Consider the following 72,089-nt stretch of genomic DNA (forward strand, 5'->3'; position numbering starts at 1 on the left):
TGAGAAACCACCGGACTATTTTCTACACAGTTGCACCATTTTTACATTCTTTCCACAGTATTGGAAAGCTACAATTTTTCCACATTTGTCTACACTTATCTGAGTTTTGTTTTCTAGACATTCTAGTGGGTATGAAGTGGTATTTCATTGAGCTTTTGATTTGCACTTACGTAAAGGCTAATGATGTTGAGCATCTTTTTGTGTGCATTATGGACACTTGTACATCTTTGGAGAAATGTCTCTTCATAGCCTTTGTTAATTTAAAAATTGTCTGTCTTTTTGTTATTGGGTTTTAGATTTATTTATATATTTTCATTAGAAGTCACTCATTACATACAGGACTTGCTACTATTTCCCCCCTTTCTTTGTGTTGTCTTTTCACTGTCTAAATGGTATCCTCTAAAGCATTAACATTTTTAACGTTTATGAAGTCAAATTTATCTATTTTTAGCCTTTATAGCTTATGCTTTTGTGTCATATTTTGTCATATCCAACTTTGTGAAGATTTACCCCTATGTTTTCATCTAAGAGTTCGATAGATTTTGTTCTTATATTTTGGCCTACTGTTCTTTTTGAGTTAATTTTTGTATAATGTGTGAAGTAAAGACCCAGTTTGATTTTTGTTTGCATATGGCTATCCAATTGTCCCACCACCATTTGCTGAAAAGACAATTATTTCCCCATTGAATGATCTGGGCACCCTTGCTGAAAATCATTTCACCATAGAGGTATGTATTTGTTTTCTGACTCTCAATTCTATGCCAGCCCTTGTGCCAATAATAAGGTTTTGATTACTACTGACATGTAGTGAATTTCGAAATTGGTGAGTGTGAGTTCTACTTTCTTTTTCTTTTTCAAGATTGTCTTGGGAATTCTGGGTTTCTTGCAAATCCATTTGAATTTTAGAGTCAGTTTGAGAATTTCTACAAAGAAGTCAGCAGGAATTGTGGTAGGGATTTCATTGAATCTGTGAGTCCCTTTAGTAGTATTGCCATGGTAACATTGCCAATCTTCGATCCGTGAGCAAGGGGTGTTTTTCCACTTATTTATGTCTTCTTCAATTTCTTTTCACAATGTTTTGCAGTTTTCAGTATATGTAATTCGCACTTCTTTTAAAGATTCCTTCCATATCCAAAGTGCTTTATTATTCTTGTTATTGCCAATGGAATTGTGTTCTCAAATTCATGATCTGCTTTTTCATTTCAAGTGTATAGAAATACAATTGCTTTTTGGCTATTAATCTTGTATCCTCTGACCTTGCTGGACTCGTTTATTAGTTCTAATAATTTTTTGGTGAATCCCTTATGATTTTCTACATATGACATCATGTCATTTGTGAGTAGAGATGGTTTTACTTCTTCCTTTCCAATCCTGATGCTTTTATTTATTTTTCTTGACTAAATTTCCTGGCTAAACCTTCAGTACAATGTTTAATTGAAGGGAGACACCCTGTTTTGTTGCTGATTTTAAGTTTTGTTGTTGATTTTAAGAGGACAGGATCCAAACTTATATCATTAGGTACAAACTGTGGGTTTTTCATAGTTGCTCCTTCTCAATTTTTTTTTTTTTTAGATTCAATATTTTTTTTATTGACTTTGTAGTAATATTACATTAAAAATATATATGTGAGGTCCCATTCAACCCCACCCCGCTCCTTCTCAATTTGAAGAAGTTCCTGTCTTGTTATAGTTAGTTGAGTGTTTGTCATCAAGAAATGATGTTAGATTTTGTCAAATGATTTATCTGCATATATTGAGATAATCATGTGGTTGTTTTATATTCTATTGATTTGAAGTCCCCCACTAATAGATTTTTAAATATTAAGCCAAACATTCTTTTTGTGAGATAAATCCTTCTTAGTTATGGTGTATAATACTTTTAATATGTATTTAGATTCATTTTGCTACCATTTTGTAGAGTATTTTGCATCCATTTTCAGAAGAGATATTGGTCTATATTTTTCTTTTCTTGTATGCCTTTGTCTGGTGTTGGTATCAGGGAATACTGGCCTTAGAGAGTGAATTGGGAAGTGTTCCTTTCTCTACTGTTTTTGGAAGAGAATGTAAATATTTGTATTAATTCATTTTTGAATGTTTGATAGAATTCATTGGTGAAGCCTTGTGGGCCTTGACTTTCATTGTGGGTAGATTTTATTATTATTATTATTATTCTAAATTCAATCTCTTTTGTTATCATGGATCTCTTCAAATTGTCTGTATCTCCTGAATCACTTTTGGTAGTTTTTGTGTTTTTAGGAATTTTTCCATTTCATCTAGATTCTCTAATTTGTTTGTGAACAATTGTTAATAGTATTCCTACATAATTCTTCTTATTTTGTAAATATGGTTGTAATGTGTTCCCTTTATTTCTGATTCTAGTAATTTCAGTCTAATTTAGCCAATCTAATTAAATGTAGGTCAGGTTTCTTGATCTTTTCAAAGAACCAACTTTTGGTTTCCTTGACCATCTCTATTGTTTTTCTATTTTCCCTTGCATTAACCTCCACTCTCATGTTTATTACTTCCTTTTGCCTACTTACATTAGGTTTAGTTTTCTCTTTTTTTTTTTTTCTGGTACATTAAAGGGGAAGGTTAGGTTATTGATTTGGGATTGTTCCTCTTTCTTAATGTAGGACTCTACAACTATAAATTTCTTTCTAAGCATGACTTTAGCTGCATCTCATATGTTTTGACAGGTTGTGTCTTGATTTTCATTCACATCAAAGCATTTTCTGATTTACCTTATGATTTCATCTCAGACCCATTGGTTATTGAGTGTGCTGTTTTATATCTACATATCTGTAATTTTCACAATTGTTTCCCTTTTATTGATTACTAATAGTATTCCATTGTGGCTGGATAGCATACTTTGTATTATATCTTCCTGAGATTAACCATTTATCATTTTAAATGTTCTTCCTATCTACAACAACTTTTTTTGTTTTAAAGGCTATTGTCTGATACTGGTATAGCCAATCTGGCTCTCCTATGGTTGCTGTTTGAGTAATAGATCTATTTTCATCCTCTTACTTTTAACCTGTTTGTGTCTGTGACTCGAAAGTGTGTCCTCTCAGAATTCCTATAGTTGGATCATGTTTTTAAACTACTGTCGGACAATGTTTGTCTTTAATTGGATTGTTTATTCTACTCACATTTAAGATTATTATTGATATAGTTGAATATCTGGGTGCCATCTGATTTTTTGTTTTCCATATGTGTCATGTCTTTTTGTTCCTCTATCCTTCCTTTACATATTCCTTGAAATGGAGTGAATATTTTGTAATGTAGCATTTTAATTTCATTAATGCTTTTAGTCTGTATTTCTTGTTTTTATTTTTAGTGTTTTTTCTAGGGTGTACTACAGGCATCTTACATTTGAGAATCAGCATCAAATTTATACTAGCTTAATCCCAGTAATATGTAGAAATATTATCCCTATACACGGGTACCTCGATATTCATCTTTAATGGCTTCTGTGAGGCAGAGAGTACCAAAAATGAGGAGCAAACCATTTTTTCCCACAAGGAATAGTGTAAATAAGTTTAGTGCATTCCAAAACCAAAGACAAGGCACATTTTTAAGATAATATATAAAAAGATAGGGCTGTATATCATTGCTTTACATGAGAACTAAACTTAAAAATTAATAAATAATTAGATTAAATAAAATAAAATCTTCACTTGACCTGTACTTAGAAGAGTTCACGGCCCTAATGGGATGGTGGGAAGAGAGTGGCGAGGAGGAGAGTTTACATGGAGTGTTGCTTAGAAAGAGAGTCCCCTCCAGTAGAACATCGGGCACTGGCACGTCAGGTGTTCTTTCTCTTTTCTGCCTTTTTTCACCTTGTACCCCTGACTCTGACACACTGTTTTTCAACTTCCCTGAAAATTTATCCAATGATGACCGCTTCTGTCTTCTTTCCAGAATTCCTCTGTTAGTTGTTTGGTCATTTAATGAATTCACAATTGTGCTTGTCACAGCTTTGTCTGAATGGTACCAGTCCACAAACTTTTCAACTTCTGCTCAGTTTGCACACATTTCCTTTTTCAAGGGACTGGGGACATCCTTCCTCAGCTCCTCTTCACCTGAACAACTCTCTTCAGCGCCTCTTGTTGCTGCTCCTTCTTTAGTTCCTGCAGCTCCTCAGTGGTGAACACCTTCAGTAAGTCATCCTCCCAGCCTGGAGGATGGACAGGTGCGATGTCCAAAAGTAGGAGAGTTCTTGAAGGAAAATCTTTCTCCAGCAAATAGTTTCTCACTGAGGAACAAACAATACATTTATCCACTCAGTGAAAAAATTGCCTCGTGACTCAAGTTTTGTTCTTTGTCGTACACATCACATGGAGTGTACTTTTTGTGACATTATGCTTGCTGTAAACTCTGTTTTCAATTTGATAGACTTTTAGAGGCTTGAGTTTACATCCCCACTAGCATTCCCATGCAACAGAGTGAGCCTGTCTTTCACTGTTTTAGAGTTGGTATTGCCTTCTCTTCTTTTGTAATGTACTATAGGTCGTATTGGGAATTTTTGCCCCCAAAAACCCAGTCTCATCACAGTTAATAATTCACTGGAGAATAATTCCCTCTGCCTCTATGCGGTCTTGAAATTCACTGAAGAATTCATCAGCAACCTTGTAAGAGCACTTGCTGCTTTGCCATTCATACGTCACTATGGATGCTGGTCCTCTTTTTATAATTCTCAAACCAGCCTTGGCTGGCCTTAAAAACTTGAGCCATCCTATCCCTTGGTCCTGCTTTGTTTTTCCAAAGATCAGCATGGAACAGTTTTGCTTTTTCATATATCATGGCTTTAGATACTCTGTTGCCCATTAATTTTTTCTCTTTACCCAAATTAATAACATCTTTGGGACTTCCTCAAGTGCTTGGGAATGATGCTTTGTTACTCCTTTAACTCGTTTTGTAACATCAGCCTTTCTTAACGCTTCTTTATCCTTAATGATGGTGAAGACCATTGTTCTAGGACTACTGTATTCCTGAGCAAGGTCTATATGGGACAATCACTCTCGTAGTCACCGTTTTTTACTTTTTCTTTTCTCAATGACATGGAAAGTATTGTTCTTTTCTTTTCAGCACTATCACTGCTCATTTTCTTAGGACCCATGATGAGAAAAAAATGCAAAAATACACAAAATGATGACAGAAGCTAAGGTAAGACTGTAATGGGATGTACACAGGGCAAGAGTTACTGCATGTGTAATGGGTGAACCTTTGTTTTGGATGAAAAGAGCACCTAATCAGAATGCAACTGACACTGACAGGTTCCAGCTTTCCTGTGGAGGACCAAACAAAGATGAGTACCAGGACAATAATCTCTCATCAAAAAGCATTGATACCAAATTCAATAAGTTTCAAACAGTTGATTACCAAGCTATGATGGTATAGATACAAGGCAGAGATGACTGACCCTTTAGGTACAGCTTCAGAAACCTTCCACACCCACATAGGACACACTTCTCCTTCAAATCGGAAACCAACAAGGCATGTATGAGATAATTTGGTCTAAGGGAGTCAACGTCACATCCAAATGAAGGATGTTTTATACCCCAAACAAGGCTGCAAACCAGACTCAATAGCAGAAACCAAGAGAAAACATATACCAAGTGCTAAACCACCAATCTGTATGTTTTCTATAAACCAAGTGACAAGCTGACCCTTGGAAGTGTCAGAGCCTAGCCCAGGATTAGACAATCACTAGTCAATCCACATCATTCAGGTCCAACCAAGGGCCACCAGTCCGGGGCTCCCCAGGCAACAACTTGGCATTGCATCAGAGCAGCTGAGATTAACCCTTTGCTTACAAAGGAATTCCTCTATCCAGGTGTGCCAGCTTTCTTAAGGGAATAGCACAGAACTCACATTGTGTGCAAAATCAGCCACCATCACAGGTGTTTTCATCGGTCTTGTGAGGCCATAATTACTTATGCAAACATTCATAAGGAAGACCTCCATGAGCATATGCAGGATCTGTAGAGGTCACCCTGTACAAGTTGGAGCAAGGGAGTCTCTGTTCCTTCACTCACATGGTTCAATTCAATACTGAAGGGTCCTGAGTCCCCAGGAGTTCTCTCCCCACCCCAGGCTCAGCTCCCTCAGAGAAATCACCACATGCCTGGGGTGTGGATCCCAGAAGAGTGCTAGTGTTAGATGTCTGTAAGTTCATACAAAGTGAGCTGCTCAGGCTCATCATCACATTTTCTGTGAAGAATCAAGGCATTTCCCTGAAAGGATAGGTTGGCCAACCATTCTGGTTTGCTTGGAATGACAGATTTCCCAGAGTTCTAATACCTTGGAAGTTTCCAGTAAACCAGGATGAGTAGGTCACTCCAAAAACATTTCCCAGATGAGTGAGATATTGTGTGAATGGCAGAGTGAAGCATCTCTTGATTCTTGTTCTTTTGCTCGTGAATAGATAGCCTAGAAGCTTCTCTGACTAGTATTGCTTACATGGTGTTTGTATATTCAAACAGCCTTCCATCCTAGGAGGTGAATTTAAAATTACTGGATTTGGTTTAATTGATAGTGCATCTACCTACCACATGGGAGGTCCACGGTTCAAACCAAGAGCCCCCTGACCCGTTGGTGAACTGGCCCACATGCAGTGCTGATGTGCACAGAGGTGTCACCCACGTACCAGAGCCCCACATGCAAGGATTGAGCCCCATAAGGAGAAGAGCCCCATGCGAAATACGTGCAGCCTGCCCAGGAGTGGTGCCACACAAGGAGACCTCATGCAGCAAATAATGCACCAAAAGGAGACACAGATTCTTGGTGCCACTGACAAGAACACAAGTGGACATGGAAAAACGTGCAGCCTGCCCAGGAGTGGTGCCACACACAGGGAGACCTGATGCAGCAAGTAATGCACCAAAAAGAGACACAGATTCCTGGTGTCACTGACAAGAACCCAAGTGGATATGGAAAAACACAAAGTGAATGGACACAGAGAGCAGATTGGGGGGGGGGGTGAAGAAAAGAGAAAAGAAATAAAAAAATAACTCTTACAAATAAATAAAGTTATTCGAATAAACAAATTCAGCTGCTGACTTGAGCATTTCCTAAGAATCTTATTCATACAGAATTTTTATGATGAAAGACACATATGACACTCACTTGAATCTCATTCTTTAGTTTCCTGTGGTTTTCTACCAGTCAGTCTGGGAACAAGTGAAAGAAAAACAAAAAAAAGGCTTTCGTTATGACATAAAATCCCTTCTCTTCTTTGAAGTTTCAGTTCCCTCCTGTCACTGACTAACTCATTGTCAGCAAATAGTTGTTTAAAATGGAAGTTCTAAGCTGATTTGTCTCCCATGGCATTCAATGTTCATCCAATCATTTGTTGGAGAAATGTGTGTTAAGCAGTCACAGTGGAAAACACTATTAGTACATAAAAAAAGAAAAACTCCTGCCCTCATGAAAACCAATGAATCCAGTGAATTATATGGTAGACGAGATGGTTGGAAGTGCTAAGAGAAGAGGAATGGGGCATGAGAAAGGAGTGAAATTTCATTTTAAATAATGAGGTCGTGAGAAGTTTAAGGAAAACTGTAACATTCAAGCCAGGACTGGATGGAAGTGAGGGGTGATCCCAGGGGCTCTCTGGGAAGAGTATCCAGTGCAAGGATCAAGGAGCCCAGCAGCCTCTAGGCAGAAACCTGCCTGGGAGATTCCAAGAGCAAACAAAAAGCCCATGTGGCTGGAAGAGAGCTGGAGGAGCCAGCAGGAGACTGCAGGGAGGGCGTCCTGGTTGTCCAGGCTCTAACACACACACCCAGTGGGCTGGGTTCAGCACAGGCATTCATTGTTGGTTTCAGAGCTGGAAGGCTGGCTGCCTGCCGGGATCGTGGTGCTCTGTGGGCCAAAAACTCTTGTGCCCCTCGGCTTCTCCTTCACATGGAAATGGTATCTTCGCTCTCTTCTGGGTTCCCACTGGAATTTCTGGATTCCTGCTCCTCCCAAAGGCTTTTTCTTTATAAAGCCTCCAGGAATAGGACTCACTGCCATTTCCCTCCAGTTAGCCTCAGTGTAACTAAAACTAACTTTTTACAGAGGTCCTGTTTACGGAGTTCATACCCACAGCAATGAGATAATAACGTGTTTGGTTGTTTGTTTTCTGGGGGACCTAATTCTACTTACCACAGAGAGCTACTGTGGGTCAGGAGGGACAGGAACTGAGTGGCAGTTAATGACTTATAGATTCCAGGATTCAGTTTGGTTGGAGAAAAATCTTCTTGCTCTCGGCTGCCACTGAGCAAGAGAATGTCCAGGACTGGGCTGAAAAGCTGACGGCCACCCCCCTAGGAGAAAATTGAGTGATGCGATTTTGTTGATGAGTGTTGTTCATTGTTTTCCTTCCTGCCTGCTTGACCGATTTGTCCAGGTTGTGTTGCCTTTGCTTCCAAGGCCTTCTCAGGGCTCTTTGCTGGGTGATACAAAAGATTCTGTCTGGAAAGCTTATAGGAATGAAAAAAAAAAAAAAAAGGTAGTTATTAAGCTGTGATCATCTGAAGCCCTAAGTGTGTCTGAATTTCTTTGTGTTTTTCAACACTTTCCACTGCTATCCTGGTAAAATCATCAGGAGTAGATGACAGTTTCTTAGCAAAGCAAAAGAGTTAGCTGGAACCATGGGAATGGGAGCTCAGAATGATAAGGGGACTTGTGTCCAAACACCCATAAGATGAATTCTGAGAATGATATATGACTGACAGGGAGCTGTACAGAACATATGTCCAGGGTGCATGGTAATGTTTGGATATACTCATAGTGGCAACAATTAAAAACCACAGTAGGGGGGGTACTGGGTTCCCGGCCAATGGTGCTCTGTCGTGGTCCCTAGGGGAGCAGCGACAGTCTCCCAGGTACAGTGGTGGGGACCGGGAGGGAGTGAGGGTTCAACAGTGAGCCCCTGATACTAATGACTATGCTTGTGAGCTGATAAACCCAAAATAATAACAAGGCCTAGAGCAACTTTGTGCCTGGGAATTCCCTTCTGTCAGCCTTCATGTTACTCAAATGTGGCCAGTCTCGAAGCCAAACTCAGCATGTAAATGCAATGCCTTCCCCCCAGCGTGGGACATGACACCCGGGGATGAGCCTCCCTGGCAACGAGGGACCACTATCAACTACCAACTGATGATGCAACTGGAAAATGACCTTATATGGAAGGTTCAATGCGGATCAGCAGAATATCCATGTCTACATAAAATACCATGACTTTAAAATGCTGTTTGACCTAAAGTAAGGGGGAAATGGAAAGGAGAAATGAGTTTATATGGCTACGAGTTTCTAAAAAAGAGTCTGGAGGCTGGCAGAAGGTTTGCCCTCATGCACAACTGAGCAGAGTCAGAGAGACAGATAAAGCAGATACAACCCCCAGATATTGGTTCCTTTGAGGGCTAAAGAGACCCATGGGAGTTATGGTCATGGCCGATGGGGTTAACTACCAGGGCAGATGGCCCCTCTTTGGAAATGGTGTTTATGTGTGATGAATCTGGACTCAGATGGGATCTCCCTTCATAAGACTTTCATGCTAATGTGCTGGAGGTGCAGTTAATGTTGGGGTTTAAGATATATTTAGGGGATTTGAATCTCTGGACTGACAATGTGATAGCCAGATCCTGAGCCTCAACAGACTCCAGCACCTACAATCTGATTTATTGGACTTACCACACTCAGCTAAGATGGAGGTGAAGAAGGACAACCACCACACCATGGAGCCTAGAGTGATTACAACTGAAAATGGGAGGATGGCATCCAGCATCCAGGTGGAATCTGAGCCTCCTCTTGACATAAAGGTGCAATGGACACAACCAATCCAGTGTCCACATAGAAGAGGTGGCATTGGATTGGGAAAAGTGGACATAATGGACAAAGGGTATGGGGAAAGGCAGGAAGAGATGAGAGGTGGAGGCGTCTTAGGGACATGGAGCTGCCCTGGATGGTGCTTCAGAGGTAATCACCGGACATTGTAAATCCTCACAGGGCCTACATGATGGAATAGAGGAGAGTATGGGCCATGATGTGAACCAATGTATATGAGGTGCAGAGGTGCCCAAAGATGTACTTACCAAATCCAATGGATGTGTCATGATGATGGGAACGAGTGTTGTTGGGGGGGGGGAGAGGGGGGGTGGGGGGGTGGGGTTGAATGGGACCTCACATATATATTTTTAATGTAATATTATTACAAATTCAATAAAAAATAAAAAAATTTAAAAAAATAAAAAAAAAAAAAAAGATGAATTCTGAGAGCTGTCCTGAAAAGAAAGCCTGGAAAACAGAAGCCATTGTGTGCATTACTCGAAGTCTTTGACCAGGAGGCCATAGTCGACAAAGCCTGCACTTGCAGAGAGGAGGACTGTGCCGAGGCACGTGTGGGTGGGAGGCCAGGGTGGAAAATGACCAGAAGGGAAAGCCCATACAGTCCAGACCCATTTTGACAAGAAGAACGGATGTCCTGCAGCTAATGGGGCTGGGGGCTGGGGGTGGACGTCGTCTCCACAACTTCCTCTTGGGGGCTGAGAGCTTGGCGTCAGACGCCTCTATACTTACTATGATGAGCTTTAGGTTCCTTCCCAAGGCCAAGCCCTGCACTAGGGCTTGAACTTCCTCCCCTCTGGGACACTTGAGTAGTTCAATACCACACTTGTGCCCTCTCCTACACCATGAATCTTCACATTTGATCATTTTATCACCAGAGAAGCATGCATGTCTCTTTGTCTTCAGAAACAAGGAAACACCTGAAAGATGCTCCCTAATTTCACATCCCTTAAAGCTACCTGCCATTTGATCTGCTGTCCTTTACAGGACTGTCTATACTTGCTTTCTCCATTTTAACTCATTTTCTCTTTATCTTTCCTTTTTTTTAAGTTGTAAAAGCAAGAAATATTCGTCACATTCTAAATACAGCAGTAATCGTCTCTTCTGTCAAGTATACTGCATTCTTTCCTACCAAGCTTTCCCATTCTAGTTGACTGTGAGTGCACTTTGAGAGGAGGCCTCTCTTTGTCTTCTAAATTCAGGATCGATTAATTGAAAGATAAGCATTAGGGTCACACTTTCTCTTTTTTCCTTAAATGTTTTTACTGTGAAATGTAACACAGATTCAGAAAACATCACAAAACCAATGTGTCTCAAAGGAGTATTAGAAGGTAAACCCTCTTTTAATCACCACCACCTGGTTGTGAAAAATACAATATTGCCAGCATTTTAACGATTCTCCATGTGCTCCATACTAATCCCTACCCCTTCCTTACCACTGAAAGTGACAACTCTCATGACATTCTTCATTCCCTTTATTTCATATGTAGATTCCTCATCCATGTGTATATCCCCATAGACATGTTTATTTATTTATGTTTAACTACAAAGACCATGTTTATTTTTAATATTTGGTCTAGATAATGTCATTAATGATATTATTTTTGTAATGATATTCCAAAATGATTTTATTTCTTTATTAATATATTTTAATTCTTTAAAAAGATACAGATTACATAAATGTTAATTAAAAAGTAAAGGGGATTCCCATATTCCCCGCTCCCTACACCTCCCACATTTTTCCCCATTAATGACATCCTTCATTAGTGTGGTAGAGTCCTTACAACTAAGGAATGCAATCTGAAGCATGGCCACTAAGCAAGATTATTGTTTACTTTCTATTTTACACTATCTCTGCACAATTTTGTAGGATATGGCAAAATATATAATGGCCTATATTTGTCATTTCAATGTCATTGAGGACTATTCCCCAATCCCAAAAAAGCCTGCATACTACTCCTGGTTTTCCTTCCTGCACTCAGAATCTCCAGTGGCCACTGCATCCACATCAATGATATAAAGTCTTACATTTATAGAATCACAATAAATCTATAGTATAATACAGTAAGTCAACATTCCTCATTCCTCAAGATTCTGGGATTTGATGCCCAGTCCACCTCTCATTGAGATGGGGCTTCAATTCCATAGGGCGGATGGATGGGACTATCTTGCTTGCAGTTGTAATCTCTCTCTTGGTTCCTTGGGATGGTGGTTGTGCACCATCCTCTCCTTTTAGTTGTCCAGGTTGAGTCCATGAACTGGAGACTAGGTGTTGCAACTCCACTGAGATTCAGGGTCCTATAGCATTTACATAGGCAATTTTTAAAAATTTGGTATACCATTAATTTCCTTTTAATCTAGTGTTTCCTTCACCCCTTATAGTTTTTTCCTTAGGATTTTTTTTTGTTACAGAATCTGAATCGTTTAAACCTGTAAAATCTCCCAGTTTGGATTTGCTGGTGATATCCTTAGGATGTAGTTCAACATGTTCTCTGATGTATTTCACATAAAACAAAAACTATCTTGAGGACTATTCAGATTAGGTGTGATTTTCTTAACAAGACATTGGTGGATGTGTGAATTTCATCAAAAGGGAGAAAATGTCACCATGCCTCTCTTCTTGTGATGTTAACAGACGCATTGCCTGGATCCCTTAATTCATTGGGAGTTGAAATATGGGGGACATATCTTTATTCTATCCATTCTTACTCACATATTAGCTGCAATGCTTCTTCAAGGAGACCTTTCCTTTACTATTTATCACCGGTATAGTTTATAGAAGAAAGGCAAAATATCAGACTCTATTGAACACATTGTAATGGACTCTGTATCCGTCATTCAATTGTAAACCATTTTGTCAGTGTCACTTTTAAGGTATCCATTGCCAAAGCCCTTAGGAAATTCTAGATTTATATCATTTGACCCCCTGATGTCATTTTCTACAGGTCATCACTGCCACCTCTGAATCTTCTTTTCTCCTCCCTTATGTGACACCACATTCTCCCACTGTCCTTCCTCCCTCTTCACAGTCCTTCCCAGCTCTCATCTTCAATAAGAACTAGCCTTTCTCCTCCTTGTCTTCCATGGTAGAGATGCCCAGACTCCGAAATCTGCACCTCCAGTCCCAACAGATCCCCAGAATTCCAGACCTGCACCCTCAGGATGCCTAAGAGATTCAGACTCAACATTGAACCCCTTCTCCCCGCACCTGCACCCATTTCTTTCTACCCCATCTCAGTCAGCAACACCCCAGTTTCCCCTACGGGCAAGCCTCAATGCCTCTTCCTGCTGCACATCCCTGTGTGCTGTGGACTCTCCTACAGTGTTGCCTAACCTGACCACTGCTCACCTTCGGAGGAGTGTCTGTTCTCTGTCTCTAGCCCAGTCCTGGACTTCCACTGCAGCAAACACAAGGTAGAAAATGCTGCTGCCCACATTAACGGCTGACAACAGGATGAAGATTTTAAACCAGGAAGTCTCTGGATCCTGAGGGATTAAAAAACAGAATAATTATCAATGAGATTTCTAGTTATTGTTTTTTTAATGTTTAAATTATAATACTAAAAATAACATAGACTCAGCAAAGGGCACTTAAAAACTTGAAAAAACACTCTCATCAAAATAAGGCCATAATTCAATCCACAGAGATGATCACACTATCTTTCTATTCTTTTATCTATGTCTATGTCTATATAATTTTTAAATATGTGAAAATGCCATTGTGATGTACAAAGAACTAACGTTCAAGTGTGAATGTGTTTTCATGAAGATACATATCATAAACGTGCTTGAGTACCAGTAAATATTTGATTGTACCATAACCTGCTTGATTAGTATCTAGAGATTAGAAATATAAAATTTATAAATCACCCCTTATTTCTTTACATTTAAGTTGCTTTCCAATTTTGTTGCTATAAATAATGAACATCCCAGTAGTTAATTTTATACCCATCAATCCTTAGTAAAATTTTATGAACTAACTTTTCCTCATTTATGAAGATGAGTGACATGTTTTCTCTGGGTGAAAACTGGTCATTTTCACCAACAGACTTTACAATTGTGAATCCTGTTTACTTTCATAGAAAGTAGCCTACTAGATTTTGAGGTCTTTTTCTTTTAATGCACTCACAGATCATATGCAGAGGTAATTTATTTCATTTATTTATGTTATATACAAAGCTGTCCTTACATTTACATTTTGTTCCAGATTTGCTGAAATATTTTACTTTATCTTTTTCATCAGCCAAGGTTAAATTTTATGTAAATATGTAATGCATTCTGAGCAGGGATTTATCTTAATTCCATGCTTTTGAAGAAATTTATGCCTCAAATTTAAACAGTTCTTACCCCCTATTTACTCTAGTTTATTTATTGCTATTCTTCTTCATTCACATTTTTAAAAATCATCTTGTATTAATGTTGGAGTATGATTCGGGAACAGAATGTAAACACATTTTTCTTGAGGTGGGTTAGCCAGTATTCTTGCCACTTTGTTTTTTTTATAATCAAACCATTCCCTCTAATTTGAATTGTATTAACATTATAAAGAATAACACAGTAGCTGTGGCAATCAGAAGAGTGGCTCCTGTTTCTTAATGCTTTGCCTCAGAATTAGCACCTATCACTTCCTCTCATATTTCCTAAGTCAAAGGAAGTTCCATGAATACATCTAACTTCAAGCGGGTTGGAAATGCCCCGGAGGAGAGCCTGAAAAATTATTTTGGCTGCATAACTTCACTCCTGCAGAGAAAGCTGCCTTTCTCTTCACCACATAATTGCCTCACATGCCTTCCTTTATGCAGAATCCACTAATCAAGAGAGAACACCCCAAAGTCCCCTCTAGAACCTACACTCAGCCACCTAAGGGCCCAGTTTAAGAATATTCCCCCACTGGTGACCCGCAGAATTTCTGCCTAGCAAGATGTGAGCATTACTGTGGACCAGTGGCTGCCATTTGTTTCCCTTTATTAAGGGATATTTGTTTGGAATCATGGGTTGCTAAAACTACTACAGTTTACAATATGATGGAGTAGCCCTAGATATAGCATCTTGTGCATTACATCCTGATGAAGGGATGGCTCATGCCATACTTCGAACTTGAAATTGTATTACCTATAGGTTTGAAGAGATGTCTAATTTGAATAAGTTTCTTTTGATGTGACAAAAAAACTCATAACTGACTCATTCTATCTCTGGGGTCCAGTTGACCAAGATGATGGTGTAAGGTGCTCCAGAGTGCCATTCCCACAGAACTCCTTCAACAACTGGCAAAACTGGCAGAGCCATCTTTCTCAAATTTCCAGAAAACAGTCAAAGATTTGCCATAAATATGTGAGAGCCAAATAATAAAATGAAGCTTTAAACAAACTCCCAACAGTCAAGGAAATTTCTGTCATGTAAGTACCTGGATACGAACTTAAGAGACAGAGAAATCAGGAATTAGATCTCAGTGTCAAATTTTAATATATTGAGATGTGCAATGTGCAAAAAAGATTCCTAGACAATCAAGGAACAAGAAAAGATGACCCATCCAAAAGACCAAATAAACATCCAGAAACCATCAACAGATAAGATCAGATTGGGCAAACCAGACAAAGACTTTCAAAAAATGATCCTCATTATACACAAGAACATAACAGGGAACAGTGGGAAAGAACTAAAAGATATCAGGAAAACCATGAAACAACAATAAAGGAATCTTGATAATGAAGTAGAAAATATGAAAAGGAAATCAACAGAAATACCGGGGTTGAAACCACAATACCTGGAATGAAAAGCTTGAAGAGCAGGTTGGAAGTGGCAGAAGAATGAGTGAACTTGAAGGCAAGAATATTGAAAGACTCAGGATTTGTGTGAGAAGAAAAAAAGCCTAGGAAAATTGTGGGCAACCATCAAGTGTACTAATATATGCATTATGGGAGTTCCAGAAGGAGGAGAAAGAAAGGAAGATGCAGGAGGAATATTTAAATAAATAATAGCAGAAATTCTCAAATGAAAGGAAAGATATGAACATAGAAATCCAAGAAGACCAACAAACTCCAAATGGGATAAACTCCAAGAGAACCAAACCCAGAGACATACTAGCCTAACTGGCAAAGAAAAGGAGAGAGTTCTGAAAGATGCATGAGAAAACACACGTCTTGTTCAAGAGAGCCCAAATAAGATTAACTGCCAAATTTTAACATGAAGACGAGAAAAAAGTGGAATGAAATATTTAAAATGCTGAAAGAAAACAATTGCAAAACAAGAATTCTACATCTGGTGAGACTGTTCCTCAAAAAATCAGGGACAGATTAAGACACTTCCAGAAAACAGAAGCTGAGTGAGTTTGCTACCAGTAGACCTGCCCTACAAACGATGCTTATGTGAGTTCTTCAGACTTATAAGAAAGGACACTAGATAGTGGAGGAGGTGGCATGAAACAAACAAACAAAAAGCTTGGTAAGTGTGTCCATTTGCATATTTATAAACGTCAGTACTGTTTTTGGAATTTAACTCTAATTTTTATTTCATACTGGTTCTAAAATTGAAATGCATAAAAAGTTTTGATACATCTTTGGTTCAGGAATGCAATACATCAAGATATGATTTGTAAAACATACAAAAAAGGTGGAAAAATGGAGGAATATTTGAACAGTGTATTTTTAGGCTATGAAAATCAAGTAGTTATTATTTAACTTGCTTGTAATAGTTTTAGGATACCAAATTTAAGTCCCATGTTAACCACAAAGAGAACATCTCAAAAATAGAGACATGAGGAAATGGGAAGGGATTCAATGGTACACTACCAAAAAAGCAAATAAATATGTAAGTAGGCATTAACAGAAAAAAATAAGGGGAAAAAAGGGATAAGACTTGCAAATAGCAAATAGCAAAATGAAAGAAGTTGGGGCATTATCAGTAGGTTTTATAAACAAAGTAATATAATTAATTGTACAATTATAAAAAAGTTATTTCATGAATTGTAACACATGTATCACACTAATTCAAGGTGTTAATAATAGAACGTCATGGGAGCTCTATTTGGTGCATGATTTTTCTTTAAACCTCCAGCTTCTCTAAAGCAAAAAGTAAATGGATTAAACTCTCCGCTCAAAAGGCAAAAATATGCATGATAGACAAAATGCAAGACCCATCTATATGCTGTTTCCTGGAGGCTAACCCTAACTTCAAGTACACAAGTAGGTTGAAAGTGAAAGGATGGAAAAAATATTCCATGCAATCAGTAACCAGAAGAGAGCTCGGGTAGCCGTACTAACATGACATGAATAAGGCTTTAAGTCAAAAACTGTTATGAGGGACTAAGAAGATCACTATGTACTGATAAATGGGTTGATTTAACAAGTAGACAGAAGAAGTATAAGTATACATGTATAGAATGGGAGAGCCCCCAAACAGGAAACATATATTGACAGATTCAAAGGGAGAAGTAGATGTTTCTAAATTAAAGGGCTTCAAAACACCAATTTCCAAAACAGAAGATCAGAACAAAAGATGAATAAGGAAACTGAGACTTAAACAACACTATAAACTGGGTATAAGGTCAACACACAAAAATCAGTAGTTTTTCATATACCACTAATGAGCAATGTGAAGAGGGAATCAAGGAAAAAAATCCACTTACAATAGCAAAGAGAAGAATCAAATATCTAATAAGAAATTTAACCAAATTTCAAGCAGGAACTCAAAAACATATTTGCACACTAATGTTTACAGGAGCATTATTTCACAATTGCCAGAAGATGGAAGCAACCCAAGCATCCATCAATAAGTGAATGCGTTAGCAGAATATACAATGTGGTTAATAGAGCTAATGGAATATTACACTGCCTTAAAAAATAATGTTTCTTTCTTTGTTTTTCTTTTTAGCGATTTGGAAATCCTTAATTTTTATTTTTTTTATATATCTTTTTTTCCTCTTCTTTGTTTTCTTTTAAATGTTACATTCTAAAAATATGAAGTCCCCATATACCCCCCACCCCCTCACCCCACTCCTCCCACATCAACAACCTCTTTGATCATCATGGCACATTCACTGCACCTGATGAATACATTTTGGAGCACTGCTGCACCACATGGACAGTGGTCTACATTGTAGTCTACACTCTCCCCCAGTCCACCCAGTGGGCCATGGTAGGACACACAATGTCCAGTATCTGTTCCTATAGCACCACCCATGACAACTCCAAATCCTGAAAATGGCCCCACATCATATCTCTTATTCTCTCTCCCTACCATCAGCACCTACGTGGCCACTTCCTTCACATCAGTACTACAATTTCTTCCATTACTAATCGCATTAGTTCCCCAGCAGAACACCAGTAAGTCTACTTTAATCTGTACTCTATTCCTTCACCCTGTGGAGTCTGGGGTATTTATGTCCAGTCCCACTCTTCATCAGGAGGGGGCTTAGATTGCACATGGATTATGGATAATATTCTCCTGCTTACAGTTGTAGGCACTCTTGGCTCTCTGGTGTGGTGGTTGACCTTCTTCACCTCACTGTTAGCTGACCAGGGTAAGACCAATAAACCGGAGGGTAGGAGTTGCAAGTATGCTGAGGCTCAGGGCCTGGCTGTCACATGGACAGTGCAGAGATTCAGGTCTTCTGAGTATACACCAACCCCAAAGCCAACCACAGGTCTGGTAAAAGTAACAGAAGAGGCATGTGTAGAAAGGTCATATCTGAGTCCAACTCCATCACACTCAGGAACACAAACTCCAAAGTAGGGCCAACTGACATGGCCCTGAACTCCAGAGTCATCTGCCATGACCATAGAACCTGTGGGTCTCAGTAGCCCTCAGGAGAACCAGTACCTGGGTTTCTAGCTATTTTGGTGGTTTCTGGTACCCTGCTGAGGCATACGCAAGCATTACTCCTCTGATGCCCTCCCGACTCTTTTTTGGAGACTCATAGTCATATAAACTCATTTGTCCTTTCCATTTCCCTCTTTTATCTGAAGTAAAAAAGCAGTTTTTAACACCTGATATTACTTGTAGGCAGAGATATTCTGCTCTTTCTGAGTTGACCCTTTTATTCAAGATCTTTTTTAAATTATATCATCAGCTTGTGCTTGATAGTAATCCCACAGCATCAGGGAGGCTCTTCCCAAGAAAAAATAATGTTTTGATACATGATTGAACATGGATGAATCGTGAAGTTATCGTGTAAGTGGAAAGAAGTCAGAATCAAGAGAATAAATATTCAATGATCTCACTGATAAATAACTCGAATAAGCATATTCATAGAGTCAGGATTGAATCTTAAAAGTTTACCAGAGGCTACGTTGTGGTAATCAATGGGGAATTAATGATTAATTAGTACAAAGTTTCTATTTGGGGTGATGGGAAAGTTTCAGAAACAGATGGTGGTGATGAAAGAATACTGTGAATGTCCTTAACAACACTGTAATATATATTTAAGTACAATTAAATAGGAAACCGTAAATTGTATATATCCTGCTGGATTAAAACTTTTATAAAACCACAGGATTATGCAATACAGAGAAATCTAATGCAAATTATGGGCCATGGTATATAGTATAAATATATTAATATTGTTTCATTTATTTTAATAAAGGTGCTCCACAAAACTACACTAATAATAATAGGGTAAATTGTGTGAATGTGTCTGTGTGTGGTGTGGGGTTATATGGGAACTCTATTTTCTACAATTTCTTCAATGAAAAATTCATTTTAAAAACCTCATAATTCTCCTCTGTATATTATGCATGTGTATTTTCTCTGTATAAGTAATATTTCAAAAATAACTCCTTACCTGATTAATGATGATGCCAGTCAAAGTGGAAGCCATGAGTCCTCCCATTACTCCAATGAAATGTGTAACTCCTCTTAAAAATCCAAAATATCTATACATAAGAAGAATGACAATGCAAAGCTGTAAGGCTAATCAAATGCTACAGGAAAAGTCAACCTAGTGAAATCCAGCATACTAGGGATAACTGTTGATTTCATGTATTTGCCATTGCTACTTCTAAAATTCCAATAAAATTCACTTATTAGAGAAGACAGATCATGTTTAGAGTAAAACCTAGTAGAGTTGAGAAAAGAAGAAATGGCGTTTTAGAAATTCAGAAGGCAACGTGTTCTTAATGGGAACTGGTTTAGGTTAATGAGAGGAACCTCATGTACATGCAACTCTGACTGGTCAGCTCCTATTTATCGAAACCACCATCAGCTTGAAATGAGCTACAAAAGCAGCACACTCCCAAGGATGAGCAGCTCTCCAACACACATTTTAGATAGAGCCTTGGTGGAGGGAAGGGTCAGACCCTTCAGCCACGAAGAACCAAAAGAGGATGCCTTTTGGAGAGCAAAGCCCGGGTCTAATCACGGTATTATTAATAGATTGCTCAGGAACAGGGAATCTGCCCTTTCTTGCCCAGCAGAGTATCCCACTGATTGCTCTGCCTTTCAAGTCCTTCCCTTCTATGATAGTGAGGGGCTCTTTTGTTTAATTTTGGTTTCCTTTTGGTTTTTGGGTTTCTCTTCTGCTCTGTGCCTAGTTTTAGTTTTATTTCCCTGGGACTATGCCATTCCTACTCCACCTTTACAATTTGAATATGAAATAAGTGTGTAGGTTATTTGTTAATTTCTGGGTCCCTGGCTGGAGATAAATCAAGACTGAACCCAGAGCCCCTGGATAGTGGTCTCTGTGCATCTACTGGGTAGAATGGTCTCTTTTGACACCGTTGAGTTGTATCATTTTTGGAGAGGAGGGAAGTGTGACCTAAGTCAATGAAACAGGATATTTATGGTAGTGAGCAGCCAGATGTGCAGATAGTGGCAGAAATCACTCACTGTTGCCAGTACCCATAGTTGCCCTCTTCATTAGCAGTACAATCCCTGGGTTTTCACGTGGGAATCAGCCAAATTTGGACTTTCTTGAGCCTTTGTCATTTTGCCTTTATAAGCCCTTTCATCTATAAAAAGTATTAAAAGTTTATTTTATGACTAGTATTAGTATAAGGGTAAACATAGCCACGTTACAGAGTAAAACATTTCTTCTGATGTCATCTCGTAATGTCTCCCCATGTCTTAATGGTAAAATTATCATGTTTTAAAGTCTCAAATATAATTTATTTTAATGTATCATTAATTTTAAGTATAGTTTTAGAAGAGATATTTTTCTCTACTAACTACTAAAAACTAACACTCTGTCTTTCATACAGGCACACTGGAGTTTTTAGTCCAACTAGAATTGATGTATGACAATGCTATGAGGTAGGAGTTAAATTTGATGATGATGATGGTGATGATGATGAATTTTGTGTGTGTATGTTATGTGTGAATGCAAAACATCTTGGTGTCTTTCTGAAAAATTCCTCATTTTCTTCAAGTTTAGTAGTGCTGGCAAATAGTTTTTCAAAATACTGCACTCTCACCAGCAATATGAGAATTTGCTTTGCTCCACCCTTCCGGTATTTGGCATTTCCTACCATTTTCATTTCAGCCATTCTGCCTGTGTAAATGCAGCATGTCTTTTCCTCTGGTTCCTTAAGTTTGAGAGTTTTCACTGTCTTTGATTTTCAGCATCCTTCCTATATATTTTCTAAATCCTATACTGGCATTTTAACTCTCTTCTGTATTTCTCTCTTTTTTAGAAAATATTTGTTATTTATTAATTTTTCTCTTCCCCTCCTCCTTCCCTGCTGTTTTTGCTGTCTGTGTTGTCTTCTCTTCTCATTTTCTCTCTATGATTCACTGGAATTTGATCCTGGAGAACTTTGATGGGGAGAGAGTTTCCCTGTCAATTGTACCACCTCAGTTCCTGGTCTGATGCGCTTCTACTTGACTCTCCCTTTTTTTCTCTTTTGATGCGTCATCATCTTGCTGCATGACTCACTTGCGCAGGACATTGGCTCACAGGGCAGGCACTTGTGTGGACATTCATGCAGGCACAGGCTCACAATGCGCTCCCTTGTGCAGGCACTGGCTTGCCTCATGGGCACACTTTCTCTTCTTCTTTTTCACCCAGAGGCCCCAGGAATAGAACCCAGGTGTTCCCACATGGTAGGCAGAAGCTCTATCACTTGAGCCCCATCCACCTCCTGTGTATTTCTCTTATACTCTTTATATTCCTTTCTCTCCTCTCTCTATACTTCAATTTGGATATTTCCTTATGATGTATCTTCTGGTTTACTAAGCCTGTCATCTGTTGTGACTGATTTGTCTTTATACCTATATACCAAGTCTTTAATTTTGTACATTTTATTTTTCAGTTTTGAACTTCCATTTTTTTGTTGTTAGAGATTCCAAAGTTGGTCAAATTTTTATCTCATGTATTTCCTTCAGCTTGACCCTGGTTTCTTGGGTATAATTAAGTCAGAAATCATTTAGACTTCATGTTTGTTAACTCTAATATCTCTATTAGTCATGAGGTATTTCTCATGGCAGTTTGTTTTTCTTGTTTGGGTTTTAATGACATGTTCCTGTCCTTTGGCATGCCTAGTAATTTTTAGTAAATGGACAATGTGAATAAAAAAAGTATAGAATCTCCAGAAAAAAACTGTTATGCTTTGCCCAAAAAGAAAAATGGCCCTTTTCTCTAATAGATTTGGAGAGGAGGGATCTGATAGTTGCAATTTAATTAGAAGATAAGAGCTAACACTAAACGTTGATAAGACTCTATTTACTGAAAGTTCACCCTTGTCCTTCAGATGTATCTCTCCTTGGCTTCCAATGGAGAACTTAGTCTATTCACCTGGGTCTCTCCAAAGTCTCGAGGCTCTTGTCTTCTCAGCAGAAAATAATATGGGAATTTCTGCCATGCTTCTCAGAGGTTTATAGCTGAGTTTTGTTTGTTTGTTTGTTTGTTTGACTCTTCTCCCACTGACCTGAATCCAACAACTATCTCAAAGGGAAACTGACATTGTGTTTAAGGCCACTTAGATTTTTAGTATTATCACCCTAGCCCTGCACAATTACCAAATGCTTTGCTGATTACTCTCTCCACAACATTAGAGTTCTGCCAGGGCTTACCCCACATCAACAGTTTCCTTCTGGCCCCCAGAATTGGCAAAGCCCTCATCAGGAAGCCCTGGTGGGGATGGTCATCTCATCTCTGCAGGTGCTACCCTCAGGAATCCTGGCTGCCTCTTCTCCCCGATGCTGGTCAGTGTATTCACTGGAGTTTTATCTGGTCTTTCCTAATTGGTATTAGCTGGAGAATCAGTCAGCTACAAAATGCCCCATCTTACCTGGTAGTTCAATAGTGATGTGACTATGGGAGAGGATTTGACATTTTTTATGAAGAGATACTTTCATTCCAAGGTCAGAGATGTTAGCAAATCCCCAGTGTCAGAATTCTGAGTGCTGTGACAATCCTTCTGAAAATATTCACAGGATACTGTAGCTGACTAGCCTTAGTGTAGCAAGGTAAGAGCTTTAGATGGCAAATCCTCCTGACAGTGGATATATGATATGTGTGTAGAAACAACCTTGAGGTTGTTCTAGTGCTGGACAGTTCTATGGAGGAAACTCACCTCAAACAGCTTAGTGCATAGCTGCAACAGCCCGTGGTGAAATTTTAATGGTTTTAATATTTCATTGAATTATGAGTTAGTAGAGCTCTGATGTCTGACTATAGTTCATTCCCATGCATCGGGAATTTCAGGTCTGCACATGCCATCATTCACAAATCATACAAAACAATCTTAATCTCTGGTATAGTAGCCCTTTAAGAGTGTCAATGGGGTGACAATGCCTTCTGAAATACAATAGACCGTCTTGAGAACCCTGTGCATTTCCATTCTTGATATCCTGAAGGACATGGTAGCCACTTCACCTCTAGCTGTCATTATCTCACTTCTATGTGACTTGTCTTCCTTCCAGTCCATCTTTTTTTGCGACTTCTTTCTTTCACCAATAGATGCCATCCCTTTGCCCAATTCTTAAATTCTAAGACAGATCAAAATCCCCTAAGAGAATAATTTGGAAATTTGACCCCAAAGGCATAAGTCTACAATTCCCTCTAAAAGGACAGAGAGGTATATGATAAGGAACATTCATTCTTATATAAATTTTGTCTCCATTCACTAATAAAAATTAGTTTGAGCAAGAGAGATCAATATGCTTGAAACATAACACATAATGCCCTAGAGAATGAGGTTCAATTAGCTTCAGAGAATGAGCATTTTTTTCCAAATTGTACCTGTACTGTCTCTGACACTAGAAAAGTAGCTGGCTAACATGGATTTTGGCCATTAGAATGATGCAGTTCAGGTCAAGTCATATGTTTTCCACACCTTTGCTGGCAGAGGTAATTCACATCCTACTGAGCAAGCACTTGTAGGTATCACAGGTGAGGAAGGAACTACAGATCGTCAGCTTTGGTGGCAGGCATGCCTTCACATAAACTGTCACTTCACTTCCTGCTGTCCATGTGACTTTACATTGGCTATCTTCCTGGCATGTTGCTTCCTTACCCATTGTACGGAGATAGTATTCTCACACTCAAACTGGGGCATGCTAGGCACATTAAAAGTACCTCATAAATGGTAGCTATTTAGTTTCCTTTACCTATTTATGTACAGCTCCTTATTTCACTTCCTTTTTGAATAGAAAATTGTGCACTGTTCTTGTGCACTGTGTCAAATAATCAGAACAACTCCAGATACTTTTAAGGAGGGCCTCTAAACAGGACACATGAAATGTACCCATGTCCTCGTTGCCCTGGCATTCACCACACATGTATCTGGTGGGTAGTACTCTTACAGAATTATGAGAAAGAGGGTAACACTTGGTTGATTTTGCCTCTGTAGTCCAGGGCTGCTGCTTAACACAAGTTGAGAGAATGCTGTACACATTAGATCTCTGTTCTCCAGGGTGTACCAGCCCACGAAGCAAAATGTGCACGCCTTCCCTGGGCTTCTGCAAGTGGCAGAGCTGGTTCCATTAGTCACCCTTATTACCTCTTGAAACACGGTTTAGCAGAGAAGAGAGAGACGAGTCAAAAAATCTGGATTCACATACCAAGGAAAAGCCAAACCAGTGGGGAGATCCTGGGCTCACAATTATCTAAACCTCAGTTTCCTTATGTGCAAAGAAAAAAATGATTAATATTGGTGGGCTGACATGAGGAGATTATAAGCCATAATCAGGCATACAGTGGAGCAGCCAACAATTGGAGAGTGATTGCTGAGTGGCAGGCACTACTCCATGTACTTGAGGTGAACTATTTAATTGTCATAGCCCTAAGAGGGAGGTATTTTCTTCTTCCTGCCATTTTATAGGCAAAAAGACAGGCAGAGAGAAGGGAAGTAACTTGCTGGAGGTAAATGGCTGTGGTGATGCTGAAACCCAACTGCCTCTGACTCCAGAGCTGTGCTCTTGATTCCTCATCTATCTGTGTTCATAAATAGACGAGAGGCTCATAAACTTACACATACTAATATATACAGAAATAATTCCTACTTTCTGTGCCTGACATGCAGAGATGCCATTCTAGAACTTTTGGCCTGATGGCTATAAACTCCAAAGTGTCTGAAAATTTCAGTCCCATTGAGAGTTCGGCTGCAAGAAAGAAAGGGGTTTTGAAAAACCCTACCTGGGAGCAATATCCAACGCATTCAGAAATGTCCCAACCATATTGAAGATTCCTGTTGCAGTAATCAGTATCAGGAAAATAATAGTGCTGAGGAAGCTGGGACTCAAGTAAAGCAGGCACACACTGAAGAGGGCAGGAAGAAGAAGCCCTGGGGAGAGGTGCAGAAGACAGAGTCAGGAGAATCTCCCTGATGGGGTGAAGTGGCTCCCCCACCTTGGTTGAAAGTCCTAGCTGGTCCTTACCTAGAGAGGCGAAGAGTTTCCGAATGGTGAGTAGCCTGAGAATATTCCTGGACAGGAAGAAGTCTGACATCAGGCCTGCGAAGTTGCCAAAGATCCAGGCAAACAAGTGGGGGAGGGCAGACAGCAACCCATTCTGGGGAAGAAGCATCTGAGAGTGCGTATGATGGGAAAAGTATCACTGATACACTGAGTAATTCCTGCATCAAAATTCAGTTTTAAGCCCACACTCACTTACAGGAATCTATCAATTTTCAACCCAAGAAATACACTGTGCTGTCCCATCTGAGAGACAACAAAGTTTTGAGGTCAGTTGTCAAAATCTGTCTAATTTCTATTTAAAACTCCAGGGACCTGAGAGCACTGGGCAGCAGGGAGGAAGAGGGCATTGGAAATGGAAAGTGCTGGCCCTGTAAACACAGAGGTGACAGTCTTAGCCATTGCGAAGGTACCTTGTGCTTATTTTGGGCTACTCATCCTTAGAACAAATCCATGGTTTTGTGGAAGAGAAAACTGAGCCAGAGAGAGCTGAAATGATCAAACTGTTACACTGGCCTTAGGTTGGGTGACTGGATGCTTATTGCAAAGTGCCCCAAAGTCAAACCCCAGATTCCATTTCTAAATGTTCTTCTCTGTTAACCCTTCACCACACAACAGAGAGGTCCATGAGTCAGTGCTTCTCTAAGTGGACCTCTAAGAGGGTTGTGATATGAGATGCCAGTCCTTGGAGACCTGGAGAACTAGAACCAAGTCAGGGCTTGGTTAGCTGAGGTGGGGATGCTGTCAGGGTTTAGCCACAGGGTTTTCAGGGAAGGAGACTAGAACCAGCAGGGAAAGGTGTTGAACCTTCAAGTATGCAAGTACAGTCAGAGATTGAAATGCAGTAATAATTGTGGGGCACATGGTGGCGGGTGGCAGGCACGATGTAGCCACCTGTGCATTTTGCCCCGTGTTGTGATGGCATCACAGCTGGAAATGGTGAGGCTCTAAGTAAAGACCATCCACTAAACACTTCCACTGCGATTTCAGTACCAAAGAATGAGAAAGCAGCACAGATATGGGTCAAGGGAAAACAGAAGATTTACTCACCTCTCTTACATTAACATGAAACATGGAGTTGAGAAACATTGGGCCGTACAGACTCATGATGCTATTTGTCCAGAATGTAGCAATATTCCCAATGTAAATGGCCCAGAGTGGAAGAGACTTAAGCATAGCCTTGATGGGCAGAGGTTTTCTCTTTGAGATGAACTGGAAAGGAACCGAAGAAGAATTAGCACAAACAAACACTCACAACATGCTTAGACAGAACCAGGGATAGCGTATGACACAGAGCATCTGGTTCTACCTGCTGTACAGTGGAGGAGGTGATGTACTCCTTCTCACTGATGCTGATGCAGGGGTGGTCCTTTGGGTCATCGTAAACCAGGATGAACCAGGGAAGGCACAGGGCACAGCCACAAGCACCTGTCAAAGTAGAAAAAGTAGACTTGGGATTGTTTCTCTCTTTGGTAGGACTCTTTCCTAAATGACATTTTTCAGATTATGAATTCTAGAGTTTTATCTCTTTCTTTTTTGAGAATTTGCTACAAAGCTCTCACTTTTAATAGGCCTCCCTGCGTCCAGCACTGCCCTGCCTGGAGAATGAACGTTAAGGAAATGGTGCTAAGCACTTCCCCTCGCCGTGCCTCTATTCATGACATCTCAGCCTTCCGCCCTCAGCCCTCATCTCTACAGATTCCTACATCTTCCAGCACATCAAGCCCATACCAGAGGCACAACTGATCTCACTAGGCTGCACAATCAGCAGGTCTGAGAGCTAGTTGCAGCCTTGTCCCTTAGATGCAGCCCAAGCTAGCGCATTGTTGAGTCCTAGAAGAGTTGGCCAGTTTGCTTCTTGTTTCTGAACTTCCTGTACCAAATACCTGGTCTTAGGGTACCCTGGTTTAGGACAGGGAGTAGGTAGAGCTCACTGGTCAATCTTCCAGAAATGTTTTCATTCGTTTGAGAAGTATTGATTCAATACCGATTACATGCCATGCTCTATTCTAGGTGTTGGGACACTGCTGCCTGCCTTCAAGGAGTTTACATATTAGTGGAAAAGAAATGTGATCATTAAAAAAATAAGTGAATGTGAAGTGGATGTGTATTAAATGACTGGGGTCCCGTCTGCCATATAGGATGTCCAGAGTTCAATACTCAGTGTGTCCTGGTTCAGACAAGCTGGCCCATGTGGTGAGCTGGCCCAAGGAGAGAGCTGGCCTATGCAGAGTGCTGGCCACACTCAGTGCTGGCCGATGCAGAGAGCTGATGCAGCAAGAAGATACAACATAAAGGGACATAGAAAGGAGACAATAAGAGATGAACAGACCAGGAAGGTGTCATGGCGCAAGACAATGAGCAGCTCTCTACATCTTTGGAAGTTCCCAGGATAGGTTCCCAGAGCTGTCTAATGTGAAGACAAGCAGACACAGAAGAACATTCAGTGCATGGATGCAGACAGCAAATGAAAAGTGAGAGGAGCAGTAGGGAGAGGGGTAATAAATAAATACATTGTTTTCTAAAAGTGAATGAAATGTATTAAATGTCAGAAAGTGACAGAGAAAAGGAGAGAAGTTATAGGGGAAAGAGGGCACACTTCTGTGGGCTTCTGGGCCATAGGTCCTCCAAGCAGGGGGAGGAATAAGTGCCAAGGCCTGAGCCAAGGGCCAGTGTGACAGGTGCAGGATGGGAGCAGGTCAGGATGAGAGAGAACAGGGTCAGACTACGGGGAAAGGCACAGCCTGTTGTCAAATTTTAGGCTTTTACAACCCCATGTAGCAATGGTCAAAGGAAACATTGACAATATACACTTTTCATCTCATGCTGTAACCTCAGAGCCCAATTCAAGGCAAAATGTGAGTGGAAAGATGTGAGCACCCACTAGGGGCCTGTGCAATGTGGATGTTTTTAATTAACCTTCAAAAAATCCATATGACATGAGCAGCAACTCATTGTCAGAGGGAGAGAACTGAGGCTCAGAAAGACCAGGCTACTTGCTCAGGAACACATGGTAAGTGACAACTGACCCTCAACACAGATGACATTGTCCAGTTAAGGAATAGAGTCCTGGAGGAGAAGGAGCCTGGGACAAACTCTGAAGACAAGGGGTAGTGAGAAGTGGAAGAGGATAGGTCTGCAGGGGATGAGGCTGAGAAGGAGAGGCCAGAAAGACAAATCCCAGTGCTGGGAAGGCACAGGAAGGCAAGGTAAGTTCCTCACAATGCCTGCCTTATCATCAGAAGTTCACAAATGGTGATTTCTTTCTCTCCTTTCTTGTTGCAATTTAAGCTGGCATAAAGGGAGGAATGACATAGGCCATGGGCTGGGGCTGTTCGTGTCTTTGTAGATAACCTGATCTGTGTGAGAGCTGCAGCCCTGCCCTGGGTAACCAGGGAAACAACTCCAGTCCTGAGAAAACAGTCAAGCAATGTAAACTCTATAAATTTTAAATATTCAGGAAGGATGCAAACCAAATCTGTTAAAAAGTTACAGGGATTATATGACGTTCATGCTGAAAGCTTACCTAGAATGTGTGAAGTTCATTCTAAAAGCTTACCTAGGATGTATAAAGTTCATGCTAAAAGCTTACCTAGAATGTAGGGGATATGTGTTAATTCAAACTTATTGAGCACTGAAACAAAGGACCATTTAACTTTTCCTCTGTATAAAAGAAACTCGAACATTTTATTCAAGGCTCAGGTTTTGAACAAAAAGTTCCTGAACCTGGCGGGCCATAAATAAATTCTTTTCCTTCCCAAAATTATTACTGAGTCTGAGCCTTTCCATATGCAAATAATTGAACCTCTCTTGACATCCACAATATTTTCAGTGGGGTTCACGCACCTTAGCATCACTAATTTCATAAGACTATTCACCTTATGTTAAGTTTTTATTTTCCCTGCCTTAATTCTGAATAATAACCAGAATTCTGTAGAAAGAGACTCACCAAAAATATAGAAGACCATTGGCCAGCCCAGGGACTGACAGATTAATCCAGTTACCAACAGGGCAATGAAGGGTCCCAGCAAACACCCTAGTCAGAAGGCAAAAAGAGGACCCCAAATTAGTGCATACATCTGCAGTTGGAGATACTATAGCCTCACATAGCAATGAACAACATCCTGCCAAATAAATGTGTGTAGATTAAAAATAAACAGAAGAGAATAAAACATTTGCTTTTCTCCCTTTCTTTTTCTGTTTCTGAGGATAATAAAGCTCCTGCTCCATCCTAGCCTTTTTCTCCATGTTTAAATCTAGGATTCTTGAATAGATAATTTCCAAGACCTTTATCAGTTCCAAACATGTATATCCTAAAGGTCTAAGGAAGAACATGACATCATGAAATGAAAGTGTGATTTCCTCATACAGGGCCCTAATCCCTTACCTGATGAACTTATACTGGTAAGTCGGCCTCGTTCCAAGGGGGGTGCCCACCGGACCCATATTTCATGCTGACCTGTTACTACTGTACTCTGAAATGAGAAGAATTGGGTCAGTTGATCCGTGGTATTTCCAGGAACTTAACGTTGGTTCAATTTTTTATGACCTTGATACCTGAGCAATGCCCTGGAGTACTCGGCACAAGATAATTGTAGTTTTTCCAAGGTCAGCAGCCAGTGGGATGAACAGGCAGAACACTGAGCTGAGGAGAATTGCAGAGCCAACCATTTTCTTTACAGAGTATATCCCAGAGAAGTATCCAATAGGAATATGGACTAAGATCGAACCATAGAAGAAAGAACTGAGGATGATTCCCTGGATGTCAGGGCTCCAATCGTACACAGGGTTCTGTAAGAAAAGAGGAGACTCACCTAAATTCTCTGGACACTGGACCTTGTATTAAATTATATTCAGTGATGCTGGGACACTGCTCTTCTCTTCCATGGATAGAGAGCTCTCCTCTGTCCAATATTCTCTATCATGGGACATTCTTTCTTCCTTTATAGCACTCATTTTGTGTACACATTCACACTTTATCATTGGTATGCTTGACCATAATGTGAAGTTTTCACAGTCACGGGCTCGCCCTGTACCCTCTTGTACATGTCACTGCACAGAGATTTAATCAATATTCATTGTGTGAATGTGTAGTACTACACATCCTGCAACTGTTCATGCCTCTTTTCTCTACCTCCAATTCCTCCATTAATATAAGCTCATTCACCAAATGCCATCTTCATACAGACATCCTGCTCCCAGGGAGAAAATCTGCAATAGAAGAAAGATCAACCATAAAGAGATGTTCTCAGGCTGAGCTGTGGAAATAATGTGACGCGATAGTGAAAGAAAAGGCCGTGTCTCTCCCTCTGCTCATCTCTGTTGTGACATGGTTTGTTGTCTTTATCAGGATTCATGTGTTAATTCCTAAGTAGGGGCCCTTCAATAGTTTTGTCATGTCTTTAAGCTCATGAAAGAAATTCTGAACATTGCACTTATCATTGGCACAATTGGGGTGAGATCGCATGTGTATTTGGACTTGTTGCACAGATAGAAACCTTAATTACATTAGGTTAGGACAGGATTAAACTTCTTGTGAGGCACTAAGATTGTCAGTTCCATTCCCAAAGATTTCTCCGCTGGTACAATAGGTGGGAGGGTCATTTTGAAAACTGAAGTGTTTTGCTGGATAGAGTGATCTTTTGGTGAAATGGGCTGGTTGTTATTTTGGATTAGAACATGAAAGAAGGAAGGAAGTAGGAATTCATGGGTTGGTGCTTTAATCAGTAGTATCTTGTGCCCCCCATTCCTCTTTTTCTCTTCCCCTCCCTAAGTCCCTGTCACACTATGGTTCTGGTCTGTGTGTAGAATCATCTCTCTCTGATGGAAAAGGACTTCCTTCGAGAGATCTATTCAGGGGTACCACTCCATAATGGAAAATAACCAGTGAGGAGTGTTTGAATTGTATCCAAGGGAAAGGGACGCTCCAGGTCTATTCCATTAGACATGGTGGGTCTCCCCAGACAATGGGCCAGAACGCTGGCCATGTTTTATAAGTCACAGGAGGTGCACCAGAGAAATCACACATCCACTTCAGGTGGGGTGCTGACATTTATTCGATTTTCCCTATTATGTGAAGAGATAAAATCTTCGGATGTATTTATTATTGCATGAATCCACCTCTGTTCTTAGCAGAGAGAAGAACCAGAGCTCACAATATTTGGGTTAAAACGACAGAGCTCATCTGGAACTTCCCATGCCAGAAGGGTAGAACTTCTGCTGATATTTCACTTTTCAATAGCTTCACTTATTATCATTAAACAGAACATCCCATATAAAATTTCCCTACCTAAATCTAATGAATAAATACATACAACCTTGGATGAGTCATATAAATACACTGAGGTATTAATAGACCATTTATGAGAGAGAGAAACTGAAATGACCAATAAACCTAAGTGACAAATATAAACTTTGCAATTGCATTAAGAAAAAAATCGTGTCAATTTTAATGTTTCAGTAGAATTCCCTTGCTCTTCTTTCCTATATGTAGTGTCCTGTCTCTTTCTCTGTGGTGTCTGTTCACCTCCATTCTCCTCATTACTTGTTTTCTTTTCTGAAAGGTTCCATCTCAATTTTTCATAATTATTCTCTGAGTTCGCATTTCATTTTTGAAATCTTTCTATGTCTGAGCACAGCCTCCTCTCTCTGGCCATGTCTGCTTTGAGATCCTGGGTGCAGTGCACCATGGTGTCCCTTCTCTATCTGTTCCTGCATTACTAAATTTTAGGTGCATTTGGTAATGTTAGGTTACAATTTAGATCTGCTTTGCAGATACAATTTTCTGATCAGTTTTCATCATTAGACCAATTATGTCAATGTCTTCATTTTTTTAATCTAGTACCTTTCTATAGCAGTAAACTGATTTCCTTTTTGGTATTCATGTTTGAAGGACATGGATTTTCCTAGATTGTGGGAGAAGATCCCTTAGGGAGGTGAAGTTGCAAGAGAAATGTTCCAAGCTCCACAGCTCAGGAGCTCCTTCCACTTTGTTACAGTGAAGGATCTAAAGTACAGCCCCACTGAGTAGCCATTTCTCTAGAAAATGGAATTCTCAATGCTTCACCAAAGCCTTGGAATGTCATCAGTATTTACAATTTTGACTAGATAAATATTTTCAACAAAGTAGGTGTCAACATATTTTCAAGGTATAAGTTGGCACAATGCACTGCATACTTAAACTTAGCATATTTAAAGTATACTACTTCATAAGATATGTGTATACCTGTGAAGGCATCACTACAATCACAGTGATTGACACATTTTTCACTTCCAAAAGTTTCCTCTTGCTCCTTTCGCCTCCCTTCCTCTTTCCGCATACCCTCCACTGACCTGTTAGTATAGGCTTTTTTCATTTTCTAGAAGTTTTATATACATGTAATCATTCAGTGTTGGAGACTGAACAAAGGACAAGTTCAGTGCTTCAGCTACATTCCTTTGGTTGTGAACGAATTTCTTTGAAAATAGGGCCTTTGAAGATCCTACTTAGATGTGGCCAAAGTAAATTAGGGCAGGCCTTAATTCATGTGGCTGGGAACTTCCAAGCAAAGGAAATTGGGCACAGTGGTCAGTAGAAGCCAGAAGTCAGAAGAAGCAGAAGTCTGTCAGAGACAGCCACTGGAGGAGAAGTCAGGAGAAAAGCAAGCCAGGGAAACCCGAGTGTTGTCACGAGTGACAGAATGCTACAGACTATGAGAAAGCATGGCCTGGTGAGAGCTTGCCTTTGAACCTCTAGCCTCCAAAACTGTGAGACCACGAATTCCTGTTATTTGAGCCAATGTATTGTGAAGAATTTGTCATAGCAGGCCTGGCAAGCTAAGACATTCATAAGCAGTTTTTGCCAGCTTATTTCTCTCAGCATAATTACTTTGAGTTTCATCCGTGTGGTTCAGCATATCAGTAGATCAGTTGCTTTTTCTGGATGAGTAGGATTCCATTTTATGCCTGAACCATCGATTGCTTATTCATTCACCTGCTGATGGAGATTTTGATGGTTTCCAGGTCTGCAGTTATTACAAATAAGACTCCTATGGACATTTATGTACAAGTCTTTGTATGGATATTTTGCTTTCTGAAATGAAATCATTGGATAGGAGTAAACTATATTCTTGTGAATTGGGAAATTATTTTCAAAGGTGGTTGTAACATTTTACATTCTCACCAGCAGTATGGGAGGGTTCCAGTTCTTCCACTTTTTTGCCAACTCTGGGTCTTAATTATTTATAATTTTAGCCATTTAAATCAGTGTTAGTAGTAATATATCTATATGGCTTTGCTTTGCTTGACCCTAGTGACGAATCACATTGAACATCTTTTCCTCTGCGTGTTTGCCATGTATAGTATCTTCTTCGGTGAAGCTTATGTTCAGATCTTTTGCCTGTTTTGTCATTGTGTTGTTTGTTTTTGTTTTATTAAATTTTTATAAAGGTCCTTCATCAGGTATACTTGGCAAACATTTTATCCCAATCTTTGTCTTGTCTTTTCACTCTCTTGGCAGTGTCCTTAGATTTTGTGGTCGTATGAGTTGACATTTTTCTGTGTTTCTCTTAATAGGTTTAAAAACCGCCCTGGCTCAGCTGGGCCACGCACTAACTAAAGTTACCTCTTCACAAGGTCTCCTATATGGGAGTTCCCTCTCACAGGAGTAGACAAAGTCTAAGAACAATTTTGGGGGGTACATAGCTCTAATCCATCACACATGGTATATCTTTCTTCATCCCCATGCATTCCTCTTAATTTACATGCATCTTCATATTTGAGGGTTTCTCGTACACAGTGTCTTTTGAAGGTCTTGTTTTTTTTAATGGAATTTGGATATCTGTCTTTTAACAGCTGTGTTTATACACCTTCAAATAACCCTAGGCTACGTCTGTGTAGTTCAGTTACCTTAGAATCAATTATTACCTTGTTTCTCTCTCATCTCTGTGACATTGCTGTGAATCATTTCACTTCACATTTGAAGTGATTATAGATAGAGCTGGATTAAAATCTGCCATCTTGGAAATGATTTGCTATGTGTGGCTTCTGTTCTTTGTTTCCTTTTTTAACCTTTTTATTCCCTTCTCTGTTTGTTATTGAGCATTTTATTTCATTTAATTTTATTTCCTCTCAATATATCGTTTGTACTATTTAAACAGTAGTTTTAACAATTACACTTTAAAAATTTATTAAAGAAATTGTGAGCTTACGGAGCAGTCATACAAAACCTGCAGAATTCTCATACAACATCCCTTGCTTAGTTGTAGAAAATTTGTTACAATTTAGTGAAAGAACATCATCAAAATATGTATGCCCCAGGATGATGAAAGAGGTTGTTGATGTGGGAGGAGTGGGGTGAGGGGGGTGAGGGAACCTCTTTCATTTTTTGAATGTAACATTTAAACAAAAGTAAAGAGACAGAGAGAGAGAAAAAAAAAAGTAACAGCATGAACTAAATCACTTTCTCTACCTAGAGCAGCCAGTAAGTTTACCTGGGGAGGTTTAATCTGTTATTTTCTCTCATTTCTATTCTATTCTCTCACTTCCTTAATAAACTACCATCCTATCAACAACAAAAAAAGTTACTACTGAAATACAAGTATTTCTTATGCTAAAAAAAAAGTGTGTATATATATATATGTATACATGTATGTGTGTGTGTATATATATATGTGTAACTTCTAGTATGGTCTGTGGCTTGCACTAGGCATATTTTTCATAACCCCCTGCTACTAATACCATGTATTAATAATGTACATATGTTATAATTCATGAGAGAACGCTCTCACATTTGTACTGTTAAACCAGGCCACCATCCACCACATGGTTCACTGGGTTATAAATCCCATGCCTTCTACTGTCCTTCCAAAGTGTACATTCAGTGACTCTTACTTTCATCATGGATATTCGTAGTCATTGCCTCAATAAATTTTTGAACTGAGTGTTTTCCATAGTTAAAAGAAAAAAAATTAATACCCTCCTGTTATTGACCATTAGTGCTGATATAGTACCACTTTAACATTGAAGCATGAAAATTACATAACTGTCAACTGTACTCAATAACTTATACTAATTGTATTTTCCCTTGCATCACCATATTCTTACAACTTTGTAATAGTATTGCACATTGTTTTAGCTTATAGAAGAACATTCTTGCATATGTACTATTAACCACAATTCTCATCTATCTCTGGGTTCACTATGTTATTCAATCCCTAAATTATTCCTCTAGCTTTCTTTCAAATGAACTTTACATCCTCAGACATCCCCTTTCAGCCACAATTACCTTCATAAACCAGCTGTGTCATACTCACTATAATGTGTTACCATAAACTCTACTCATTACTGCACTTTTACAATCGAGATAATTAAAAATTCTACATTCCTTACACATCAGTACACCTTCTCAGCCCTCATCCTGTCTCCTAGTAACCTATACTCTAGATTTTAACGTCGTGTGTTTATTCTTTGTATTTAGGTCATATTAGTGAGACCATATTTGGCATTTTGTGTCTGCTTCATTTCACTCAGCATAATGTCCTGAAGGTTTATCCATGCTGTCATAAAATCCCAATTTCACTATTCTTATAGCCCCAAAACATTCCATTGTATGTATAGACAACATTTTGTTTGTCCATTCATTGGTTGATGGACACTTGGGTTGTTTCCATCTTATGGCAATTGTGAATAATGTCACTCTGAATATCGGTGTGCAAATGTCTGTTTGTTTCCCTGTTTTCAATTTTTCTGGATGTATTCCTAGTGGAGGGACTGTCACATCTTACAGCAGTTCTATATTTAGCTTCCTGAAGAATAGCAAAACTATCTTGATCAGAGGTCCCACCATTCTACTTTCCCAACAGCAGTGAAGACATGATCCTATTTCTCCACATCCTCTCCAGCACATGTAGTTTTCTGTTTTTGTTTTTGAATGATGGCCATTCTATGAGATGTAAGATGATATGTTAGTCTTGTTTTGATTGGCATTCCCCTAATAGCTAGTGATACTGAATGCTTTTTCATGAGCTTTTGCTCCCTTTGTATTGACAGATCCTATCATAATTTTACATGTGACTTTTTGCCAGACCAGGGCTCTGTTTGCACATTGCCTGTACCATTTAACATTCTCACCAAGAAATGGACAAGGGTTCCAATTTCTTTTCTTCATCAAAATGTTTTCCATTTTTCAAATAATAGCCATCCTATAGACATGCTTTATCATTTTGGTTTTGATTTGAATTTCCCTTTTTCATAAAAATGATGTTGAGCATTTTCTCTCTTTCTCTGCCACCTCCTTTTTTTCTAAACAAATCAATCCCATTGATAAATATTAATAAAGCACAAACCCATCGAAGTGAACAGCAAATGTACTTGCTGTGATGACATATTTGTGTTTTCATCACTTCGATCATTCTTAGGCACTTTCATTATTCCAATAATATTAATAAACAAAAAACAAGCAAACAAAACTCATTTCCACTAAATTTCCCTGCTTCCCTGCCATGCAAAGCTTCTATTCTTTTACCTTCTCTCTAGCATATTTGTAGTTTAATTTTGTAAAAACAGTCTTATATATGCAATATCACCCAAATTCATGTTTTCCATGACATTTTACCATCTTTTGCCATCTCATGTTACAGTTTTTAGTTTTTCTTTTAGTAATACCCATAACCGTGGACTTTCTGTTTCAGACAGTGTCTTATCCATACAACCACACTGCTAGTTACAACACACTGCCATGCTTTAAATAATTCTGTCCATTTTCCAAGATTTCCACGTATATTCATCAGTCAAAGCAGTGCTAAGGCAAAATCCCAGAAGTCTGTTGGCTTTTATATATGGTACTTATTCGGGATATATTATTCTTTCTCTTTCCCTGGCACTATTGTTGAAAACCACTCGGCTAGCAGTTTTAAGTGTTCAGTTCTAAATTCTCAATCCTATTCCATTGTTCTATATATCTATCCTTATGTTACTACCACATTATTTTGATTACACGGTTTTGTAGTATGTTTTAAAATCACTGAGATTTACTTACTTCTTATTTTTCGAGATTGTTTTGACTATTCAGGGCTCCTTGCAATTTCTTATGAATGAGGATCATCTTTTCCATTTTTACAAAAATGCTGCTAGAATTTTATTCAGATTGTATTGAATCTACAGACAGATTTGTGTAGTATTGGCATCTTAATTATGTTGTCTTTCTTTCCAAATGGATATGTTTCTATTTCTTTAGGTCTTCTTTAATTTCTTTGAACAGTTTTGTAGTTGTAATTGTACAAGTCTTTGCCTCTGTGGTTAAATTTATACTTAAATAGTTTCTTCTTTGAGATGCTATTGTCAAGAGAATTGTTTTCTCAATTTCCACTGCAGATTGTACATTGTTGGTGTATAGAAACACAACTGAGTTTTGCATGTAAATCTTTTACCTTGCAACTTTGGTGAATTTGTTTATTTTCTTTAATAATATTCTTATAGCATTCCTTCTGCCTTTCAAGTTCAGATGCCTATTATTTCTTTATTTTGCCAATTTCTCTGGCTAGAACTTCCAGTCCAATGTTGAATGGCAATGGTACAACCAAGCACCCTCTACTTCTTCCTTACCTTACGGGAAAGTTTTCCATTTTTCAACATTGAATATAATTTCTTTTAAAAACTTGCTTTAGGGAAACGGACTTGGCCCAGTGGTTAGGGCATCCGTCTACCACATGGGAGGTCCGCGGTTCAAACCCTGGGCCTCCTTGACCAATATGGAGCTGGCCCATGCACAGTGCTGAGGCGCGCAAGGAGTGCCGTGCCACACAGGGGTGTCCCCCGCATAGGGGAGCCCCACGCAAAAGGAGTGCACCCTGTAAGGAGAGCCGCGCCGCACGAAAGAAAGTGCAGCCTGCCCAGGAATGGCGCCGCCCACACTTCCCATGCCACTGACGACAACAGAAGCGGACAAAGAAACAAGACGCTGCAAATAGACACAGAGAACAGACAACCGGGGGAGGGGTGGGAGTTAAATAAATAAAAAAATAAATAAAAACTTATTTTACTGCTACTTCTTAATTCCTACATTTGTTCTAAGTGAATTTCAATAGATTGGGCTTTCTCCTCATTGTGGATTGTGTTTTTCCACATTACAGGCCTGAAAACATTGTAGATTCTAGACATTGTGAATTTTATCTTGATGGATGCTGAATATTTTGGATTCTTCTGTATATTCTTATGATTTTTTTTCTATGATTCAGTTAAGCTACTTTAAAATAGTTTGATTCTTTTCGGTCTTTATTAGATAGATCTGGTAGAGTCCTCAGTGTAGAACTACTAATCTCCCACTAGTGAGTACGTCCCTTCTAAGTATTATACACAGTGTCCTGTGAATCAGTAGCTTTGGCAAAGTGGCTGGGGCACTGGTACTCCTCCCAGCTCTGTGGGAGCACAGGTCACTCTCCATCTACTCATTGTGGTTCATTCTTTCCCCAGTCTCAGATATTCCTCATATGCATATGCAGATCGGTATTCTGTTGAACATTCTATGGCATGCTCTACGAATTTTCGGCATTTTCTCTCTGCAGAGCTATTTCCTCACCAGTGTACTCTGTCCTGCCAATACGCGGTGCCTTGGCCTCCCTGGACTCTCAGCTCCATCTCCTCAACACAGGGAAGCAGGTGGGTTCTGCCTGGGTCCCACCTCTTTGTGTTGTGGCCTGGAAACTCTCTCAAGTCAGTAAGCTGGGGCCCTCCTAGAGCTGGCTCATGTGTTTCTGTTTTCTCAGAGGTCATTACTTTTTATTACCCACATCCAGTGTCTTGAATACGAAACATACCAAAAATTTTACTTGTTTCTTAGATGTTGAGTGTGGGAAATAATCTAGTCCCGGTTGGTTCATTGGGTCCAGAAATGGAAACAAATAAAAGAAAGTTTAATCTATATTTGGAAGAGATAAACCCCTCTTTTATTTTCCATCTTCCTCCTTTTTGAAATCATATTTCTATAGCGATTGTCCTATGCTTTTCCCGTCCTTCTGTGTTGGGAATGTTGTGGGCATAGAATTTGTCTTTTTAGCTTCATAGGCTCACATAGGAGGGGACTTTGTATGCCAGGTCGGATTATTCCCAGGGACCTCAGAAGATTGACCTAAACAATACAATTTAGTAAAATTGAAAAACCAAATCACGTTTGCAGGAAAAAATCAGTTAACATGACAATTCTTAATGGCAAAATTCACTGTCAGAAAACACTGGAGCAACACAAATAGTCGAGCACCAAGTTAATGTAACTCAGGGAAAGTGTTCAGAATCCTAAGATTATGTTTCCAGCCACATTGTCTTTTAAGTGTGAAGGTCTAATAAACATAGTTAATACTATACCTTCTAGTTTTTCCTGAGAAGTTTACAAAAAGGACAAGCTTTATTCAACAAGGCATGATTAGGACAACATCACCTAAAGGACTGAAGATGGGAAGAGAGGAATATATTTACCTATAGAACTAAGATTAAAATTGTGGTGGGATAAAGGCAATAGAACTTACGTAATTATTAATATCACATGATTTTACAATGTAGAAATAATACAGCTAACAAAAAGCTGAATAAAAAAGGGAGGAAAGTATGATATAATATAACGTCCTAGATGACTTCTTACATAATACCTGGGAGTGAAAGTATAAAAGCATTTTTCTATAAAACAAAATCAAACAAAACATAGATGCAGCACATCACTTCTAGTATGATATTTTGAATGGAAACAGGTGAAAAATAAGATAAAATATTCATCTCTGCCATTATATTCATAATGGAATACAAGAAGAGTATAGACAAAAAAAAAATCCTTCTACTGACTTCCATTTTTTCCACTACCAATATTTTCTGATGAGTAACAACACATTACCTTCCAGAGAAGAAATTAATGGAACATGTAAATAACCTTGCATGTTGTAAAATTTAAATAAAAAGAGAATGTGTCTTTACCATTCACTTCTGGCTTAAAATAATTTCCATTTTTCCTCTTCCTTAAGCTTCTCGATTCTAAAGTAGCCCTAACTCTTGGAATTTATTGCTGTTGATAAAGAAGAAGTCACACGACAAAGCCTCTCATCAAAATAGCTGCATATTTTAATTATGGTTCATGTTTATTTAGGCTCTTTTAAGCAAATCAATCAAGATTTGAGATTATTTTTCTAATTGTAATTTTCTTATTCAAATATAACATTCAATTCATGCACAAATTAGCACAACAGGTTTTTAAATTTGTGACTGCGGACAATATTTTTGAGATACCTTCATGTGCGCTGGAAGCTCGTTAGCAGAGAAGTTGGTCAAGCTTTGTGGCTCTGTGTGGTTCACCATCACCACCATCGTGAGGCTCAGAGACAGGTTCTGTGCGAAGACCATAACATTGCAGAAGTGCAGGAGGAAGGACAAAGCATAACGGAAGGAGCAGAAACCGAGAACTGGACAAAACAATGAGAAACAGCGATAGTTATCCCAACTGAGGTCAAGTTTCACTTCGGCTTAAGAAGGGCCACTCAGAATTTGAGCAGGACGTAGGAATTCAAAACAGTATTTTATTCAATAGATTTTGAGATACTGTGCTACAAGAGGCATATGAGTGACTGATTTTACCTCCTGAAATATAATCCCAACTCAAGTGCCCCAGAAAATTAAGCCTGTTCCCCACGTCTCTGTGTCCTGTCTATTTTAAAAGGACACTTTATAAACACCCTGGATTACCGTTGAATGTATGTTCCCTTAGTGACAATAAAGACATTTACTCTCGAAACATTTCCATTCCACAAAATTATGGGAATGCTCTAGTTGAGAAATGCTTGTGTGTACATTAAATATAAAAACATTTGAAAAATTGTACCTACACGTGGATGTAGTATAAAGTGAGAGTAATCATTAGTATTGTCTTTGTGAAGTTCAGATAAATTCATCACTTGATGAAAGTAGAGTCCAGATGGAGATTCATATATATAGTCAAAAGCTTCTGAATAATGGCACTAATGCAATACAAAGGGGAAATAAAGTATTTTGAACAAATGTCATTTTCCCAAGGGAAATAAAATATACATCTACAAAAGACTTGTGCAGAAATGTTTAGAGCAGTTTTATCCAAAAGAGAATGTTGCGAATGGATGACCATATTGTGATCTATTAATACAATGGGCATTAAAGGGGAATAAAAAGACATCTTGATGAATCTGAAAGAATCCCAACAAAATATGCTCCGCTAAAGAAACTAGACACCCAAGCGTATATGTTACATGAATCCATTCTTATGAAGTTCAAAACCTGTCAAAATGAATCTCTGCTGCTAGGTACTAGAATAGCGCTTCCCTCTGGGAGAAGAGCAAAGACTGGGAAGGGGCAAGAAGGGACATTTTAAGTCTTTGGGTTTGGTTATTCACCCATGCATAAGCTTGTTGAAACACAACAAACTGTACACCCAAGATATGTGCATATTTTTGTATGTAATTAAACCTGAAAAAATTAAAAATAGGTTGAGAAACTAGGAGCCCATATAGGATTGGCATAGATCCAAAAGTTGACAGCATATTTGTTGTCAACAAAACAACCAAGGGGTGGGGATTTGTATGCTACAACTGAATGAAGGGCAATTTGTGGCCTTTTTAATTACATTTTGAAATTTATTGGCTGTCATAGAGAACTGAAGTTGACTTTTGAATATAGATACCAAATGCAGTGAAGGCCAAACTTACTAATACTCAGAACACGTCTGTTAATTTGGGAAGTTTCCTATGTAGTTAAGGTGAAAATAATGCTGATTTCTATTTCTTATTTTCTTTTCCATATAGCTTGAATTTCATTTCACATTGGATCAGAACTACCAATGTCTTCCTGATTATATTGGGCATCCCTGGTTTTACACTATTGTTCCAGATTTTACTCCAACTGCTTCTAATGTTTTCTATTTCAGATACTGTGTGTGCAGATTTTTTATGTCATGTGGTTCACAAAGTGTATTAGTTTTCTATTGCTTTATAACAAATTACCACAAATGTAGCCAATTAAAACAGCGCCCATATACCGATTTATCATCTCACAGTTCTGTAGGTCAGAACTAGGCCTGGTGTGGCTGGGTCTGTGTTCAGAGCCTCATTGACAGGAATCAAGGAATGGTCCAGGGTGAATTTTCATCTGTATACTCTAGTGAAAATTCATTTCCAAGGTGATTCATATTATCCACAGTATTCATTTTCCTGTGGATTTAGAACTAGGGACCCTATTTCCCTGATGACTGTCAGCCAAGAACTCCTCTCAGCAACTACAGCCTTTTGACATTGCTCATTGGGGGGCCACCTCCATCTCCAAAGCTAACAACAGAGAACCTCCCTTGTGCTGAATCCCTCTCAAGCATCCAAACTGCTACTTTCTCTCTTTCGGACTTCTACATCCATATTAAATGATCCCATGTGATTAGAGCAGCCTTATGTGGATAATTTCCCTATTTTAAGGATTACTGGTTTTGAATTGTAATTACATCTGCAAAATCCTTTCAAATAGCCACTAGATGAGTGTACGAATGAACAACTGGGAGGGGGTGTATGCCCAGGAGCTAGGCATTAAGGGGGCCTCAATCATAGAATTCTGCCTATAATATAGTGCATCCTTTGGCCCAAAGATTTATGTGCATCCTACATACAAAATACATTTACACCATCGCAAGATCTCAGGAGATCTCCTAGGGCATCTCTTAGAACTACCATGCCCTGTTATTAAATTCAATGGAAAACTGCAACAACCCAATCCAGGCAGGAATATCAGTGGCCCAGAATCTTAAGGAAAGAAGCTCTGGGTTAGCCCACAAGGCAAAGACCCACAGCCAGCTGAGGTGCTTCCTGAGGGTAAAGGGCACATGGACTGGGTAGGGGGAGAAAGTAGTGCTGGATGGGGACCACATGGCCAGGGTATTAGTCTGCAAAAGGGGTGCCAATGCAAAGTAGCAGAATTCTGTTGGCTTTTATATAGGGTATTTATTTAGGATCAAAGCTTACAGTTACAGGTCTGTAAAATATACAACTCAAGGTTGCTTTCTCACAAAAGTTGGTCCCTACATGTTGACCTAACATGGTGCCTATCTCTGGCTGGACTCTGTCTTCCCCTTTGGTTTTCATTTTCCTCTTGATGCTTTGTGCTTAACTGAAATCCTCTTCTGGCACAGAGCTTGTTTCTTTCCAAGCCTCCTATATCATTCTCAGCTGTCTTGCCATCTCAGCTGTCAGCCAACAGGCAAAATGGTTCACTTCTCCCTGGGACTTTAGCTCTTGAGCCTTCTCCTTTCTGCCACAAGGCAGTATCAAAAATGAGACACCTCTCTCTTCCATGTGCCTTCTTGAATGAATGTCCAGTTATATGAGAAACAGCAAGGGGGCGGAGACTGAACCTGAATCATACCAATTGATGTAGTCAATGCAAAAAGCCATAACTCTATCTTAACAGAAAATTTATTCAAAGAAGCATCAGCTGAACTTAATACAATCAAAGGGACTCTCACCCAGAGGCCTAGATCAGTTTGCAAACATAATCTCTCTCTTTTTGGAATTCATGAAACGTCATACTGTCACAAGTATTTACAGAAATCAGGACTGTAATGGTCATGAATAGGTCTTCCTTGCTTTGTTTTGAGTATGTTTGTTTATATATATAAAACCAATATCTTTGTTTATGTCTCTATCTTTTCCCCTTAACATATGACATAAATTTAACTGTGAATATTGCCCAAGGACTTGTACGCTATTTTCGGGTGATTTACTGCATTTCTGGTTGTATTCAGGTCAGTTAAGTATAGTTAGTAAAAATAATATATGCCTGTTGTTGTTTTTTTTTATTTAGAGATAAAGTATATTTAAAAGAGAAGTGTTTGGCTGCCAAGCAGAAAAGAGGGGGACTATGATTGTTAGGCAGATGTGTCAACTCAACCAGGTAATGCTGCCCAGTTTTTCAGTCAAGGAAACATTGGTCCAGTTGTAATACAAGAGCATGTCATGGACTTTAATCATCAGTGAGTTGTTTGCATTTATGGCTCATTACATCTACCACCAACTCAGGAGATTTCCTTCAGCAGTCAGTGACTACTTATTCAATCAGATGAAGACCTTAAAAGAAGAAGTGGTTACAGCATTCAGAGAGAATCCCCCCCTCTACTTCAGACAGCCTGTTCTCCTGGGGAACTCACTGAGGAATCCCTGGCTTGCAGCCTGCGGTGGAATGTGGACTTGTGCATCCTCATGGTTACATGAGCCAATTTTACACAACCTAATACATTTACAGATACCTCCTGTCAGCTTTGTTTCCCCAGAGAAACCCTTACTAATACAGACATTCTATAAAATGTGGAGACAATGGGATAAAAGGGTCACTAATCCGTAAGAGTTTTGAAATCCAGCCAAATATTCGATTTTTCTTGGGGCATCGATCTAATCCTTTGTGGTGCTTGGCTCCATTCTCTGGGCTCCCAGCTCTGCCCTCTGCACTCTTTGATCCACCCTGAGCACCTAGGGGGTTGGAAACCTTGAAGGGCCATCTTAGAGTTCTGCCTTCCACACATGCATGGTTAATGAAGATTTTTTTGAAACTGAGGATTTCATTTGATAAAAATATTTTTCCATATTTCTTGAGATGATCACAAAATTTTCCCGTTTTATTTAATTTGTGTTGAATGGCATATATAGATTTCCTAATATCACACAGCTCTTTCTTTCCTGGGATAACCCCAAATTAGTTTTGGTGTGTTTTTTCATGTTTTTGTGAATCACCAAATTTCTTTTCCTGATATCTTTATTTGTGATTTTTTTATTGCTGGTTATAATTTGTCTGATATGATTATGGGCTGTTTTATTTATGTTTTTGTTGAACTCAAAGTTGAACTATCTCTCTTTTTTTTTACTTGAGGGCCAAGTTCTTCTTGTTAATGAAGAAAATGAAAAAAACAGTCTGATTGTATTCACATCTCATTAGACTCAAGCCCATATTTTTTTAACCTTCAGTAATGTAAAATACTTGCTTAACTTTTGCTGTAATATTATGACTAACTATAATCTGTAAGTTACATTAGTTGTATTTTTGCCATGTATCACCATACCCTTAACACCTTGAAAGAGAAGGATTTTCTCATATTTGTATTATTAACCGGAATCCTCATATGCCACCCAAATCATTGTATTACACAGTTCCTAAATTATCCTCTAGCTGTCTTTCAATTTAAATTAACTTCCCTAGATTACTATCACTTTCATAAACCAGCATTGTTAGTAATACTCATTATAATGTCTTATATATTAATATCTTATGAAATTAATTTTATATCACTAAGCAAAATTCTTGCATAGGTTTTTGAAGTAGTAAAAGATTTTAAATAAATTAGACATTTATAAAAGAATGGCTCATTAATCATATACAACTATAAAAAATTGGTGAGGAAAATTTCTATGTACAATTGTAAAGTATTTTCTCAGTTACACTATAAAGTGAAAAAAAGAAACCAAACATTTGTGCCTAGCAATCTAGTTGCCTAGTTTCCTGGGTTGACTTCCTACAGAAAACAAATATTAGATCTAATATGAAAACATATTCGATAAGATATATTTAAACTTCACACACTTCATAAAAAAAATGGACGATTATGCAGAAAAGACAACATCTGGGGAAAGCGCCTAGTGTAGATGGGTCCTCAGACATATTCTGAACAGTGGATGCAGATATTTTTGAAAGACATTTTGTCTAAGTTTTTCTTTTTGTTTTACTTTTTCCCTCCCAGGGCATGAGGGCATGATGAGTCATATTCCAGTGTTTTGACAAACGCAGAGTTCAGTTGGAATCCTCTCATGAAAGTTTTCATGTCAAAGACCTACCAGGACCACTAACTTGACAGGGACTTGCAAAATAATTTGCCCTGTGTGAACCTTGCAAATGAACAGAAGGAAGAAAAGCAAAGGTCCTGTGAAATCTTTGCCACCAGCCAGCCCTTGCTTTGCTTTGCAACCTTAATTCACTCTACTTGGGTGATCTAAGAACATCTCAAACCAAGGAGTTGTGTTTAAAATGGAACCATATGTGGACACACAGACAAAGCAAATATTCTGTATGGTCTCCTCCAAATATTCCAAAATACAACCCTCCAAAGGAAAAAGGAAGAGAATAGACGCGGAGAGCTAGGAGACATCCCGGGAAAACTGCTGAGAGAGAGAATAAGGCCATGAGTTGGAGGGGGGTGGAGAAGAAATCCCTACGATGGGCAGACAAGGGCTGGATGTCATGGTCCAGTGACTGCCTAGGGGTGGCCTTTGACTTCGGTTCATTTCTCTTCACCACATTGCTCAAGGAAGACCACAAATTAATTCTAAGCAAGTTTTCCGTTAAAAATAAAATCACTGGGTGTTCTAAAGACTTGGAACTGAATAACATTAAACCACTGCATGTGAAACACATGCACTTCAGTAAGAACAAAATGTGTTTCACTAAATACGATTATCAGGTAAGGAGAAAGAATTCAAAAACCTGGAAAAGGAAGAAACCCAAAGAGCCAATAGAAGAAAGAAATGCTAAGTAAAAGAGCAAATATCAATGATATATAGAAAAAATTTTAAATATAAAGGTATGTATTTGTGTATATATAAACTTGAACCCACATGAAGTGGAATATTAAAAATATAAAAATAAATGTATATCAAGATTGAAGAAGGAATAAAATATTACACTATATATATAAATTGCAAAAATATTCAACTTCTTGCCCCACCCTTCTATGCTAGGTTTTGTCCCCCATTATATGGACACGACTCTGAGCCAAAATGAGACAAATGTGCTAATTCCACATTGTCCTTCCCCTCTCCTGCTTAAGAGTAAATATCTATCAAATAGGTTAGTGAATATCTATGTTTTCCACTCTTGTCCAAAGATGTGAGGACTCAAGAAGCTTGGTCCTGCCATTTCCCTCCCCTGATCTGGCTCCTGTTGCTTGAGATGACACGGTAATAGCCCACCTCTTTCTCTGTTCACCTCCAAGTGATACACAGACAAGTGAACAAACATGGAAAAAACTTGTAAAAGTGTGAGGGGCCAGGGTACACAGATACTTTCATTTCAGTTTCTTTTGATGAAAACCATAATAGGACTGATTTTTTTCCCTCCTCCTTTCCTGAACATTTCTAAGACACTGATGTGTTTCCACGGAAAATCCTCTCACATGGACTCTGTGAGATGGTAGTTGAGTAGACCATCTGTGAGATGGGCAGAGAAGAGTGTCACCTTTCGGGGGAGGTCTCGGGTTCTCCATTTGCAAATGGGCTGCAGCTGCTCTCTCCTTCCCAGAGGGGTTGTCGCCATCCACTGAGAGTCAAAACATATCAATGTCAGCGTAACACGGGTGGGAATTGTGCCTCCTCTGCCCCGCACTCCTCCTGAGTCAGACAAGTGGCAGGCGCTGGGCAGCCTGGACCTCTCCTGCTGAGGACGCCCGCTGAGGACACCAGTGCCTGCAGGCTCGCAAGGCCACGGGTTTCTCAAGAGACAGCTCGCTGAGCAGTAGCACCCTCTGGAACCCAGCCCAGGCTACTGCTTACTTCCAGGCCACACATCACACACACACACACACACACCATGTGCACCACACACATACACAACACACAAACACACGCACACTACACATACACGTGTATCACAAACATTCCTGCTCACTGCATATATTCATCTCACACGTACAGACCACACATGTTGCAACACCTCACATAGCACATGAAGACAAACTACACGTACCACACCTCACCACACTCACCACTTACACACCACACACACCCCACACTTACACATACACATGCAGACCCCAGCACCCACATCACACAAACACCACACCACTTGTAAGTACACGAGTGCTCCCCCACCCCCTCCACACACAGTCTGTCTTCTCTACGCTTGTGTATCCATGCAACTCCCCAATCCTCCTCCACCCCAGGAATGCTTTCTTTCCTCTCTCCCTTCTGAAAAGCCTCTGGAGATAGGTGTGCATATTTTTCCTAAAGATTTCCCCAAATTGTTAAACGCCTTTGATTAGCTCTTAGCCAGAGAAGGCTCCTTACTGTCCTCTGGGGAATTAACTGATTGAAAATTTCACTTAACAAGCAGTATACAAAAGTAAGACTAACCTGATTCAGGGCAGAAAATAAGAGATCTTCTACTGTGAAGACTTCCTCTCCACTTTGCAAAATACTCAATTTCCACAGTTACTAGCTCCAGCCTGTTATCTTTCACTAATCCTTTAACTTCAGTACATAATAGTTAAAAGCTTAATTTTTAACTTTACTTTCAACCTTGCCTTGATCTTCAGAGAAGAGAGCTAGGACAAAAATCACAGATGAATTAGAAATTTCCTGGGAAACTGGCAATAATTTCATGGCTGCATTAACTGGGTTTCCTGGACTCCATGCCTAGAAGGTAGCATCTGCTGCTCCACATGTGCTCCCAGGATGTTTTCTCTGGATTTTTCTGCCTGAGGATGGCTCTGGATATACCATGCTATTCTGATGGGAAATGCTATGATTTGTAAGTGCCTTGTAAATGCCCTATTAACTCTTTCCCCTTCCCCTTCTTCCTTCCCTGTCCACCTCTTCCCTCCATCCCTTCCCCTCCCCTCTCCTCTCTACCTCTCTCCTCTCCTCTCTTCCTCTTCTCTATAGTAGTAGAATACCAGTAAGTCTAGTCTAATTTATATTTTATTCCTCTTTCCTTAAGGCCCAGGATGGCAATATCCACTCCACCCCTAAATGAAGAGGGGGCCTGGATCCCACATGGCTGATGGATGGAATTTTGCTGGCAGCTTTAGACTCTCTCCATTCCTTGGTGTGGAGGTTGACCATCCTCACCTCCCTGTAAGTTGACTTGGGTAAGTTCACTGAACTGGAGTGCTGCGACACGCACAGCTGAACAGGTTCCTGCGAGGGGAGGAGTGTGAGGCTGAGAAATGAAAGACACAAAATAGCAGGGGTCAGTTGGACCGTGAGGAGCTTGCAAACACCTCAGGCCCTTGGCTTCATCACGCACTTTATTTTATACCATAAGGGGAAACAGCACATTCGGGGGGAGGGTTTGCGTTTCTAGGTTATTACAAATACAAAAGTTATTCTTCTAGTCATAAGCCTACAGATAACACAGATTCTTTCTTATCCACACTCAGCATATTCAGCTCAGCACATGACCTTGCCCAGTGGGCACCTTCTGTTTTGTCTCCAGACTCTCCAGGTGCAGTTTGTCTCCATTCTTACTGTGAACTTTGGGGCCTGCTTTGCAAGCTTCTGGGGACCCTGCATTGAAGGGCGACCCACACTGGAGAGTAGGTGTTGCAACTCTGTGGAGGCTCAGGGCCCAGCTAGCACATAGACAGTCCAGAGATTCAAGTCTCCTGAGCATATACCAACCCCAGCGCCAAACGCATGTTCAGTAAAAGTGACAGAAGAGGCATGTGTAGAGAGGTCGCATCTGAGTCCAATTCCATCACACTCAGAAACACAGATTCCAAAATAGGGCCCTCTGGCAAGGCACTGAACTCCAGAGCCATCTGTCATTACTGTAGGGCCAGGTTGTCTCTGTAGCCCTCAGGAGCACCACTACCTGGGATTGTATCTACTTTGACTATCTCTCAGACCCTGCTGAGATGTGCATAAGCACAACCCCTCTGATGACCTCCGGACTCATTTTGAAGTGTCTTAGCCATATAAACTCATTGGTCTTTATCACTTCCCCCTTTTAGTCAAGGTCTTTTACTAATTGCATTACCAACTGGTGCTTGGTAGTAATCCCTTGGCTCCAGGGAGGCTCATCCCCAGGAGTCATGTCACACGTTGGGGGAAAGGTAATGCATTTAAATGCTGAGTTTGCCTTAGGGAGTGGCCCATTTTAGTAGCACTGGAGACTCTCAGGAGGTAACTCTTATGCACCCTGCAGCTCTAGGCCTATTTGAAATTTCAAGCACACAGGCTCATAAGCATAGTCATCTATACTAAGGGCCCTTTTTAGGACTTTACTTCTTCAATGTTCTTTGCCCTTGTACTTGGGGGATTGTTGCTGCCCAATTGGAGAGTAAGACAGAGTTTCCCAGAATGCAAATTCAGCACTCCCTCCATTGTTGTGTGAAATTCTACCCCCATGTCAGTACCCAGTGAATGTCTGGGCATATCTATATACCCTTTATGCATGCCCAGATGAACTTACTCCCACCTATGCATCACCCATCAATGACACTCCTCATCAGTACTCTTTCCCTGCAATAGTTGAACCCCTGTGATCCAAAACTCTTCAAAATGAAGTCTAATTTATTGACAAATTCAAAAATCGAAATAGAACATTTCCTAACTCATTTTATGATGTCAACATTACCTAATACCAAAGCCAAACAAAGACATCATAAGAAAGCAAAATTACAGACCAATCTCTCTGATGAACCTAGATGCAAAAATCCTCAACAAAATTATTGCTAATTGTATTCAAAAACACCGTAAATGAATTATACACCATGACAAAGTGGATTTCATTCCTGGTATGCAATGATGGCTCAACATAAAAAAAAATCAATCAATATAATACACCACATAAACAGATTGAAGGAAAAAAATCACATGGTATTTTCATAGTTGCAGATGAAAAAAAAAGCATTTGACAAAATATAGCACCCTTTTCTCATAAAAACACTGCAAAAGATAGGAATAGAAGGAAACTTTCTGAACATGATAAAGGGTGTATATGAAAAACCCACAGTTAACATCATTTATAATAGTGAAATCCTAAAATCTTTCCCTCTAAGATCAGGAAAAAGACAAGGTTGCCCACTATCACCCCTTCTTTTTAAAATTGTGTTAGAAGTACTAGCTCAAGCACTGAGGCAAGAACCAGATATAAGAGAGATCCAAATTGGAAAGGAAGAAGTCAAAATTTCACTATTTGCAGAAGACCTGATCCTATACATATAAAGCCCTGAGAAGTCTAAAACACTGCTTCTCAATGTTATAAATGAGTTCAGTAAAGTCACAGGTTATAAGATCAATGCACAAAAATCAGTACCAGTTTTGTACACTGATGATGAGCAATCTGAGGAGGAAATCAAGAAACAAACACCACTTACAATAGTAAATTAAAAAATCATATACCTAGGAGTAAATTTGACTAAAGATGTAAAAGACTAATACACAGAAAACTACACAACACTGTTCAAGGAAATCAAAGAAGACTTAAATAAATTGAAGAATTTTCCTGTTCATGGATAGGAAGACTGAATATTATTAAGATATCTATCCTATCAAAACTGATCTACAGAGTCAGTGCAATCCCAATAAAAATCAACACAGCATTTTTTAATGAACTAGAAAAACTATGTAATTTATTAGGAATGGAAAGAGGCCCCGAATAGCCAAAGACATATTGAAAAAGAAAAATGAAATTGGAGGACTCACACTAGCGGACTTCAAAACATTCTACAAAGCACAGTAGAGAAAAAATTAGCACAAGGATAGACACACTGACCAATGGAACTGAACTGAGAGTTCTGATATAGATCCTCATATATATACTCATCTGATTTTTGACAAGGCCACCAAGCCCACTCAGCTGGGAGAGAATGGCCTCTTCAAAAAATAGTGCCGAGAGGATTGGATATCCATATGCAAAAGAAGGAAAGAGGAGTAACCATTTCACACCTTATACAAAAATCAACTCAAGATAAATCAAAGACCTAAATGTAAGAGACAAGACCATAAAGACCTTGAAAAACAATGTAGGGAATCATCTACAGGACCTTGTGATAGGAAATGGCTTCATGAATATCATACCCAAAGCTCGAGCAGCAAACCAACAAATAGATAAATGGGACTTCCTCAAAATTAAAACTTTTTGCACCTCAAAGGAGTTTGTCAAGAAAGTGAAAAGAGAGCTTATTCATTGGGAGAAAATATTTGGTAAACATGTATCTGATAGGAGACTTATATCCTACATATATAAATAACTCTTGTAAAAAGACAAATAACCCATTTAAAAAATGGGGAAAAGATTTGAACAGACACTTCTCCAAAGAAGAAATACAAATGGCCAAAAAGCACATGAAGAAATGTTCAAAACCACTATTAGGGAAATGCAAATCAAAACTACAATGAGATATCATCTTACTCCCCATAAGACTGGCAGCTATGAAAAAACAGAAGACTACAAGTACTGGAGAGGATGTGGAGGAATGGGTACACTCATCCACTGCTGGTGGGAATGCAGAAGGATCCAGCCGTTGTGGAGAACAGTTTGGTGGTTTCTGAAAAAGTTAGCTATGGAGTTGCCATATGATCCAGCAATTTCACTACTGGGTATATACCCAGAGGAACTGAAAATAAGGACACAAACTAATATATGCACATCAATGTCCATAGCAGCATTATTCACTATTGCAAAAAGTTGTAATCAACCCAAATGCCCATCAAAAGATGAATGCATAAACAAAATGTGGTATATCCCTACAATGGAAAACTACTCAGCCATAAGAAGGAATACAATACTAATACATGGATAACATGGATGAATCCTGAGGACCTTATGTGGGCGAAGCAAGCCAAGCACTGAAGGACAAATACTACATGACCTCTCTGATATGAATTAAGCAAATCAAGCTATCTCAAGAGCTAGAGACTGGAAGATAGGCTTACTGGAAATGGGGGGGGGGGGAATGGTTGTGAGCTGATGCTCACATGGGTGAAATGTATGATAAAGTGGAGGTAAGTAGTTGTGCATTGAAAGGATAAGACGGGGTCATAGGGATACTATTGGGTTGGGCTTTACCGACTTGAGGGGATCTAGTGTTGGGAGGATGTGTCAGATGGTCCAAGGAATTGTGGGGAGGATTGGGGGGGAGAATATGAACACAGGAGATTGAAACTATAATGTTGAGAAAACTCTGCAGAAAATATAAGGAAAGGTTACTGGTTTAAGGTATTTGACAGGGGCATCTGGCACAGGGTGCACCTGGGGCAGACTTCTAGGGAGTGTATGAGTACTTTTCATGTCACAGTGTGTTATATAAGCAGGTTGAGACCCGTACAATGAGTGGGAATGTCTTATGCCCCCACCCTGGGGAGGTCTGATGTTCTCAAACAGAGGGGAGGGTGTCTCTCGAAAGCATGGGTGGCTCCCAAAGGGGGAGGGCAGATTGTTGTGTCAAGCCCTCAGCATTGATGCAAGTTTATATGAATCTTGTTCTTCAAGCAGAGAAGCTTGGTTGTCACTGTGAGCCCTGAGGGGTGGGGGAGAGAGGAATAGAATAGTTGGAAGAGGGGGTAATTGCAGGCTATGGAAGTGTTTTGCATGATCCTGCAATGATGGATACAGGCCATGTTATATATCACCAAAAATTTATAAAGGTATATAGTCTAAAATGTAAACCACAATGTAAACCATAATGTAACCAAACTTATATAAAAGTGTACAGTCTAAAATGTAAACTGTAATGGAAGCATGGTTAGTAGCTATGTCTCAATGTCTGTACATCAGTTGCAGCAAATACAACATCCACAGGTAAAAATATCGTTGTTGGGAAATGGGAAAAATAGCTTGGTGTTGAGGACATAGGATTTCCCTATATTCTATATATGACTGCAGCATGACGTAAAAATTTTGAAGATATAATAATTTAAAAAACGGATGTTGACACTGTGGAAGAAATGGAAGAGATTGCCTTGCCACTGTACATACAGGACAACACCTATTACAGTGATGAAATCAAAACATCAAAAAAAAATTTCCTATGATATTTTTCAGTTTTATATACCCCAGGTTACTTTTTACATTATTTTAGTTTTTCTAAATTATTAAACATTCCATTTCTAAGCTTTAAAACTATCATAACCATTTCATTTTCCTATTAATTGAAATTTTTTAAAAGAGTTTAATCAAGAATGGTGTTAGTTCTTTCTGCTTGATAGAAATCACCCGTGAAGCCATCTGGCCCAGGATTCTTCTTAGTTGGGAGGTTTTCAATGGCTGCTTCTATCTCTACTTGTGATCGATTTGTTGAGATCATTGAATTCTTCTTTCATTAGTGTAGGCTGCTTATGTGTTTCCAGGAATTAGTCCTTTTCCTTTAAATTGTCTTTTTATTAGAATATAGTTTTCCAAGATATCCTCTTATGATAGTCATTATTTCATAGGGTCAGTGGTGATATACCTTTTTCATTTCTCATTTGTGTATTTGCATTTTCTCTCTTTTTTTCTCTGTTAGTCTAGCTAAGGCTTTGTCAATTTTATTGATCTTCTCAAAGAGCCAGCTCTTTGCTTTGTTTATTTTTTGTGAGCGCTTTCTTATTTTCTATTTCATTTCATTCTGCTCTGGTATTTGTTATTTCGTTCTTCTTTCTTTGGGGTTAGGTTTTTTGTTTTTTTTATTTTTTTTATTTTTATTTTTTTTATTAATTCCTCCAATTGTGCAGTCAGTTCTTCAATTTTAGCTCTTCTTTTTTGATTTATGAACTTATGGCTATAAATTTCCCTCTCAGTACAGCTTTTGCTGCATCCCATAAGTTTTGATATGTTGTGTTATGATTTTCATTAGTTTCCATGTAGTTATTAATCTCTTGAGATTTCCTCATTGACCCACTGTTTTTCTGAAAATGTGGTAGCTTCCATATCTTAGTGCCAAATCTGGGTCTCTGGTCCTTGCTGATTTCCAGCTTCATTCCACTGTGGTCAGAGAAATTATTTTGTATGATTTCAATCTTTCTGAATTCATTGAGACTTTCTTTGTGGCCTAGCATGTGGTCTATCTTGGAGAATGATCCATGTACATTTCAGAAGAATGTATATCCTGCTGCATTTGGGTGTAATATTGTGTATATGTCTTTTAGGTCCAGATCCTCTAATATATTGTTCAAAGTCTTTGTTTCTTTGTTTCTTTATTGATTCTCTTTCGAGATGTTCTGTCCAATGGTGATAGTCATGTGTTAAAGTCCCCCACTATAATTGTAGATGTATCTATTCCTTCCCTTAGTTTCTCTAGTGTTTGCCTCATGTATTTGGAAGTGCCCTTGTTAGGGGCATAAATGTTTATGATTGTTCTTTCTTCTTGAAAGATTATCCCTTTCACTAATATATAGTGTCTATCTTTATCTCTCACAATTGTTTTGCATTTAAAGTCTATTTTGTCCGATACTAATATCGTTACTCCTGCCTTTTTTTTTTTTTTTTTTTGGCTATTGTTTGCCTGTAAAATTGTTTTCCAGCCATTCACTTTCAATCTCCTTGAATCCCTGGGTCTAATGTGGGGTTCTTGTAGACAGCATATAGATGGGTCATATTTCCTTATGCAGTCTTCCAATCTCTGTCTCTTAACAGGTGAGTTTAATCCATTGACATTCAATGTTATTACTTTCAAGGAATTACTTATACTAGACTTACTTTCTTTGATTTTGTGTTTGTCATATGTTGTTTGATTTTTTTTTTCTCTTTTTGTCATTTTAGTTGTTCTTACACTCTCCTCCAACTCTGTCTCTCTTGTTTTTTTCTTTCCTCCTGCAAAACTCCCTTTAGTATTTCTTGAAGTGCAGGCTTCTTGTTGACATACTCTCTTAGTTTCTGTTTATCTGAGAATATTTTGAACTCTCCATCATTTTTGAATGCTATCTTTGCTGGATAGAGTATTCTTGGTTGGAAATTCTTTTCTTTTAGTACCTTGACTATGTCATACCACTGCCTTCTTGCCTCCATGCTTTCAGATAAGAAATCAGCACTTAATTTTATGGAGCCTCCCATGTATGTGATCGTTCACTTTTCTCTTGCTGCTTTTAGTATTTTCTCCTTGTCCTGTGTATTGGATAATTTGACAAGTATATGTCTTGGAGTAGTCCTTTTGGGATTAAGCTCTTTGGGGTGTGTTGTGCTTCCTGGACATGTACTTGCATCTCCCTCAATAGGTTTGGGAAGTTTTCAGCCATTATGTCCTCCAACACCCCTTTTGTCCCCTTTCCCTTCTCTTCTCCTTCTGGGATGCCTATAATATGTATGTTTGTGCATTTTGCACTGTCATTCAGGTCCCTAAGTCCTTGTTGGATTTTTCTATATTTTTTTGATCAATTCTACTAACTGATTTCAGATGTACTGTCTACCACATCACTAATTCTTTTCTCTGCCTCTTCATATCTGCTATTATTTGCTGAGTGTATTTTTAATTTCTTGGATTGTGCCATTGATCCCCATCATATCCCTTATCTTTTTGTGTAGGATTACTGCGGCGGCTTGCTCGGTCGGTAGAGGTGGGGTTTGGCTGCGGACGAGGGGTCGGTCCAGCTTTGGACGAGGGTTCGGTCCCGCTTGGGATGAGGGGTCGGTCCGGCAGCAGACGAGGGGTCGGTCTCACAGGGGTTGCGTGGTTTGGCTGACGGGGTCGCCCAGCGAAGCCGGCGACGAAGGGGTCGCCCGGAGAAGCAGGCGACGAACTGGGGACAAGGGAGGCCAGGCCCTTGTTGGGGGCTCTCAGGACTGGAGGGCGCACGGCAGAAGAACTACCACGGAGACAAGGTAAACAGGCAAGTCCAACTTTATTGAGGGAGAGGCAACAGTTTTATAGGGGCTGGGGAAGGCTGATTGGTCGAAGCCATGCCCTGCTCTGATTGGTTGCCGGAGAAAGGTCAGTGGGAAGTGCTGGACGGGGGAGGGGTGGTGGTTAGGGATTGGCTGTCGCTGTTGCTGGGGGAAGGGACAGGGTTTAGGGATTGGTGGCTGCTGTTGCTGGGGTGGAGGGCAGACTTGAGTTTCCTGCCCACACCTGGCTGTTGCTGCTGTCGGGGGAAGGGAAGAGGGCAGACTGGATTTTTCCGCCCTGCGCCTGCGCAGGGAGAAAGAAGGCATCGTGAGGCGCTATCTGGGAGGAGGGGTGGCCACGGAAGCATGGCTGCCGAGAAGGGGAGACCCGAGGGCACTCTGCGCCCATGCTGAGCTTCCTTCAGGGGTGGCGGTGGGCCCGACCAACCACCCTATTATGGGGGCAGCGGTTTGGAATAGGCCTACCGCGGCCGCCGCCCCCCGCCAGGTCAGCAAACCACACTTCAGCCCGAGGGGTGACCACAGATTACAATTTCATTTGTATGCTCTTCAAGAGTTTTTTTAATATGCTTCATCTCTTCCTTCACTTCATTAAAGTGGTCCATGATACATGTTTTGAGAGCTTTAATTAGTTGTTTGATGTTCCACTCCTCTTTCTGGTTTTTAGTTTGTTCACTGGATTGAGCCATGTTTTCCTGATTATTGGTACGGTCTGTAGTTGTTTTTTTTTTTTTTTTTTTGCTGTCTGGTCATCATTTTATCTTGTTGGGTTTATTCTGTTGATTAGCTTCTTCATTTTGTTGTTTAATTAGTTGTTGTTTTCGTGTGTGTGTTAAGTCTTCTCTTTGTCACTTTGTTCTTCTTATTCTATTTCCTTGTTGTTGGCTATATTCCCTTGAACAAGCACTAATTTTGTTGCAGTCTTTCCAGACTGACTTCCAGACACCTCCTGCTTTGTAGGTTCCTGAAACAGCCCACTCTGGCAAGATTCTGTCACCATTCAGCCAGTCCTTTGCAGGAGAAATGACACTGGTGTACTTACTCAGATGCCATCTTGTCCCACCTCCCTGTGTAATTATCATTTTACTGTACTTTTTTAGGGTCTTTCCTTCAACGTTACATGTGTGAGATTCATTCATGATGATGTGATTAATTTTGATGTATTTTTTTGATGATAGCTTGAATGTACCACAGTTTATCTTTTCTATATTTGGTGAGCATGTGGCCATTTTTATTTCACAGTAGATTTTAGTGCTCATGAATAATCCTGCTAAAACATGCTTGTACATGTACCCTGGTACACATGCAGAAGCATTTCTCAAGGGTTTATATTGAATAGTAGAATTCATGGATCCACCAGTATGCATACTTTCTACCTTATCAGAAATGTCAGATGTTGACCTGAAGTAATTGTACCAATTTGCAATCCCATCAGCCACTTGAGAGTTTCCATTTTGTGTACACACCATCTAGTTTTGACAGACCTTTTAATTTCTGTCAACGTGACTAGTATAGTTAGCATTCTTTGCTTACTAGTGGATTTAAGATAGTTTCATATAGTTTGTGGTCATTTAGATTTCCTCTTAAGTGCCATTTCAAGTCTTTTGCCCACTTTCTATTTCATCACTTGTCTTTTAAAAATACTTTTGCAAAAGTTCTAAGGTAGTCTGGATACTGATCTTTGGTTAATTATTCATACAGTAAATATCTTCCCCTAATATCATCTCCTGATGTGTCTCCATCTCTTAATAGTAAAATTATTATTTTTTAAAGTTCAAATATAATTTATTTTAATTTAGCAATCTTTTTGAGTGTAGTTTTAGAACAAATTTTTTCTGTATTGATGACAAAATTTACACTCCATCTTTCACTATTTCACACATGAGTCTTTAGACCAAACTAGAATTGAATTCTGAGAATGCTATGAAGTAGGAGAGTTAAATTGATTCTGCTGCTGCTTCTGCTGCTGCTGCTGCTGAGTTGTGTGTGCGTGTACTTTGTGTAAATGCCAAAATACATTGGTGCCGTTTGAAAACTTCAGTGTTTTGCTCAACTTTAGTATTGCTGCCAAATAATTTGGTAAAATGTTTGTACCAATTTGCACTCTCACCAGCAATATGAGAATTCAATTTGCTTCACCTTGCCTTATTTTCTATCATTTCATTTGAAACATTCTGCTTATCTGAATGTATATCTGTTTTCTTCTGGTTGCTTAATTGTAAGAGTTGTCACTCTCTTTGATTCTCAACAGGCTTACTATAAATATTTTAAATCATATATATTTTCATGCTTCAGATTCACAGACCATTGTCTATGTATGGTTTACTGTCTTTCACTTATTTTCAGAATATTTATGGCTGTTGTCTCTTAAAATGTTGCTGTGTTCAAGTTTCTCTCTACTTTCTTTCTGGTATCATGGTTACAGATGTGTTAGCTTTTTTACTGTGTTCTGTATTTCCCTTCTTTTCTTTATTATCCATTCTTTCCTCTCTATATACTTCAAATTGGATATTTCCTTATGATGAGTCTTCTGGTTTACCAATCCTGTCTTCTGTTTTAGCTAATTTGTCTTTACATCTATATACCAAGACCTTAATTTTAGACACTTTAATTTTCAGTTCTAGGTGGTGGACTTGGCCCAGTGGTTAGGGCATCTGTCTCCACATGGGAGGTCCGCTGTTCAAACCCCAGGCCTCCTTGACCTGTGTGGAACTGGCCCATGTGCAGTGCTGACGTGCGCAAGAGTGCCATGCCATGCAGGGGTGTCTCCCACATAAGGGAGCCCCACGCACAAGGAGTGTGCCCCATAAGGAGAGCTGCCCAGCTCAAAAGAACGTGTAGCCTGTCCAGGAATGGCACCGCACACACGGAGAGCTGACACAACAAGATGATGCAACAAAAGGAAACACAGATTCCCGTACCGCTGACAACAACAGAAGCGGACAAAGACGATGCAGCAAATACACACAGAGAACAGACAACCGGGGCGGGGTGAGAGAAATAAATAAATAAATCTTTTTTAAAAAATTTCAGTTCTAAAACTTCCATTGGATTGTTGTTAGAGAGTCCAATGTTGGTCAACGTTTTATCTCCAGTATGTTCTTCAGAGTACCCTGGTTTCTTGGGTATAATTAAATCAAAACTCTTTTAGATTTCACGTTTGATAACTCTCATATCTGTATCAGTCATAGGGTTATGTCTCATGGCAGTTTATTAGCGTTGTTTGGCTTTTGATGACATGACACTCTCCTTTGATTGCCTAGTAATTTTAAGTAATGCTGGACATTGTGAATTTAAAAAGCTATAGAAACTTCAGAATAAACTGTTATCTTTAACCACAGAACAAACCACTCTTTTCTCAAATACATTTTGAGCTGAGGGATCTGACCATTTTAATCTAATTAGGGAATGCTTTGAGGTAACATTAACATTAAACTTTGATGAGACTCATTTTACTTCTGATTCCCCCTGTTTTTTGTTTGCATCTCTCCGTGGATTCCATAGGAGAGCTCAGTCTATTCACCTGGGTCCCCCAGTTCCTGGTGACTCTTGTCTCCACAGCGGAAAATGGTATGGGAAGTTCTGTCATGCTTCACAGAGGCTTATAGCTGAGGTTTGTTTGTTTCTGTTTTTTGCTTCTTCTCTAATTGACCTCCAATCTACCAACTATCTCAAGGGGAAACCGACATTGTATGTAAGGTCACAGTGTTGTCACTCTAGACTTGCACAATTACCAAATGCTTTGCTGATTTCTCTTTCCACAGCAGCAGCCTTCTGCCAGGGCCCCACAGGACCGTCAGCTTCGTGCCAGACCCCAGGATTGTCAAAGCCCCCAAGGAAGCCCTGGTGGGGATTGTCAGCTCATCTCTGGAGGTGCTACCCTCAGGAGTCCTGGCTGCCTCTGCTGCTCCCGGATGCTTGTCAGTGGATACTTTGGGGTTTTATCTGGTCTTTACTAATTGGTGTTAGCTGGAGAATCAGTCGGCCACAAAATGCCCCATCCTACCTGGAGGTTGAATCAGTGATATGACTGTGAGAGAGGATTTGACCATTTTTACAAAAAAAGAGAGGCTTTCATTCCAAGGTCAGAAATGTTAGCAGAATCCCCAGTACAAGAATCCTGAGGGCCATGACAATTCCTCTGAAAACATCCACAGGATGCTGTAGCTCACTGCTGTGAGGGTAGCAAATCCTACTGACAGTGGATATATGATGCGGGCAGAGAAACAACCTTGAATTTGTTCTAATGCAGAACTGTTCTATGGACAAACCTCACCTCAAATTGCTTATTCTTCAGCTGCAACAGACTGTGGTGAAATTTTATTAGGTTTTTAATTTATTGTAAAATGGTTTAGTAGAACTCAGGTGTCTGAATGTAGTTCAGTCCCACATGGAGGGAAATTCAGGTGTGCACAACCCATCATTCACAAACCATTCAAAATGACGAGTCTCCTTTTAAGAATGTCAAGGAGTTGACAGTGCCTTCCTAATTATCAGAACATGTTGAGATCCCTTGCTTTTTTCTACTTTGACATCCTGAACGAGATGGCGGCCACCTTCCCCCTATGCCTTCTCTATCTCACTCATTCTCATCCCCCAACATTTTAAAGAAATCACTTCTGTGTGACTCTTCCTCCTTCCAGTCCATCTTTCTTGCCACTTCCATCTGCTCCAGCAGATGCCATCCCTTTGTCCCACTATTAAGTTCAAACCATGACCCAATTCCCGTAAGAGGACATTTTGGAAATTTGACCAAAAACACATAAGGCTAGATTTACTTTAATAGGGAAGAGAGTTACATGACAAGGAACATTGATTCTTAAATATGTTTTGTCTCCATTCAGCAATAAAAATTAGTTGGAGCTACAAAGTACAATATGCTTGAGATATAACCTATCATGACATGTAGACTGATGAAGAATTAGCTTCAGAGTAAAACTTTTTTCCAAATTGTACATAGACTGTCTCTGACATTAGAAAAGTACCTGGCTAACATACATTTGGGCCATTAGAATGAAGCAGCTCAGGTCAAGTCAGATGTTCCCCACACTTCTGCTGACAGAGGTATTTCACATCCTACAGAGTAGGCACTGGTAAGTATCCCCAGTGAGGAAGGAACTACAGATAATCAGCTTTGGCAGCAGACACACCTACACATGAGTCCTCACTCACCTTACTGCTGGCCTTGAGACTTTACATCAATTAATTCATGGGACTTTGCTTCCTCAACCATCATATGTGGATAATTGTCTCCCACTCAAACTGCAGCATAACCGTCACATAAAAAGTATCCCATATATGGTAGCTTTTTATAGTTTCCCAGATCTATTTATGTATAGTTCCTTATTTGACTTGGTTTTTGAAGGGAATATAGTATACCCTTCAAAAAGACTTGTATTGTGCAGTCTTTCCAAATAATCAGAACACCTGCAGATATTTTAAAGGAGGGCCCCTGAACAGAATACATCTAATGTGCCCATGTCCCTGTTGCCCTGGCACTCACCTCACATACATCTGGCGGGCAGTACTCTTTAGAGAATTATGAGAGAGACCATAATACTTGGTTGACTTGGGCTCTCTAGCCCAGGGCCACTCCTTAACACAAATTCAGGGAACATAATACATATTGGATCTGTGTTCCTCGTGGAGTACCAGCCCATGAAGCAAAATGTGCACAGCCTCTCTTGGAATTGTGCCAGTGGCAGGGCTGCATCCATAAGTCAACCTTATTACCTCTTTAATCAAGGTGTAGCAGAGTGGAAAGAGATGAGTCAAACAAATCTGGGTTCAAATCCCAAGGAAAATACCAAACCAGAGGTGAGATCTTGGGATTACAAGTATCTTAACCTCAGTTTCTTTATGTGTTAAGAAAAATTGGCTAACATCGGTGGGCTGACAGGAGGAGATTATAAGGCACAATCATGAATAAAATGGAACAGTCAACACTCGGAGAGTGCTTGCTGAGTGGCAGGCATGACTCCATGTACTTCATATGAACTATTTGTTTTTCATAACTATATGAGGGAAGTATTTTCTTCTTCCTCCCATTTTATAGGTGAGAAGACAGGCAGAGAGAGAGAAAGTAACTTGCTGGAGGTAAATGGCTGTGGCAATGCTGAAACCCAACAGCCTCTGACTCCAGAAGCTGTGCTTTTGATTCCTTATGGGTACATGCTCATAAGCCCATGAGAGGCTCATACACGTACACGTACTAATATATACAGAATTAATTCCTCCTTTACATGCACGACCTGAAGAGATGCTGCTCCAGAACCTTTGGCCTGCTAGCTATAAACTCCAAAGTCACTGAAATCTTCAGTTCCTCTTGAGAGCTGGATGCCAGAAAGAAATGAACTTTTATAAACCCTGCCTGGGAGTCATATCGAAGACATGATACTAAGTGAAATACATTAGACTCAAAAGGACAAATATTGCATGGTCTCATTAATATGACCTGTGTATGAAGAATAAACGTGTGGAGTTAAAACCTAGAGTATAGGTTATTAGGAGAGAAGAGGAAGGTTGAGAAGAACTATTGATAATTAATGTATGTAGAAGTTTTAATTAACTTGACTATAAAAGTGTGGAAATGGATAGAATTGATGGTAACACATTATAGGGAGTAGCAGCTGGTATATAAATGGGATTGTGCCTGAAAAGGGTAGTTGAGGGAAATGTCAGTTGAAAGAAAGCTAGAGAAAAACCTAGGGACAGAATAACACAGTGAACCCAGAGGTGGATGAGAATTGTGGTTGATGTTACAGATGCAAGAGTGTCCTTCTGTGAGCTAGGGAACATGTATATCAATATTGCAGGGTGATGGGAATGTGGAGAATCATGGGAAAAATACAATTGTTGTGACCTGTGGACTGTGGTTAACAGCAATACTATACTATTCTGGCATCAATGCTATGAACATACCCTTGAGGAAGTACCAACAAGGTTCCCTGGCATCTTTGCCATGTAAAGGCATATTATTCTTGACCCTCTGGTACAATATCTATAGAGAAGCCATAATGAAGCTTCCTACTGCAGTAATCAGTATCAGGAAAACAGTGCCAAAGAAGCTGGAGCTCAAGGAAAGCAGGCACACATTGAAGAAGGCAGAAGGAGAAGTCCTGGGGAGAGGTGCAGAAGATACAGTCAGGAGAATCCCCTGATGGGGTAAAGTGACTCCCCCACCCTGGGTTTAAAGTCCTGGCTGGTCCTTACCTAGAGAGGTGAAGAGTTTTCGAATGGTGAGTAGGCTGAGAATATTCCTGGACTGGAAGAAGTCTGACATCTGGCCTGCGAGGATGCCAAAGATCCAGGCAAACAAGTAGGGGAGAGCAGACAGCCACCCATTCTGGGGAGGAAGCATCCGAGAGTGCCTATGACAGGAAAAGTAACACTGACACACTGAGTAATTCCTGCACTGAAATTCAGTATTTAAAGCTCACACTCTCTTACAGGAATCTGTCAACAAGCAACTCCAGGATTACACTGGGGCTGCACCACCCACGAGAGAAATAGTTTTGAGGTCATTTACAGTTGTGAAAAGCTCTCTAATTTCTCTTTTATGCACCAGGGATCTGAGAGCAGTGGGCAGCAGTGTGGAAGAGGGTGTTGGGAATGGGAAGTGCTGGCCTTGGAAATGCAGAGGTGAAAGCGATTAACATCCCAAGCAAATGTGCCTGGTGCTTTCTCTGGGCTGCTCAATCTTCCACCAACTCCATGGTTTCTTGGAAGAGGAAACTGAGTCAGAGAGAGCTCAGACGCTCAAACTGTTATGCTAGTCTTAGACTGGGTAACTGGGCGTTCATTGCAGAGAGCCCCAAAGTGAAACCCCAGATTCCAATTCTAAAGATTCTTCTCTGTTAACCCTTTACCACACAACAGAACGGCCCAGGGATCAGTGCTTCCCCAAGTCACACCTGCACTGGGGCTGTGATATGAGATGTCGGTCCTTGGAAAACAAGAACTGAGTCAGGGCATGGTTTGCTAAAAGGTGTGAAGGGTGACAAGGCTTATCCACTGGATTTTCAGGGAAGGAGCCCAGAACCCACAGGGAACAGTCGTTTTGAGGCTTGATAACACACAAGTATTGTAGAGAGTGACGTGCATCAGTGAATGTGGCAGACATAGGGGCAGGGTGGCAGGCATGGTGTGGACACCTGCGCCTTTGTCCTGGGCAGTGCTGGCATCACAACTGGAAATGGTGAGTCTCCAGGTAAGACCATCGGCTAAACATGCTGCTGTGACTTCAGTACCAAAGGCAGAGAAAGCAGCACGGATTCAGGTAAAGGGAGACAGAAGGTTTACTCACCTCTCTTAATTAACATGAGACATGGAGTTGAACAACGTTGGGATGTGAAAAATCTTGGTCTTATTTTTCCCGAAATAAGCAGAATTCCCAATGGAAATGGTCCAGAGTGGATGAGATTTAAGCATAGCCTTGATGGGCAGAGATTGTCTCCTTGAGCTGAACTGGAAAGGAACCCACGAAGAATTAGCACAAACAAACCCACCGCAATATGCTAGTACTGAACCGGGGGTGGGGTTTAATACAGAGCATCCGGGCTCTATCTGCTGGATGGCGGAGGAGGTGATGTACTCCTTCTCCCTGACGCTCATGCAGGGGTGGTCCTTTGTGTCATCATAAACCAGGACGACCCAGAGAAGACACAGGGCACAGCCACAAGTGCCTGTGAAAGCAGGACAATTTAGAATTGGAATTGTTTCTGTCTGTGGTAGAACTCTTTCCTAAATGACATTTTTCAGGATATGAATCTGAGAGCTTGATCTCTTCTTTTTTTTTTTTTTTTTTTTTCAGTCTTTGCGGTAAGCTCACACTTTTGTGAGGACTCCCGGAAACCACAGCTGTTGCTCCTTGCAGAATGAACTTTATGGAAATGGTGCTAAGTGCTTGGAATCGCCATGCCTCCATTCATGACAGCTGAGCCTCCTGCCCTCAGCCCTCGTCTCTACAGACTCCTACACCTTCCAACACACCAAGCTCAGGCCAGCAGCACAGCTGACCCCACAGGGCTGGACAACAGCAGCTCTGAGAGCTGGGGGCAGCCTTGTTCCTGAGATGTAGCTCAGGCCTCGAGCATTGCTCCAGTGCTAGAAGAGCTAGCCAGCTTGCTTCTTGTTTCTGAACTTCCTGTACCAAATACCTGGTCTTAGGGAACCCTGGCTTAGGACAGGGAGTAGGCAGAGCTCTGTGGTCAATCTTCCAGAAATGCTTTCATTCATTTGAGAAATATTGATTCAATACCCATTACATGGCATCAACTATTCTTGGTGCTGAGGACACTGATGTGAATAAAACCAACAAAAATCCCTGCCTTCATGGAGTTTACATTTTAGTGGAAAATAAAGAGAGACAATAAAAAATGATTAAGTTGTATTAAATGTCTCACAGTGACAGGAGATAAGTTACAGGGGAAAGAGGGTGATGTGTGCCTTGATCAGGGAAGAGGGGACACAGATGTGAGCTTCTGGGACAAGGACCTTCCAGGCAGTGGGAAGAGTACATGCCAAGGCCTTGAACCTGGGGATGGTATGACCCGTGGAGGGTGGCAGCAGGTCAGGATGAGAGAGAACCGGACAATACTAGGGGGAAAGGCACATCCTGCTGTCTGATGTTACGCTTTAACAACACCTTTTAGCAATGGTCAAAGGAAACCTTGACAGGATCCTCCTTTTACCTCATGCTGTGACCTCAAAGCAAAATATGAGTGGAAAGACATGAGCACCACCTAGGGGCCTGTGCAATGTGGATGTCTCTATCTAACCTTCAAAAAATCCACATGACATGAGCAGCAGCTCATTGTCAAAGGGAGAGAACTGAGGCTCAGACAGGCCAGGCTACTTGTCCAGGGACACACGATAAGTGACAATTGACCCTCAGCACAGATGACATTGTCTAGGGAGGGAATAGAGCCCTGGAGGAGAAGGAGCCTGGGGCAAAACTCTGAAGACAAGGGGTAGTGGGAAGTGGACGAGGACAGGTCTGCAGGGAATGAGGCTGAAGGAGGGGCCAGAAAGATGAAGCCCAGTGCTGGGAAGGCATGGGAAGTTCTGCATGATACCTGCATTATCATGGAAATTTCACAAATGCTGATTTCTTTTTCTCCTTTCTATGGGGTTCTTTTCATTGCTAAGGTCATAGGAGTATTTACATTTTGTTAGGTGTTTATTTTTGCTGCTTTAATTCTGAATAATAACTACAATTCCATAGAAAGCAACTCACCACAAATATAAAAAACCATTGGCCAATTGGCCAGCCTAGTGACTGACGGATTAATCCAGTCGCCAGTAGGAACATGAAGGGTCCCAGCATATACCCTTGTCAAAAGGCACAAAAAGGACCCCAAATTAACTCAGACATCAGTAGTTGGAGATACTATGGCCACACGTAGCAGTGAACCACTTCCTCCCAAATAAATGTCTGTAGATTAACAGTGAGCAGAAGAGAAGTATATATTTGCTTGTCTTTCTTACTTTTTCTCTGCTGCTTGGGGTAAGAAAGTCCCTTTTCCATCTTAGACAGTTTCCACTTGCTTACATTATAGACTCTGGAAGAGACTGATTTCCAAGGCCTTTGGCCATTCAAAATATATTTCCTAAGGTGCTAAGGAAGAAAATGATATCATGAAATGAAAGTGTGATTCCATCATTCAAAACCCTAAGTCCTTACCTGATAAACTTGTACTGGTAAGTTGGCCTCATTCCAAGGGGGGCCCATTGGACCCATATTTCATACTGACCAGTTGTTGCTATCATCTGAAATGAGAAGGATTGACCTAATTGATCTCTGGAATTCTGGGAACTTAACCTTGGTTCAGGTACCGCATGACTTTGATACCTGGGTGATACCTGGATTACTTGGCACACGATGATTATAGTTTTTCCAAGGTCAGTTGCTAGTGGACTGATCAGACTGAACAGTGATTGAGGAGCATTGCACAGCCAATCATTTTCTTTATAGAGTATATTCCAGAGAAGTATCCAATAGGAACTTGGATGAAGATTGGACCATAGAAGGCACAACTGAGAATGATTCCCTGGATGTCAGAGCTCCAATCATACACTGGGTTCTGAAAGAAAAAAGAAGACTCATCTAAATTCTCTGGATACTAGACATTTTCTGTTATATTCAGGAATGCTGGGAAACTATTCCCTAATGACAAGTGATATTGAACATCTTTTCCTGTGAGTATTTACCATGCCTAGTATTTCTTTGGTGAAGTTTATGTTTAGATCTTTTCCTATTTTTTCATTGGGTTGTTTGTTTTAGTTTTATTGAGTTTTTGATAAAAGTCCTTCATCAGATATGCTATGCAGATATTTTATCCCAGTCTCAGGCTTGTCTTTTCATTCTCTTGGCAGTGTCATTAGAATTTTGATGAAGCATGAGTTTACATTTGTTCTTATGTGGATCATGTTTTTGTGTCACAGTTAAGAAATCTTTGCCCAATCCAAGGTCAAAATTCTTCTCATATTTTATTCTAGAAGTTTTAAAATTTTAGACTTTATATTTACTATAATACATTTTGACTTAATTTTTGTATATGTTGGAAAGTATGGATTGAAAATGTCCTCTTTTGCATACTATTTTTTTGAAAAGATTTTCCTACATCTACTGAATTAACTTTGGATGTTTTTTTAAAAGTCAGTAATCCATATATGTGTGAATCTACTTCCAAACTTTCTAGTCTGCGACGGTTTGCTCGGTCGGTAGAGGTGGGGTCTGGCTGCGGACGAGGGGTCGGTCCCGCTTGGGACGAGGGGTCGGTCCCACTTGGGATGAGGGGTCGGTCCGGCAGCAGACGAGGGATCGGTCTCACAAGGGGTTGCGCAGTTCGGCTGACGGGGTCGCCCGGCGAAGCCGGCGACGAAGGGGTCGCCCGGAGAAGCCGGCGACGAACTGGGGACAAGGGAGGCCAGGCCCTTGTCGGGGGCTCTCAGGACTGGAGGGCGCACGGCAGAAGAACTACCGCGGAGACAAGGTAAACACGCAAGTCCACTTTATTAAGGGAGAGGCAACAGTTTTATAGGGGCTGGGGAAGGCTGATTGGTCGAAGCCACGCCCTGTTCTGATTGGTTGCCAGCGAAAGGTCAGTGGGCGGTACTGGACGGGGGAGGGGTGGTGGTTAGGGATTGGCTGTCGCTGTTGCTGGGGGAAGGGGCAGGTTTTAGGGATTGGTGGCTGCTGTTGCTGGGGTGGAGGGCAGACTTGAGTTTCCCGCCCACGCCTGGCTGTTGCTGCTGTCGGGGGAGGGGAAAAGGGCAGACTGGAATTTTCCACCCTGCGCCTACGCAGGGAGAAAGAAGAAGAAGGGTGCCGCCCCGCAGGCATCGTGTGGCGCCATCCGGGAGGAGGGGCGGCCGCGGAAGCATGGCTGCTGAGAAGGGGAGACCCGAGGGCACTCTGCGCCCATGCCGAGCTTCCTTCAGGGGTGGCGGTGAGTCCAACCAACCACCCTATTATGGGGGCAGCGGAATTAGGCCTACCGCGGCCGCTCCCCCACCAGGCCAGCAAACCACACTTCAGCCCGAGGGGTGACCGCACTAGTCTAGTCCATTTATCTATTTATCTGCTTTTATACTACTACCAAACTGTGTTGTTGATTGTGACCTTGTAATAAATCTTAAAATTAGGTAGAATCTTCTTTAATAAGTTGTCTTGGCTAATTTAGGGTCATTACATTTCCATATGGGATTTTGACTGGTTTTGTGTGCAAACTGAAAATCAGTTTGGTTTAAATTAATATTGCAATAATAAGGAGTATTCCAAATCATGGATATGATGCATATTTCAATTACATAGATTCCTTAATTTCTCATAACACTGTTTCGTAGTTTTCATTGTACAAGTAATGTACAGATTTTCCCTATTTCACAGTTTTGGAAACTTTTTTTCTTTGTTTGGAGATACTGGGAACTGAACCCATGACTTTTACCTGGAAAGCATGCTCTCAATGCTTGAGCTGCATCCATTCTCCTTATTTCCGTTTTGATGCTATTTTAATTGATTTTTAAAAGTTCATATTTTGGTTCTTTGTAACTAGTAAATAAAAACACAGTTGATTTTTACATATTAATATTGAATCATGTAACATAGTAAAATTCTCTTGTTAGTTTTAATATTTTCTTTGTAGATTTCTTTTTTTTATTTTTTATTCATTTTTAAAAAAAATATTACATTCAAAAAATATGAAGTCCCATTCAACCCCACCGCCCCCACCCCCCACTCCCCCCACAGCAACACTCTCTCACATCATCATGACACATCCATTGCACCTGGTAAGTACATCTCTGGGCATCGCTGCACCCCATAGTCAATGGTCCACATCATAACCCACACTCTCCCACTTTCCATCCAGTGGGCCCTGGGGGGATCTACAATGTCCCATAGTTGTCCATGAAGCACCACCCAGGACAACTCCAAGTCCCGAAAACGCCTCCCCATCTCATCTCTTCCTCTCATTCCCCGCACCCAGCAGCCACCATGGCCACCCTTCCCACACCAATGCCACATTTTCTCTGTGGACATTGGATTGGTTGTGTCCATTGCACATCTATGTCAAGTGGGGGCTTATATTCCACATGGATACTGGATGCAATCCTCCTGCTTTCAGTTGTAGGCACTCTAGGCTCCATGGTGTGGTGGTTGACCTTCTTCAACTCCATGTTAGCTGAGTGGGGTAAGTCCAATAAATCAGAGTGTAGGAGCTGAAGTCTGTTGAGGCTCAGGGCCTGGCTATCCTATTGTCAGTCCAGAGATTCAAATCCCCTAAATATATCTTAAACCCCAACACTAACTACAATTCCAGTAAAGTAGCATGAAAGTCTTGTGAAAAGAGATCCCATCTGAGTCCAGTTCCATCATGCAGAAACACCAGCTCCAAAGAAGGGCCATCTGACATGGCAGTTAACCCCATCTGCCATGACCATAGAACCCATGGGTCTCTTTATCCCTCAAAAGAACCAATACCTGGGGTTGTATCTACTTTATCTGTCTCTGAGACTCTGCTCAGGTGTGCATAAGGGCAATCCTTCTGACAACCTCCAGACTCTTTTTTAGAGACTCGTAGCCATATAAACTCATTTCTCCTTTCCATTTCCCCCTTACATTAGGTCAAACAGCATTTTAAAGTCATGTTATTATATCTAGACAGGGATATTCTGCTGATCTGCATTGAACCTTTAATTCAAGGTCATTTTCTAGTTGCATCTGCAGCTGGTGTATGGTAGTGATCCCTCGGTGCCAGGGAGGCTCATCCCCGGGTGTCATGTCCCACGCTGGGGGGAATGCACTGCATCTACATGCTGAGTTTGGCTTCGAGACTGGCCACATTTGAGTAACATGAAGGCTGTCAGGAGGAAACTCCCAGGCACAATGCTGCTCTAGGCCTTGTTCTTATTGCAGGCGTATAGGCTCACAGGCATAGTCATTAGTATCAGGAGCCCACTGTTGGACCCTCATTCCTTCCTGGTTCTTACCGTTGCACCTGGGGGATGCTGCTGCTCCCCTAGGGACCACGACAGAGAGCCCCTGGCCAGGAACCCAGTACCCCCCCAGCTGTTGTTTTTAATTATTTCCACTATGAGTATATCTAAACATTACCATGCACCCTGGACACATGCCCTGTATAACTCCCTGTCAACCATATATAGCCTGTCAATAACATCCCATCCCATACCAGTATTCCTCCGCCGCCATTGTTGAACCACTCTGTGATCCAAAACTTCCTGTAAAGTGAAACCCAATATAATGTCAGGTTCCCTTACTAGTAAAATAGAATATAGCGATGAGTTTAAAGGTTAGATCTAGAGTACATATTGATTTGGAAAAATTTCTACATCCTATCT

General features: G+C 40.2%; 1 protein-coding gene and 1 pseudogene across 2 annotated transcripts; both read right to left on the bottom strand.

Moving 5' to 3' along the window:
- Positions 1–11,147: 11,147 nt before the first annotated feature.
- Positions 11,148–48,904, bottom strand: LOC101441166 (sodium-dependent phosphate transport protein 1-like). Of its 2 annotated transcripts, XM_058285340.2 has the most exons (13): positions 48,815–48,898; positions 47,922–48,002; positions 40,929–41,101; positions 30,240–30,473; positions 30,070–30,157; positions 29,632–29,718; positions 26,992–27,110; positions 26,733–26,894; positions 25,647–25,779; positions 25,405–25,552; positions 19,615–19,705; positions 13,186–13,322; positions 11,148–12,134 (listed from the first exon to the last, which is right to left on the bottom strand). In XM_058285340.2, exons 2-13 carry the CDS (start codon positions 47,947–47,949, stop codon positions 11,957–11,959), a joined length of 1,578 nt encoding a protein of 525 aa, XP_058141323.1. In that variant the 5' UTR covers positions 47,950–48,002; positions 48,815–48,898; the 3' UTR covers positions 11,148–11,956. The 2 variants fall into 2 exon arrangements, with proteins under 2 accessions (XP_058141323.1, XP_058141324.1); XM_058285341.2 differs by lacking the exon at positions 40,929–41,101 and having other exon boundaries at positions 48,815–48,904.
- Positions 48,905–64,154: 15,250 nt separating this feature from the next.
- LOC101446972 (sodium-dependent phosphate transport protein 1-like) overlaps positions 64,155–72,089 on the bottom strand; it is a 13,772-nt pseudogene continuing 5,837 nt past the window's right edge.

The sequence above is a fragment of the Dasypus novemcinctus genome, chromosome 22 (assembly GCF_030445035.2).
Source record: "Dasypus novemcinctus isolate mDasNov1 chromosome 22, mDasNov1.1.hap2, whole genome shotgun sequence".
Lineage (NCBI taxonomy): Eukaryota > Metazoa > Chordata > Mammalia > Cingulata > Dasypodidae > Dasypus > Dasypus novemcinctus.

Bases quoted from the DNA above. Each gene is read 5' to 3' on its own strand.
- LOC101441166 (XM_058285340.2), bottom strand. From the start codon at position 47,949: ATGGAGAACCCGAGACCTCCCCCGAAAG. The intron at 29,719-30,069 runs GTAAGGGATTAG...CCTTCTGACTAG, and splicing joins TACCAGTATAAGTTCATCAG to GGTGTTTGCTGGGACCCTTC. The intron at 26,895-26,991 runs GTAGAACCAGAT...GTTCCTTTCCAG, and splicing joins CCTCCTCCACTGTACAGCAG to TTCATCTCAAAGAGAAAACC.